The sequence below is a fragment of the Onychostoma macrolepis genome, chromosome 01 (genome assembly GCF_012432095.1).
Source record: "Onychostoma macrolepis isolate SWU-2019 chromosome 01, ASM1243209v1, whole genome shotgun sequence".
Classification (NCBI taxonomy): Eukaryota; Metazoa; Chordata; class Actinopteri; order Cypriniformes; family Cyprinidae; genus Onychostoma; species Onychostoma macrolepis.
Window position 1 is genome coordinate 1,543,988 of NC_081155.1, and position 72,089 is coordinate 1,616,076.

Here is a 72,089-nt window from a genome sequence, read left to right on the forward strand (position 1 = left end):
CTTGGTTTGCATTATTCTCGAAAACTTTCTAGTGAAGAGATACTGGTCATGAGAGAGCAACTTTCAGTCACCGCGGATACAGTCGTGAAAATATTCAGCAGACTTCTAGTCAACGGAGAGCTGTATTACTCACAGGAGTTCACAAGGGTAGTGAAAAGGAACAGCTTCACTGTGCTGTTGCTGAATGGACACATAATCACTGTATACTACTACATTGTAGTAGAGCAACATGGTGACAGAAAATGTTTTGCTTTTGGCAGAAAGTATGATAGATCGCATAATACACTGGTTAATGTTGAAAATGTAGTTGGTCTGAAAAGGGAATTGCGGGGCAGGAAACAGATATTTGATGTGACACTGTTCAAAAGAAAATGTATGCTAATTGATCTGCCACAATATGCAAGTCTCTACGCATGTATACCTCCAAGATCCAGTGTGGAGGATTGAAAATTAAAGGGCAAAGTACATTTTGAAAAATGTACATTGAATGAAAAAGTCTATGAATATGTTTATAATCTTTCTAATTTACAGTCAAGGGTGAATGTGGTCTCTGCAACTCTGTTCCAATAAAACTGTTGCTTGTGTAATGCAGATTTTTGTCTTCACTATTTTCTTTATTATATAGCTATACCATGCATATGCTATGGTTTATTTGGAAAGTATAAATGTAACTAATATATATATATATATATATATATATATATGTGTGTGTGTGTAACTAATATATATATATATATATATATATACACATATACAGTATATAGCACATGCATATATTACAGTATATTTAAGCATATATTGCAGTATATTAAAGCATATAAAGAAACTATTACATGTATAAAAATATAGTGCCTTTTTGGTTTTGATTGCAATATATTTGTATTATATGTATCAATATATATACATATATGGTCTATGCATATGTTGCAATATATTGGAAAATATAAATATTAAATCCCATATATGAGAATATATTGCCTAATATATTACATGATATTTTCCAATATATTGCAATATATGCTTGTTTCATAAGGGTATGCTGTAGTCTAAGATAAACGCTGGATGTAATCAAAATAGGGAGAATTAGACCATAACATTTTGATAATGGGTGGTGACTTTAATGATGCCCCAGATGACTTTTCAGATCGTTTCCCTCCACATACGTCAACCTCTTCAAAGTTTAAATTTACTACCTTTTTGTCTTCCCATTTGTCTATTGTGGTCTTTCAGTGGAGTTTTATCTTTGTTTCTGGGATATAATTGAAAACCCTTTATTTGAGATGTTTAAGGAATGTATTGAAACGAATGAACTATCAACTTCTATGAAACAAGGATTAATAACCCTACGACCTAAACCTGATAAAGATCACTTGATTTTACTGGCGTCCTATAACATTATTGAATGTAGATTATAAATTATTATCTCATATTTATGCAAATCGCTTAAAAAGGTCTAAATGAAATCATTAGTGAGTGTCAAATGGGATTTATGGCGGTCGACACATGAACTGGAACATTAGACTAATTTTGGATTTGTTAGATTATTCAAATCTGGTGGAGTCAGAGGCTTTAATGGTCTTTCTAGATTTCCACAAAGCATTTGATACAATCGAGCGTCAATTTATGTTCAGGGCTTTAAAGTTTTTTGGGGAGAGATTTCTCTCTATTATAGAAATGTTTCATAAAGGTATTAATAGCTCCATTAACTTATATCCAAATACTTCTAAAAGATTTCCTATTTGTAGAGGAGCGTCAAGGTTGTCCTGTATCCCTTTTTGTTTCTTATAGTTGTAGAGTTTCTTTCCATTAAAATCCTGAACTCTCCAACTGTTCAAGGAATAACCATCTTTAGTAGAGAAATTAGATTATCTCAGCTTGGATGATACTGTTCTTTTTGAGAGATAAAGACCAGTTGCCCGTAACTCTGCAGTTAGTGAATGAATTCTCTGGTGCTTCTGGATTAATGCTAAACGTTACGAAATGTGAAATAATGTGCCTTTATGATTCAAATGAAAACATTTTGTGCAATATCCCAATAAAAATAAGATCAAATATTTAGGAATAAGTATTACAAAGAATCTAACAGAGAGGCAAGAATTACATTTTTCCCTAAAATAAAAAGGCTCAAAGTATTATTAATAACTGGCTTCAAAGAGATTTGACTATTATTGGCAGAGTTCTGTTGACCAAAGTAGAAGGGTATCTAGATTTATTTATCCAGCATTATCTCTTTTGTTCAAGATTTTACTTGTAAAAAAATTAATGATTTGTTTACACAATTTGTTTGGAGGAATAAGCAATTCTTCAAGGGCCAAGAAATTGTCAGTCCTCTGTGGTGTGTGTCATGTGTTCCGCCTCTTGTGTCCTTATTTGGTCTTGTTCCTGTCCTTTTAAGTGTGATTATTAGTTAAGTCTTGTCCAGCTGTGTTTTAGTCATTATCAATAATTGTCATGTGTATTTAGTTCCTGCCTGTTCAGTTAGTTTTGGTCTGGTCTACTCGTTACTCCCCGGTGTTCCTGTCTGTGTTAACCTTGTCTTGCCCTGATGTCATCATTAAAGACTATTATTTTGAGGTTTATCCTCGTCTGCGTGTTCCTCGTTCCTCCCTGCTGTGTGCACCGTGACAGAAATGAAGCTGGATTTGAACTTTCGGATTTTTTTTTTTTTAATTTAAATTATACCTTTAAAGTAAAATGGCTTAGAAACTGCCTACTTAAATCAGAATCAATATAAGTTTTTATACCATACAGTATTTTTAAAAAGGTTGGAGGACTGTGTTTCTTGTTACTGTGTGATTACTCTGTTAATAAATGACCCGTGGCATTGTCCAATCTCCATCAACAAGCTCTTAAGGCTTTGAAGTTATGCTATGTTCATAACTTTTCCCCACATAAAGTAATCCTGTGGAATAATGCTTGTATTACAGTTAACCGGAAATCTCTTTATTTACAAAGCTGGATGGATAAAGATATTTATTATTTATCCGATATTTTAGATCAATCAGCTCATTTGCCAGAATGCTATCATTCAAAAAGGTTCTGGGGAGACTCATCCTTGTATGTCCAAGAGAAAACTGGTTATAGTTGTGATTATAATTCAAAAGATGTTTTATTTTATTTTGAATCAAAAAGTATATCTTTTAAGTTGTTATCCACTCAATGTCAGAATTGTTGTGTCTTACCTACATACATTGGAAACGTGCACTAAATTTTCATTATTAAAATTTTTAACATTTTATACATTTAGCCTACATTTAATCATTTAGTAGACACTTTTATCCAATAATGGTTTACAAATGAGTGCTGTGACAAGTCTGTAATTATAACTGATCATTAATTAATTATTAGTCTATATTTATGATTATTGCAAAGTCATCAAAACTGGCTCATGGCATCAAAACACCCCAAAACGTGCATGACATTCTTTGAAGTATACAGTATGCAGTCATACAAACTCATTAGTGAAATCTCCACCTGGTGGCGCAAATAATCAAATACATTGCTACTGAATTTGACAGTGATACTCTCCAGTGAGTTTATTTTCTACCTTTTTTATTTTTATTTTTTTTAGATATTTCAGTGTATTTGGAAATCACATCAAATATTAATTAGGGTAAGCAATTAAAAAGACGAACAATAGCTTATCTCTCGTTGTTATATGTGACCCTGGAGCACAAAAACAGTCATAAGCAGCACAGGTATATTTGTAGCAATAGCCAACAATACATTGTATGGGTCAAAATGATCAAAATCATTAGGATATTAAGTAAAGATCATGTTCCATGAAGATATTTTGTAAATTTCTTACTGTAAATATAGCAAAACTTAGTTTTTGATTAGTAATATGCATTGCTAAGAACTTCATTTCGACAAATTGAGATTCCAGATTTTCAAATAGTTGTATCTCAGCCAAATATTGTCCGATCCTAACAAACCATACATCATTGGAAAGCTCATTTATATATCAGCTTTCAGGTGATATATAAATCTCAATTTCGAAAAATTGACACTTAAGACTGGTTTTGTCGTCCAGGGTCACATATAGCCTAACATTGCATTGACTGAATATGTATCTTTTTGTATATATTGTTGATGAACTCAAAAGCCTGTTCTTATAAATGATATTATGCTACAGCCTATAGCAACACTAACATAACAACCCCAGCCTCTTCAGAAAAGGGGACCCGCTGTAGCAGTGCTTCTCAAACTTTTACACCAAGTACCACCTCAGAACATATTCGGCTCTCCAAGTACCACCATAATGACCAACATTAAAATACAGTAGCGTAGGCCTAATTATTCAGCTACAGCTCTGCACAGATCAAAAACCAGGCTGTTTTATTCCTAATCAGAATATGTATTATTGTCGGCCACTTTAAACATTGTAAGAACAGTTTGAACATTAACACTGCACTGTGCTTACATACAGGTAAATAAAACAACTTAAATGATTAAATTAAAATGCACTGTACATAAAAGTTAAATAAAAACTGTACTGTACTTAAATGTAAAGTAAAAAATGTACAGTACTTGATCAAAAGTTTTTTTTTTCTCATTAAAGTAACAATGGACCACAAACCGAGCGTTTGTTTTAATGGGGAAACGTTTGTTTTAACGCGGATGTAATCAGTCTTAGTCGTTTTGTTAATAAAGGTTTAGCGAGTTTTAACGAACCAAAAACTTTTTTCAGTAAGAGTAAAATCCATAGGTCTTTCATTTATTTGTGTTGCACCTCGGGTAGCCTACAGACCATGTCTTATTCGTTTTGTTAATAATATTTGGGTTAAAAGATGGGGGAAGATGTAAAGATCAAACATTAACGATAATAAGAGCTACACATGCTGAACGTCATCGACATCTTTTCTTGTTAAATGTGCGAGTGTGTATTTGGAGCCATAACACTGCTGTTAATTCATATCTGAACAGGTTATTTTCTTTTCAAAAGTTATGTTAAAATAAAATATTAATCTCTCACACAAAAATATTTAATTTTATTTTAAATGACAAAATAATTTCAATTAAGATATACATCATTAAATTCAGAAAGTCTGTCTGTGCTTCATGGGTTAATTTCTAAGCACAGCCCTGTTCCCATTAAACTCACATCAGGTTTTATTACAAAATCTAGGAAAATGTTTTAAGAATAATTGTAAAATATATATATTTTTTGAAGGTACAAAGTTAATCACAAAAAAGCAGAAGACTAAAATCAAGCAACAAGTCATTCAAGTCGATCAGTTATATATTCATAATGAAGTGTTATTAAAGCGCATATCAACATCTAGACTAGACCACCTTCAGCTAAATAACACATTCAAAAATCAGATAAAACAATAAAACATGTAATTCATGGGGATGAACACAGAAACTAGACTCATTATGAAGTCTGTTGTTAAATGGATGTCATATATAGTCTCTTATCTATAGTCTCGTATCTATAGTCTCGTATCTATAGTCTCTTATCTATAGTCTCTTATCTATAGTCTCTTATCTATAGTCTCTTATCTGTAGTCTCTTAAGGCTGGAATACGCATGATTTTCCTCAGATCTACAGTCTGGAGAAGATGATGCTATAGTTACCAAAGATCAGAGTCAGTCTGCAGATCTGAGTCAGAATCCATAGAAAATCCATGAATTTAAATTAAAGTGACAGCCATCAGTTGATATGTAAAGTCTGTTTATGAAGTATTTACTAGACGTTGAACGTGGAAGAGTTTAACCCTTTAACGTGCATTGTAACCGCACAGTTGACCTTTTTTTTGCGATCAAATTACTGTAATTAAAACTGGCCAAACCCCATTTTTGGCTGTTTGTCCTTGTACCCCTCATTGAATAGAGTGTGTAATTATATCCTCTGGGTGGCAATGCAGCAAAAATATATTGTTGCCGAAAAGCTGCGTCAAAACCAGGAATGTATCGAGTGACGCCTCTCTTCAAACACTAGCTGCAAGAGACGTTAAAAGTTGAGATAAAAAATGTTTCAATCGGATTTTATGTTCTAGACCTCTGAACGGTATATTTTGTTAAATGGCAGAAATGTGGTGATAAAATGTGTCTCTGTTTTTACCTTAAAAAAAGTGGCCAGTCGGTAAAATGAGCTGAACGCTTGCTATCTCAGCAACTCGGTATAACACTGCACAAGATCACAGATGAAGTTATTCCTTTCAACAAAAACCAATGCTTTGTTACATATCACACCATATCATGTTAATAATTTGTTCTATTATATTTCTGTTATATAGACTAATATATATATATATATATATATATATATATATAAAATCATGGGTAAATCATGGGTATTGTTAACATATTTTACTGTCTGTAATGTTTTTATACACAAAAACCTTAAACTTCAGTCACACAAATGAAAAATTTCATTAATGCATCATACTGTACTTGTTCAGGCCGAGAATTACCCTAAATGGGCAAAATGGACCGGCTGGTCGACTTCTGTATCTGCTTAGTGAATAGGTCATCTGAAAGAAAAGCAAAATGAAAAGTTGCTCAGTGTGGTGTCAGGAGCACAATTTTAATAAATAATTGTTTTCAAATGTATTTGTTAGTGTGACTAAAGGGTTAAAGAGAGCACACTGAGCTTAATTGGAGCAGCAACAATTTCTAATAAGTTTCATGTAATATTTATGGAGTTAGAAATGTTACGGTAGATATGATAAACGATAGGCTTAAGATGCAAACAGTAAATAGTCAAACGTGTGGTGGTACATAATGGTGATGACAGTATTGGAGGGAATGGAAGCAGTGGGGATTTCTTTAAGACTGCAAGGGAAGCTCGGCTTCCCCTATAATGTCAAAAAATTAACGGTCAAATATGTACTATTGTGTTAACATTTTATTGACTAAAAGTTTTGCGACTATACAAAGTTGATACGAAGCTGAAGCTATTGGAGCTCAGTCCCATCGCGGCTTTGCACTTGGTTCTTATCAATCATTGTATATTTTTTTTATTCATTTATAATGTTATGTTTTAATATACATGCTGCTAACTCAGAAATTTCAAGATATGCGAGCAAAAAATGCTCCTGACACTTAGGCAATACGACACGAGCAAGAGTGCTGTTTTTGTTTCGTTTGTGTTCGAATCCAAATCCGCGTTGATTTGGGAGAATCACTGATTCACTGAGCCTTTCATTAAATCGGTCATTTGATTCGCTCCTGAAGGATTCAGCCGTTTTGAAATAATTGTTTGAATGACTCAGTGATTCAGTCATGAACTTCTGCCACCTGCTGGCCGTTTTTAAGTTTCCCATCTAAAAATAGGCATATTACATTATTTTCCAACATTTTTATATATTCAGAATTTAGTATTTAAAACATTAATTTCATAACATTATTCATGCAATTATAAATACAGTCTAAATGAATAAATGCCACATCTAAATGTCACTTCATGCAGCTTCTGTGCAGTGCTGAGATGAGTTTTGTTTAGATCATTTCATGGATAACAATAGCCAGTCATTCATTCACATTAATTAAGTATTCAGAGAATAATATTGTCCTTTTTCACTTACATCTATTTATTTATTAAATTTTGATTCATTTTGTAGAATTGAATTATAAATTAAGCTGGTATCGTAAGACATTTTTATGGTATCGTGACAACCCTATTTCACCACATTCCTTGTTTCAGTTTAACCTAATTCCCACATTTCCTCCGTCGAGTTTAATATCTTTTTTTTTTAGATTGTTTGTTCATTCATTCATACAGTAGGCTAGTGTCACTGGAAAAGACGCCTAGTTGGTACGACAGGGTCACAGAGCATTTTCTTGAAAAGGAACGTAGGGCAGAATTTACGTATAAATAAATGGACAATTTTTATGATGTAGGCCGAAAATGAGCTTCCCCTCTTTGAAAGACCAGCAGCCGCCACTGAATGGAAGTCATAAAGTGGTGATTATAATGCATACAGCTCATTATGGACAAGTACTAACACAGATTATAATGGGATGATAATAGAAGACATGCTCGATTGGGGAGGATTAGTGTGTATCAATGATGGAATTCATACAAGAGTTGATTTGTCACAGGGAAAATACTCACGGTTAGAGACACTAGTCTCTGAAAGTTTAGCTGGAAAGTGTGATTGGAAAGTAATAAATCAAAGTATAGTTAGTAGTGATCATTTTCCTATCAGTAGTACAACTGGGTAAGATTTGCACAAACTGTGGTGGAAAGAATGCCAAGCTGGAACTTTAAATCAGACAACTGGGAACAATTTTAGGAGTTATGTCATAACAGAATGTCTGAATTTAATAATTCTGTGGAAGATGTAGAAGTTTTCAATTATAAATGATGTGAAGTTCTCCAGAGTACTGCTGAAGAAGTAATAGGAAAGAAGAAGGCTGGTAATAGCAGGAAAGCTGTTCCATGGTGGAATGAGGAGTGTAGTGAGGCAATACGTAAAATAAATAAATCACTTAAGAGAGTAAGAAGATCATTAATGATTTTATTAATTATAAAAGAGCACAGGCCATAGTGAGGAGAGTAATTCGGACGTCTAAGAGAAACTATTTAGACTAGTTATATCAGGGAGTGGAAAAGCGAAGGCGCTAGCAGAAACATTTGCTAAAGTGCATATAAATCAAATTTTTTAGAAGAAATGAGGAGGTATAGGGAACAGATCATGAGTAAGAACCTGTTCTCCTCATACCAAAGTGGTTTCCGGAAAGGGCGAAACACAATAGACTCTGTGATCTGCTTGGAAGCTGAAATAAGAAAGGCACAAGTTAACAAGGAAGCGTTAGTAGTCCTATTCTGTTCAATCTAATGATTAATGATATATTTACACAGATAGACATGGGTATAGGAAGGTCCTTGCATGTGGGCATGTGGAGAAGTGTATGCAGACTGCTGTTAAAATAGTAGAGAATTGGGCTAAGGAGTGGGGTTTCCGCTTCTCTGTCTCAAAAACTCAGCTCATATGTTTTACAAAAAGGAAAGCCAATCCAAGTATGAATATTAAAATGTATGGATAAGAATTGGAGCAGGTGTCAGTTATTAGATTTCTGGGAATGTGGATGGATATTAACCTGAATTTTAGAATACATGCACAAATTGACATTAAAGTGTCAATGAGTAAAACAGAAGTAAAAGGGTTAATTGCAAAAGAAATAAGAAAGAAATGGCAGAAGGAGTGGGATAGTGGAATAAAAGGTAGACACTTATATCACATTCAAGTGAAGGTAGGCCAAGAAAGAAGAAAGTTTGTCAATAGAAAAGATGACGTTTTAATGTCAAGAATGTGTATTGGACACTGTTTGTTGAATCAATGTCTGTCAGTCAGTCATATTTATTTATAAAGCACATTTAAAAACAACAGCTGTTGGCCAAAGTGCTGTACAAAATTAAAACATATACCAAAATACAAGAGTAAACAAAACACAGCAACAGATAATACACTACAGTTACAGCACTGTGCTCACTTGAGACCATATGCAACAGTAAATAAGTACGTTTTAAGAAGAGACTTAAAATCAGCGTATGTTGGAGCAGATCTTATATAAAATGGCAAATTGTTCCAAAGCTGTGGGGCAGCCACTGAAAAGGCACGGTCACCTTTCAATTTCAGGCGTGTCCTTGGAACAATCAACTGAAGACTACTGGTTGATCGAAGTTCCCTGAAAGCATTACAGTGAAACAGGAGATCGGAGATATATGAGAGAGCCAGTCCATGCAAACCCTTATAAACAAACAGCAATGTTTTAAAATGGATACGATATTTAACTGGGGGCCAGTGAAGAGAGATCAGCACTGGTGAAATATGTTCCCTCTTTCTTGTTCCAGTTAACAGTCTAGCGGCAGCATTTTGAACAAGTTGAAGACGTGACCGTTGGGACTGTGAAACGCCCAAGTACAATCCATTACAATAATCTAATCTGGATGAGATAAAAGCATGTATTACAGACTCCATGCCTCTTAATGTTAAGAATGACTTCATCTTTGCGATATTCTTTAGCTGATAAAAACAACTTCTAAGCACAGCATTGATCTGTTTATCAAAAGTCAAAGCAGAGTCAAACGTATCGCCTAAATTTCTGACATGTGAATGAAGATTACCAGATAGAGGCCCCATTATACTGGCCACAACCTCTGTAGAAGCAGGGGAGCCAAAGAGTAGGACCGCAGTCTTAGACTCATTTAACTGGAGGAAGTTGGCAGACATCCACTGTTTAACATCTCTCAGACAATCAAATAAACACTGTAGAGTGGAGACATCCTTTGGGTGCAAGGGAACATAACACTGAGTATCATCTGCGTAACAATGTTATGAGACATTGTGCTTCTAAATATAGCATACAAAGGGAGCATGTACAGAGAAAATAGAACAGGACCCAAAATTGAGCCCTGTGGAACCCCATACAAAACCGGTGCACAAAATGAAGAATATCTGCCAGTCTCTACCAAGAAGGTTCGATCCTTTAAATAGGATACAAACCAACTTAAAACACAACCTTGAATCCCGATTTGCTGTAAGCGATTTAAAAGAATGCCATGATCGAGAGTGTCGAATGCTGCGCTAAGATCCAGCAAAATTAAAACCGCACAATTGCCAGAATCGACGATCAACAACAAGTCATTTAAAACTTTTAGCAATGCAGATTCTGTACTGTGTTGAGGTCTAAAACCAGACTGATATTTATCAAAATTACCATTTTCCTGTAGGAAAGAGGAAAGCTGATTAAACACAACCTTCTCCAAAACTTTTGATAAAAACGGTAATTTAGAGATGGGACGGTAATTCTTAAAAACTGTTGGATCAAGATTTGTTTTTTTGAGTAGCGGCTGCACAATGGCATGCTTAAAATAAGATGGGACTTTTCCACTGATTAAACTGTTATTAATTATTGACAGTAAACTAGGACTAATAGCGGCAAGTGTCTCTAATAAGAGACAAGGAGGGACGACATCCAAAGAAAAAAAGGTGGGCTTCATTTTATGAATAATTTGCACCCTGTAACTATGAGACACTGAAGTAAATTCAGATAAATATGTAGAAATTGATGTGGACTGAGGAAGGTCCAGAGAGGAGGGAACAATACATGATCTTATATCATCGATCTTTTCAGTAAAAAACTTAAGAAAGTTTTCACAGGCCATAGGAGATGGATCTGGATATAAATTAGACATCGGATTTAACACACTATTAATGGTATTAAATAATATTTTTGGACTATGAGCATTTTTAGCAATGAGATCAGAAAAATAATTTGCCTTTGCAATCTTAACAGTTTTTTGATAGTGAATCATACACTCTTTGACACAATCATATGATATTTGTAATTTATCCCTCTTCCACTTCCTTTCCGCTTTTCTCCATTTCTGTCTAATCGCCCTAGTTTCATCATTAAACCAGGGATGAACACGACTTTTAGTTTTTTCAATTTAAAAGGGCAACAACATCAAGTATATTTGAACATAGTCCATTAAACTTATTAACCAGCTCGTCAGGATTACCTCCAAGACAGTTAGACACTAATTCATAAGTTACAGGGGAAGTAATATAAGCATCTAAAATATTTTTAGATGTGGATGAGTTAAAAAAGCAGGTACACCGGTATGCCGAGGCACGGTATAGTACAGGACTAGGGACAGCTGTGTTAAATGTAATAGACTTATGATCAGATAGAAAGAATTCTTTAATACCTACATCACTAACTAAAAGGCCATAAGATAAAATTAAATTGGTTATGAGTAGGACCAACAACAGATTGTATGAGATTGAAGGTGTCAATAATTTGTAGAAACTCTTTAACCATAGGCTTCGAGGGACAGCAAACATGTATGTTAAAATCGCCCAATATCAAGAGCCTATCTGCATTGGGCACCACAGAGGATAAGAAATCTGAGAACTCACTTATAAAGTCCTTATTGTACTTGGGGGGTCTATAAACATAATAGTGGATTACAGCCGTCCATCTTAAATAACTGAACTTCAAAGCTAGAAAACGATTCTGAGGGGAGTAGACGGCATTTTAAATTATTTCTAAAGATAGTAGCTAAGCCCCCACCACGACCGACTGACCTTGTCGTGTTAAAAAAGTTATAATCTTTGGGACAAACTTCAGAGAGTGGACCAAGTTCACCAGCCTTTAGCCACGTCTCAGTCATAAACAGGAAGTCCAACTCATTAGATACAATTTGTTCATTAATTGCAAATGTCTTGTTTGAAATTGATCTTACGTTTGGCAGCGCCATCCTCACTTCAGTGGAGACCATTTCCTGATGAGTGGATTGATATGTTGTAGAATTATGTTGTTGATGCTCCAACGACGGGGAATAATCCAATGAACGAAGGTTGCGGGGATTTACTCCTCGTCTACAGACCCGTAGTCTTAGAGAAGTACTCCTTGACAAGAGCACCGATCCTAGTTGCTCCGGATAAACAGACACAGCACCGCGCTTAAGGGACGACGAATACGAGATCCAGCCATGGTCACAGCTAGAAACCAGACTCCAAGAGTCCGTATGACTCAGGCCTCCAAGCGACGACGCGCAGTCTGTATAGAATGGGGAAGCATGAAAATAGAAATTAGATAGATGTGGTCATGCTGAATCAATAGAACATGTACTTATAGAGTATGATGTGTATGAAAGAGCAAGATCTCAACTTATTCAAGCGTTAGGATCTTTGGGTAAATAATCTGTCACCTCAGGTTCTGTTAGGAAATGGCCCAACACAATCAAGAACATTTCATGAATTAATTATTTTCTTAAAAGAAACAAAACTGACCAATAGAATGTAAGATACTGGTGTATTACATTAAAGGTTTTATTTAATTAATTTATTTTTTTTCTCTTCATTGTCTCCTCCCCCATTGTCATTTGTGGTCTTGGTTCCCAACTTCCCAATCATTATGCGCTCCACACTCCTATCCAGTAGGTGGCGGTAACGCACCATTCAATTTGGTCTGCCAACCGCCATTAACACCAGAAGAAGAAGAAGAAAAAGAAAGTTTTCAGACAGCTTTCAAAATGGCCGCCAGACAGTGTGAACACATGGAGACTCAGATCTCAATCTGAAATTACAGGAGGTATATAGTAACATACACATCAATTGGTTAAGGCATGAAGTATGATAATACATTATTTTGTCTTTTTATAATCTGAGCTCTAATATGGAAGTGTTCAGTGGTCCTACTGAGTCAGTACAGAGCTGCAGTGTCTCTTCTGACCCAGGTTTATCTCCTCCAGAGATCTTTTGTAGTCACTAGCAGTGTGAATGACCTGAGACTTGGGTAAAGTTGGTTTTATATTCGCACATTCACAACATTCACACATTTCCGCGTTCAATAACTTTCTAATTATATGTGCAATAAAGTAATTTTTTTGCAAATTCTAATCAGCGACATCATTGTTAACGTACTACATTTTTTCACAATCGATCAAAATGGGCAAGTATTGTTTTAATGTCATATTTACTTGTGAACGTCCGCTGAATGTCCATGTAGTGTGATTAACAAAGTAATTGAATGCAGAAGTCTGAATGTGCGAATATAAAACCAACTTTACCCAAGTGTTTTTCTGTATTTGTGTATGTTTGTGCTTGTTTTGCAGTGCAGTTTTGTTGAGAAATGTATTTGACATTATATTGGAGTTATAAAAGTCTTAAAGGTGCGCTAAGTGGAAACAAACTGAAACAAACACGCTCGTACTGATGGAGGAATCTGAGAGCCGGCGAGGGTGTGCTGTCATCAGTAAGTGAAAGCCATGTGTGTTACTATGGTAACTCAGGAGAATGTGTTTGGTAGCAGTGTGTGTTTTAACGCTTGGATGCTTTGGCTCTGTTTCACGTGGAAGACGACGTTGCTCTGATATTTACGCGGGTCCTACCTCTTGCCTGATCGTAACCCTTCTTTTTAATGTTTTGTTCTTCTGATATTTTCCTCTTTTATCTGCCATCTCTCTATCTATAGTCGATCTGCTAATATCCGTCCTGTGCTCTCACTGAGCGCTCTCTTCTCTCTATCATCACTAGACACGCCCCTTACTGCTGATTGGCTGCAAGTGTGTTTTGGGACCCGACGCTGTGGTCAAAAGTGTTTTTCAAATATTGTTTAATGCATCTTTAAGTGAGATTAAACCATGTATTTTTGTGGCACTGTTGATGTGATGATGTTTTTCACCATAAAGAGGTAAAATACTAGGAAAAGAGAAGTTCAAAGGTCACTCTGATCTCCCAAAGACTGAAGCTGAGATTCTTGAAAAGGTGGACCCCGTCCCGGCAGCTTCAGGTGCACTCTTGTTTTTTGTCACGGTCAGTTCTTGATTCAGCAGTTTATTTATTGTTCTGCTTGTTTTTACCTGTTTAGATGTGCTTGTTTACCTGACTATGTCTTTTCATTCACTCAATGCAGAGTTTACAAAGACGACGATCATGATCTGCCTGAATTTCCTTCCTATTTTCAAGTGGCCAAGTATTCAGTTTTTGAGAGGGTGAGTGAGTTCATGCATCAGTCACATTAACATTATTAGTGGACATCGAGGGGAAATAAAATAAACAGTGAAACATGTATGGAGACCCCTTTAACACTTGTTGAGCTGATTCTAGTAGCGTCCAGCACTGTTTTCAAGTGTTTTTGTGTTTCAGGTCAAACCCAAGACTCTGTGTGTTCTGGAGCTGCAGAGAGCCAAAGGCCGAGCAGGCCACAGTATCGTGTGTTGTGTTCAGTCTTGCGTGAAGCTGAGGTTTGATCATCCTGAATGTTATCATCTCTGCAATCATAGATGATGACGGAGCTGCTGGATTTGTCTTGTGGTGACGGTGATGGACTCTCTCTCTCTCGCTGTAGACCGCAGTGGACAAGCATTTGTTCTGCATCACGTCTGAAGACGCTTGACAGAACCTGTGAAACGTTTGCCTCAGAATATGATCACACATCAATTCTGGTTTAAACACATTTATAGACATTATTTTGAGAAAATAGTTTGGTTATCAGAAGTGGGCATTGCCATTCATAACTTTAGTATAACACAGATGGCTCAGTTGGATAAATTTATTAGAATATGTTTATGATTAATCAGATTTATATCAGATAAGATTGTTTTTGTTTTCTAAAGTCTTTGACTCTACTAAAGCATAAAAATACCATAATATGTTTGCAGATATTTCAGAAACATGCTAAGTTATACTTGTTTATCTGAAAAACACTGCTATAGTCAGCTATTCTCCTTTGATAATGTGTGTTCCGGCCCGGATTGTCTGTGTTTGTTCTGGTTTGTGAAACCCGCCCACTGCTAGTTTACCCAACTGTATTTCAGCACCGCGGGGTGCCAGTTGGTGGAAAACACAGCGTATTTCATGTCATTCATCGTCATGTGTGCTCGTTCCTGTTGGTGTCGTTAATCTGGTAACCTGCGTGTGCCTCGAGTCTGAGGAGGAGGGCCGGGTGTAAATTGTGGTTGGTTTAATTTTGGTAGATCCTCACATTATTGAAAATGATTTTTAAAAAGGTCAGTTTAAATTATTTATTCTCAGATTTCTCTCAGGGAAGCCCTTGACCAACCACAAGATCCCAAACACCCCATGAAAAATAAAATATTGTGTTTGAATATGATTTAATGCACTCAAACAGAAATACTGAACTACTCATTCAGGTTCAAACATAGATGAATGTATTATTTTATATCCATACCAAAATCCATTACATTGATAAACTCTTGAGAATAGTTTTTTCTCTCAGTATGAGACTGTAAGGACCCTCCTACTTTAGCACATTGTGATTGGCGGTTAAGACTTTTAATTTAAACTAATTTTATAGATATGTATTGTGGATTACACTCTTAAATAGTTATGCCAAGTGTTGTTCACATTGTTTTCGGTGAACGTGCTGAGATTTAAATGCGGTTCAGTGAGGATGATTTCTCAAGCTCAGCTTCATTTATTTTCCATTATATAATTTAAAATAATTAATTATAATATATTCACATGGTTAAGACGACATGTACAGTGAGTTAGTGTGTTTTCTAAACAGGCACTTAATGGAGAGCACATTAAAGGTCCTGCAGAGCGATATTCCCAGATCCGTTAAGAAAGAGAGTTGCGACACGCTTTGATCTCGCCGCCGCGCGGTCACGTGCTTCATGGAGCTCTCAATACAGGTGCTGGTCATATAATTAGAATATCATCAAAAAGTTGATTCATTTCACTAATTCCATTCAAAAAGTGAAACTTGTATATTATATTCATTCATTACACATATATTTCAAATGTTTATTTCTTTTAATTTTGATGATTAGAGCTTACAGCTCATGAAAGTCAAAAATCGGTATCTCAAAATATTAGAATATTTACATTTGAGTTTGAATAAATGACCATCCCTACAGTATAAATTCTGGGTATCTCTTGTTCTTTGAAACCACAATAATGGGGAAGACTGCTGACTTGGCAATGATCCAGAAGACGAACATTGACGCCCTCCACAAAGAGGGTAAGTCACAGAAGGTCATTACTGAAAGGTGTGGCTGTTTACAGAGTGCTGTATCAAAGCATATTAAATGCAAAGTTGACTGGAAGGAAGAATTTGGGTAGGAAAAGGTGCACAAGCAACAGGGATGACCACAAGCTTGAGAATACAGTCAAGCAAAGCCGATTCAAACACTTGGGAGAGCTTCTCAAGGAGAGAACTGAAGCTGGAGTCAGTGCATCAAGAGTCACCACGCTCAGACGTCTTCAGGAAAAGGGCTACCAAGCCACTTCTGAACCAGAGACAACGTCAGAAGCATCTTAACTGGGCTGTGGAGAAAAAGAACTGGACTGTTGCTCAGTGGTCCAAAGTCCTCTTTTCAGATGAAAGTAAATTCTACATTTCATTTGGAAATCAAGGTCCCAGAGTCTGGAGGAAGAGTGAAGAGGCACAGAATCCATGTTGCTTGAAGTCCAGTGTGAAGTTTCCACAGTCAGTGATGATTTGGGCTGCCATGTCATCTGCTGGTGTTGGTCCACTGTGTTTTCTGAAGTCCACAGTCAACGCAGCCATCTACCAGGAGATTTTAGAGCACTTCATGCTTCCTTCTGTTGACAAGCTTTATGGAGATGCTGATTTCATTTTCCAGCAGGACTTGGCACCTGCCCACACTGCCAAAGGTACCAAAAGCTGGTTCAATGACCATAGTGTTACTGTGCTTGATTGGCCAGCAAACTCGCCTGACCTGAACCCCATAGAGAAGAGAATCTATGGGGTATTGTGAAGAGGAAGATGAGAGACACCAGACCCAACAATGCAGAAGAGCTGAAGGCCACTATCAGAGCAACCTGGGCTCTCATAACACCTGAGCAGTGCCACAGACTGATCGACTCCATGCCACGCCGCATTGCTGCAGTAATTCAGGCAAAAGGAGCCCCAACTAAGTATTGAGTGCTGTACATGCTCATACTTTTCATTTTCATACTTTTCAGTTGGCCAAGATTTCTAAAAATCCTTTCTTTGTATTGGTCTTAAGTAATATTCTAATATTTTGAGATACAGATTTTTGACTTTCATGAGCTGTAAGCTCTAATCATCAAAATTAAAAGAAATAAACATTTGAAATATATCAGTCTGTGTGTAATGAATGAATATAATATACAAGTTTCACTTTTTGAATGGAATTAGTGAAATAAATCAACTTTTTGATGATATTCTAATTATATGACCAGCACCTGTAGTTCCAAACAACTCCGCGCTGTCAATAGGTTTGAATGGGATTAATCGGGTCAGACAACAACAGCGGGTATACTTGCAGCATTTTCCAGCAAATATTAACACAAAACGTGCATTGATTAATTTGTTTAATACACTGATGTATACATTTTGTCTGTGGAATTTAATGGAAATAATATTAATGAGTTTTTCTTGTTTAACTTTGGAATAAAAACATAGTACAATGCAACACACAGGATAAGGCAGTTACATTTCTTTGTATGCAAAGTATAAATAGTGTAAACTGCTTAATAAAGATTGGAGACTTGAGGCATGACTTTGTGTGTTTTTGTGTTACACTTATTCCTGTGGATCTGCAGACCAATGATGAAATAAATTATGCTTATTTAAAGAGTATAAGAAATCTAATTAGTATGTAAAATGTGTTATTGTATTAATATATATTTCTTCATCTATGGTCGTAATTATTCACATTCTAATACAATATTATGTTAAAATATAAGATACAATATGCATACACAAGTGAACATCAATGAATGCTAGAAAAATGCTAGACTTGGTTTTAGCCATTTTCAAAAAACATCTAAAGACATCTTTTTCGCCACCATCTGACCAATTAATACACTTACCTATTCTATTCTATTTATTTATTTATATTTATTTTTTTTTAAATCATTGCTATGTGACCTGTGCTAGACTAACTGAGACTTGTCACAGCCCTTGTATTTTATTGCTCTTTCGTTGGTCTGTTTGCTTCTACATTGTCTACAAGTCTCTTTGGATAAAAGCGTCTGCTAAATGACTAAATGTAAATGAAAAAAATGTAAATTTAAGTTTTGCAAATACTTCAAAATAAAAAAGGCAACCAACTGTATTCATCAAAATATTTTATTATATAATATATCCGGGAAGAGAGCAAATTGTGTTCCTTCATAGAAACATCCTAAAGGGAGAGAAAGACTGCAGAAAACAAACAAGGAAAGGCAGATATGTTCACAATAGCCATTGCTTTCTTTCATTTATCTTAACAGTAGGAAATTCACAAACATCCTCAGATATGGATCCACATCCACAGTCAAATTATTATATAATCAGAGCTGGGTAGTAACTGATTACATGTAATCTGGATTACGTAATCAGATTTAAAAAAATAAGTACTTGATTTCTTTTCTCTGCTAAATACACCAAAAAATATATTTTGAAGAATGTGGGTAACCAAACACTTACTGGTCCCCAATTTCATAGTATTTTCTTCCAAATAAAATAATTTTAGTTAAATATTGGTACCTTTCATGCAGTTCCTGGAAAGTGATTAGGCAGAAATTGAGTGAAACTGATAAATAAAACAAGAGTAGCAATATACTATTCCTTTTTTTGTTATTATTATATTTATTTTAAAGGACAATGAAAATTAATAAATGAAAGAAATATTAATGAGAAAATCTTTACTGTTCAACAGCTGACAATTGAGGTAGGTATTGATGCCAGTACTCCTTTCTTTAGACTTCTCAGTCACCTAATAAAACAGAGATTAAAAAAGTTCTAAGACAATGCAAAATTAAATGTCATCCAAAAGTACATAAGCAATGATGGTACAATAAACAAATTGTAATGTTATAATCAAATATAATAAAACTTACCTTTATTCAAAATAGAGCTGCAACTCACAATTGCCCTATTTACCAGAACACAGTTTCAGGTGTACGCATGTCTTTATGCACAAAGTGAATTACGGTTTTTTTTTTTTTTTTTTTTTTTTTCTGGGAAATTAAATGAAAATATTTGTTATTAGAAACATGGAACAATAAACACGAGGAGTTGTGTTTTCGTTCATCACTATATTATAACAACTTATAAGTATGTCTTCTGTTCCAAGCATATGCACACAGGCAGTTATGATAACTAGTTTAGTTATTGTAGCTAGTATATCTATAAAAATATAATAAAAATATAATAGTCTCACTAGCTATTATCTAACAATAAACATTATTAAACCTGACGACATGAAAATACCACTATTAATTACTATTCAAGAATAGGTCAGCTAAGGCGTTAAAATATTTTAAAAAGCAGTTATTTCATCAACTTACGAGTGAAAAGGCTCCAAAGACACTGAAATGAATGGAGTTAATTCAACTTCCTTCATCGAGAGAAAGATTACAGAAAGACGTAAAACAACTAGCATCTGCTGTTAAGGTGTTTCTCACGTTATCTAACTGCAAATATAGCATATACTGCCTATTATCTAAAAATAAACATTAACTATAACGCGTTTCATAAAATACAACTACTGGTCAGATTTCCGAAAGGTGAACTAATGCGTTAAAATGGCAAAAAAATGCTGTAATTTCCTCAACTTTCCGGCGACTGTGCTTGAGAAGCACTGAAATGAATGGGCTTCAATGCTGAAACTATCGGTTGTTTGGAACTACTGGCTGATCCATGACACGCTGTACTTCCACATTCCTAAGTTCCTATGGAAGCCTATGGGAGTGTCGCAACTCTGTTTCTCAGCGGCTCTGGATATTCCCAAAACCACAGAAGCTCCGAGAGTCACACTTTTCCGTTACGACCGAGAAGACGCCGGAAGTTAAAAACCTTCATAAAGGATCATATTTGACGGTGAGTTCAGTGATCAGGCTTTATTTAATATCGTGTCATGTTGTTATATGATGTTCAGTGTATTTATAAGATCGTAACTCTGCTGTTGTTCACTGAAAAGAACACAAACTGACGCTCATGAAGCGGATCGCATCGAAAGTGAAGGAAATATAACGGAACCGCGTTAACCGCACAAATACCACAGAAAACATTAGATTTTACCATGCTATTGAGCTCTGTGTGTGCTTTTACCCGTGGATTTCATGAACTAATTATGTGTTACTATACTTGGTTAATTTTAATAAAAGTAGAGTCCTAATAATCTTTTATGAGGGGAAAACATCAATTAAAAGACTATAACAATAACATGTTTGCATAAGCGCGCAGAATTGATCTTTTCCCGATATTATATATCGTCCAGTTTGTCTTTAATGGAGTCAAAAATCACTTACACTCTTTCCAGTTCTGATACTGAATCATGAGATATGAATCTCTACATCAGAATCAGAATCAGCTTTATTCGCCAGGTGTGCGCAGACACACAAGGAAGTTGTGTTTTTTTAAGGAGCTCGTTACATACATACATGCATGCATACATACACTCAAAACAATATTTATGCCCAATTCTTAAGATTTATGTATTTCAATTGCATATAAAAGTTCCAACCATTTTGATTACATATTTTTAACTTAAACAAATTAATAAACTTTATGTGACGCAAATATGCCAACCTTATGTAAATTAAACAAGTAAGTAATAAGACTATAGTGACATAAATAGCCATTTTGTCACTTGAGGTGTTGTAGGGGGGTTTCTGACGCGTGAGATCCAAACAAGAAAAATCGTCCTCCAAATACTGCTTTACCAGATTTATTCATCACACAGCTCGTACAGGTCATTTCAACTCACAGCTCCTCTGCACAGTGCACATAAAACCCCATCCGATGCCTTTCCATATTTACCTCCAGACACAGTCAAAAAATGTTGTGCTTCCCTCTAATTACACACCTGACTTTCTTACTCTTTGCCTACCTATATACTCATTAAGGTCCACACTCCACCCAGTGGTCAAAAAACAGAATTACAACAGACATTATGGCTCTTACAAAGACTTATGTTATAGTACCAATAAATACAATTTGTTTTAAATGCATAAGAAACATGTATATGTATTATTAGGTAATAAACCCAATGTACTTAAAATGCATCACATTTACATAATTTGTATCAATAAACCCAATCACACTGTGCTACAACAAAATATAACTACAACACACACAAAAAAAGAACAGCAAGACCACCCTGTTACATTATATCAATTTATTAATGCTTCAAAGCATCTGGCTATATATGAGCGAGCAAGACATACTACAGTGTTCATACACTTGTGTGCTACAAGAAACAAAAAGTGACTTCATATTTATTTGCACATTAAGGTTAAACACTATTTTCAAACGTTTTTGCCACAATCAAGCATACAGCAGAAATAAATGCAAAAAAAAAAAAAAACACTTTAACAGAAAAATAACAATTTTAACAATTTTAAAAATAACAATTTTAATTTTTAACAGTGCAGAAATAAGACCAGTTTCCTCAAGAACTGTGCAAATTTGAGGTAGACAGATACATGAGGTAAATCAATGATAACAGCACTGCTTACATTGTACTAACATTTAAACAAAAATCTGTGACATGCAATTATTTAGAACAATAGGATAATGGTCAGAAAAAATGCCATAAGGCTCACCACCACACTTTCCATGCATATTCAATTACACGTTAAGAGTACGTGAGTACGAATGGAACATTCTACATCTACATTTTAAACTTTTAACACTTAAATGGACTCTACTACAAAAATTTTACGTCTCAAAAATTGCATCTCATCTCAATTGTCATTACTTAAAGAGTTCTTTGGTGACAGCTTGGTTGCATCCAGAATTTTCTTCAAACGTGTTCCGTTGCGTAGCTTCAGTTAAGCACATGAATCAGTCCAAAAAGCATCAAACACCCAAGAGTGACCCTGCAGAACTTCCACACCAACATCCGTAGGTGGGTCTCCAGGACCAACACCAGCACCCTCTGAACGAATGATGTACATGCCCACTGTTGTCCGTGCAACTCCAGACTCAGCCTCTGCTCTTTCACAGTCCTGAGGATAAACAGAGAGAATGAGTCGTGCTCCAATGCCAGTCACAGTGTCATATTCAGACATATTAAGGGCACATTGTTTACAAACTCTGACATTTTGGATTTGTAGACTCATTCAAATGTACACTGCCTGGTCAAAAAATAAAATAAAAAAGTCACCGTTCAGATTTAAATAAGCAAATACTGAAGAGTCTAGAATTGGATGATTATGGCAGTGATTGTTATGCTTCCGGCTTGTTGTATTTTGGCAATAATTCTTTTAACCCAAACTGATGCAGTGTGTAGCTTTTCATTTCTTAAACAACCATGTCGGAGGATGTACCAATGTACACATTCCAGCATGACAATAACAAAATTCATCAGGCTCAATTTGTGAAATAGTGGTTCAGTGAGTACAAGGAATCATTTTCATATATGAATTGATCAGCAGTCCTGAGCTTAACTCTACTGAACGTCTTGAGGATGTGCTGGAGTCCACTTTACAGAGCGGCTAGACTCTCCCATTGTCAATACAAGATCCAAAAACAAAAATGCAACTCTTGATGGAAATAAGTGTTGTGATGTTGCATAATGTTGTTTAAACAATGCCACAACAAAGCACAATGTTATGAAAGCTATAGGTGGTCCAATGAAATACTAGAGTGTGCAACTCCTTTTCGGACAGGCTATGTGAAGTCGACTCCAGCACATCCTAAAGACTAATAGGGATTAGGTCAGGACTCTGTGGTGGACGATCTTTCATAGTTTGAGCCTGATGAATCTTGACATTGTTATACTGGAATATAGACATGGGTACGACTTCTGACCTGGTTGTTTGAGAAATAAAATGCTACACACTGCATCATTTAGGGCTAAAAGAATTGTTGCCAAACACACAACATGCTAGAAACATATTAATCACGTCAAGTAATCAGTAAGTCAATCCTTAAGTATCAAGTATTTACTCATTTAAATCCAGACAGCGACCTTTTTTGGCCTGGCAGTATAAAATAAGAATTAAATGTATAGCCAGTTATTTTGAACTATACTACCTTAAAGAGAAGATAATTCTGATGGAACTGTACACAGCCAAGCTTAAAAACATGAGCACTCGTGTTGTTTCAGGACGGTCAAGTGGCTTGATATCTCTTGCACTGCATTAAAAAAAAAAAAAAAGCATTAAACATTGAGTACATTTTACAAGAAAACACCATTTTTTAAAAATGTATTAATCAATCTTTCTTTCTAATTATTTGTACTTAAACTTTACTCTGCATTGTCATAATTTGTAACAGCTGCAAAATGTGCTATTATTTCTCAAATTAACTGTAGAGAACAAGCTTAAGAAAATAGTTTTGAATTCAATGTACTTAAATCTTAAATCTTTAAGTTGACTGAACTTGTAAAACAGTTACCAATACTCATGTTTTCATACTAACTTCTAGTTACCTTTACTAAGAGATAGTGAGTTTTATCAAATGCGAAACTGTGATGCCAATAAGAAAATTAACATAACTATCAATGCAAATATATCCATAAGACATAATGTAAAAAGAGCAGGTTGACATACACTTACCACATATTCTTTAATGAGTGTCTCCATGTCTTCATTGAGGTAGATACTTGGGCTCCTCGGGATGTAATTGCAGTTGATTTTAGTCTTCAATCTCAAACATGCAGAACAAGAAGATCCCAAAAACACAACATTAGTCACTGATTTACTCAGACATAAAGCTAAAGCTGAGTTAAAAATATCGCTCAACTAATGCTGCAACTATACGGTAAACCCTGTCAAAAATCCTTTATATTTATTTCTTTTTCTAGTTAAGTGACAAGCTTAGCGTTTATACTCACTCAATGGCTTTTCTGTGACATTGTTTACAAGCTGCTTCTTTGACGTCTTTAAACTCTGAGCGATTACATGAGATGTGATTCTGTTTCTTTCAACACCTTCTGATGATTGTTCATGTTTATTTGCTGCGGTAACTAGAAGTAAAGAGGAAGAGATGATCGGTTCATGTGAGCTCTGCACTGCTGCTTGTACTGAGGCGCTAAAATGATCCTTCACGTTACATTTAACACCAAAACTGTATTTACTGTTTAACTTTAGTGATACAATTGACAGAATCTGAAATCTGACACTTTGTTTCATATCACAAGCAACAAAACTTACTGTGATGTATTGTGTTTCATTAAGTTTTGTTCAGGCATCGAGTGAAAAACAGCATCTATCGATGCAATGAGAAACGATTAAAATCAAATAATATACACTGAGTACAGATAAGATATATCTTACCTTGCAAATAGATTATGATCCAGGCTGCTCCAATGCAAAATGGTGCTTTTTTTAAAATTTGCACGTGCATTACCAAAGCCGCTTTAGACACGTCAGTGTGCAGTACTGCCACCTACTGACTGGAGGATGGTAAACGATTCCATTTATGTAAACCAATCTCATGCAATTTAACTAATTGGATCTGAATTGTTTCAGAGCCAGCTTTATTTAAACCCTATTCATAATTTTCAACTGATTAAATCTAATAGTTTTGACAGTTAACAGATTTACATTGATTCTAAGTAATCAGAGTACATACATAAAAACAAATGATGATTTAAATAAAATCAAATAGATGCAAATAATTAATAAAACATTGCGCCAAGAATCATTTTTTTGAGTGTAAGTTTGAAGTCACCGTTGTGGAGATAAACATTTGCTTTAGTTGTGCTTCTGACCCTTCACTCTTTAACAGTATTTTTTTTTCTCTTGCTGCTATAACTGTGCGTTTCTAAAGCATATTTGTTACAGCAAAACCTACAAGAAAAATTCTGATCAGATGAAGTGGTTTGTGTACTGATGACGATCTCTTGTGTACACTAACTCACTAGCCTCATCAGAAATGTCTGAACATGTTAAATTTATTAGTTTCATTTTGTTATAGTCTTGCAATTTTATTGCTTGAAATGTAGCCCTGCTTTGGTATTTTGAAGGTTTGTATGGTATTTTGAAGAAATGATTTAGATAAGAGCATGTAGAGTCACAGACATCAATAATCTGCATATGAACCTCAACAATGGTAACAATCTACAAAATATTCAGATCAGCTCTGATCATCACAAAACAAGCTTTTTGTTGATTGTCACCATTGTTGAGATTCATGTGCTGATTCTTGATGTTTCTGTGAATCAAAAAGCCTCCAATCAAGACACTTTCTATATAATGATTAAAAAAAAAGCTGAATCTCTGGCTGTCATAACATCACAAGACTGCTGTATTAAAAAAAAATAAAAATTACATATTCGGAGACACAGTACTCATGATGTGATCAGGCTATTATATGATGACTAACTCATCATCAATAAGTAACCAGGTTTAACTGATCAAATGTTTCTTTAGTAATTTTTGCTGTAACAAATGTGCTTTAGAAGAACAAAGTTACAGCAGCCAGAGAAAAGCTGATGTTATAAAGTGAAGAGTCAGAAGCCCAACTAAAGCAAACAATTATCTCCACAATGGTGACTTCAAACTTTTTTATTTTCAATAAAACATCAACATCTAAACCTCTGTTTATTCTCAATGAGAAGTTTTGTATGAAATAAAGTGAGACTGGTTTGTAATAAGTGAAGATGCTGAGATCTAGATCTGTTAGTGTTTCATGTTCTGTTGCTGCCAGTCATGTGACTTTAATTAATTAATTAATTAGTTAGTTAATTTTACAGTGAAGGTGTTTGATTTTAATAATTTAGGAAATGCCTGTAAATTAACAGTGTTGTCAGCCTGTTTAAATAAGGAGATTTTACTTTAATTTTATGTTTTTGTTTGGCACCCTGTGCTGCCAGTCATTTGACCATTTTATCATCTAACGGTTTTGTTATTTTATTAATTACAGAGTATTTTTGTAATTTTACATACATTTGTTTGTAATTTAAGAAAACAGAAAATGTACTGTATAAAAATACAATAGTTTTTCTGTATTAAAAACGTGAATTATTGTAATTTGTCATTAATGTCATAATCCTTAAAATAACAGCCAAGTAGTTAATTCAGAGATAATTTTACAGAGTTTTAACGGCAAATCAAAATAAAAGAAAACAACCTGAAAAAAATCTGTTATTTTCCATAAAATTAAGATTTTTTTTTTACAGTGTAGGCTATGATCAGCCTGCCGGTCTGTCGCTGGCCGCTTGGACGTTACTTTAACCTCTTAACTGTCACCGTCCACCCTGTGGGACGCCTACCTTTACTTCACTATTTTACAATTAAATCCTAATCTAATCATGACAAACTATATATCGTTGGAAAGGTCTAAGACTCCTAAATAGGTAATTTACCACTTTTTCTGTTAAAAAATTATGTAGGAAAAGTAATAGATTAATTTATGACCAGAGGTGTCAAATCCAGGGTCAGAAAGTAAAAGTCCTGCCATGTGTTTATTCCACCCATGAACTCAGCAGCTGATTTCACCAGAGGAGGAACCAACTCATTCCTTTCAAGTCACAAGCAAGTTTCGAGTCAAATCCCAAGACCTCAACGAGTTGAGGTAATTAAGAGATAATTGAGAGACTAATTAAATGTTGATTGTGCATTAGTGATGAACACCTGCTGTTATTGAGAATTACAGAGGATCAGATGTTGATGTTTTATTGGTTAAAATGATGCCACCATCATGGAGATCAGTGTTTGCTTTAGTTGGGCTCTTGACCCTTTTAGTAACTGAGAATGGATTGCTTTTAAGCAATTGCAATATTGCTTCACAACAAACATTTGCACATTGCTGAATTAAAAGCTTGAGGAAGCAGATGAGCTTACACTTTTGGCTTTTATGTCACTTGAATGAACATCATGAAGGTGTCTCTCTTTGGTTTATTTACTGACGTTCAGCTGTTACAGAACTGCAGGAATTTACTATTAAACAAATGCCATCGTAATATTAAATATTGGAAAAATTAAGAATTATATTGCTCAGGCTTTTAGACATGAACACTTATCATACGATCCTCAACAGTGGTGACAATAATTATTCATACTGTGGTGTTACCCAGCATGCATTGCAGCATGAAGCATTTTGTTGATTGTCACCATTGTTGAGATTCATACGCTGGTTCTTGATGTCTGTGTGTGTCTGAGTAGGACTGGAGTTTAAATATTTAAATGCATTAGATTTAAAATTCTTTCTCTATAACTGCTACAGCAGTAAATTCATTGCGTACTGTGGTTTCACAGAGTTGTTTATTCAAAAGCAGAACATAAATTAAAAAAATGAAAAATGTTGTATGTGTGTATATATATATATATATATACACACACAGTATATTGGATGCAAACAGGTAAGCACCTGATGATTACCTCATCATATGAAAACAACTAACAGTTGCTCACTGCACAGCACTGATCTCTCCGCTTTACAACAGCACATGCATTGCTACAGAGAGATCTAACACAGGAGTCAAGGGTCAAGAGCCCAACTAAAGCAAACACTGATCTACATGATGGTGGTATCATTTTAACCAATAAAACATCAACATCTGATCCTCTGTGATTCACAGTAACAGCAGGTGTTCATCACTAATGCACAATCATCATTTAATTAGTCTCTCAATTATCTCTTAATTACCTCAACTCATTGAGGTCTTGGGATTTGACTCGAAACTTGCTTGTGACTTGAAAGGAATGAGTTGGTTCCTCCTCTGGTGAAATCAGCTGCTGAGTTCATGGGTGGAATAAACACATGGCAGGACTTTTACTTTCTGACCCTGGATTTGACACCTCTGTTTATGACAAGAGTGCACCTGAAAAAAATCTACATCATGACATGAATTCTGACCTTTGTCACAGAAAGTCTTCTTAGTTGCCTTTTTCTCTATCACGAATTAGAAATCATAAGAAATTATTTATCAGTAGAAAACTTAAAATTTCGAAATTCATCCTTTGAAACCCATTTTAAAATCAGACATTGCATTACCATGTAAATGGTACATTAAAATCATGTTACAAAATATTTTCATTCATGAATTATAAAAAATTAAGTTTGGATAGTGCACTATAATGTCTCTGTTCAAAACTGTGGGTGACAGTTAAGGGGTTAAGAAAGAAACAACTTATTTTACGAACAAAAAAATGCTCCAAACGTTTTTCTAAATTAACTTAATAAAAAAACGAAACAAAATAATCACTTTGCCATTACATACAAAACTGCACTATTTTAATAGCCCTCCTGCCTAGGAGTTTCGGTAACATACAAACACATACATACTATACATACAAAGAAAAGAAAACAAATAAGTTCAGAAATTAAGTTATGTGTAATAAAATGTAATGACAGAAAAATATTGAACACATGGAAAAAAGGGAGGTGCAAAAAGACATAGAAAGCATAGAAAGAAAATAAAGCTGCTAGAACGGCCAGCCAATCACCTGACTTCAATCCAATAGAAAATAAGAACTAAAGGTCAGAGTTCATAGAAGAGACCCACAGATCCTTCAAGATCTGAAGACTAAATCACAGCTGAGCAATGCATGCGGCTAGTTTCTCCTGCAGGAGCGTCCTGAAGCTCTCGTTACATACAAAGCCTTTTGTACACAGTAAAATCCCCAGTGTTAAATCAACACTGCTCAGAGTGTATTTGGTCCCACTCCAAATAGTGTTAAAGTAACACAGAAGCAGAGTTAAAGCTAATGAGATAATTAAGTAATTAATTAAATGATGATTGAGCATTAGTGATGAACAGCTGTTGTTAACAAGCAGAGGATGATTAAACAACTCCACAAACAGCATCACCAGCTTCACTCATTAATAACCAGACTCACTTTATTTCTGTCAGACATCTACAGAAGATCTTATTGAGAATTAACTAAGGTTTAGATAATGTTTTATTGGTCAAAAAATGATGCCACCATCATGGAGGTTGGTGTTTGCTGTAGTTGGGCTCTTGACCCTTGTAGAACTTTTAAATAATTTTGCTTCTAATTAATTGCAATAGTGTTTCACTGCAAACACTTGAACATTGCTGAAACAGAAGCTTAATGTAGCAGATTACACTTTCTGCTTATCAAAGACATGACTAACCAACACAAAGTGGTTTCTCTTGCTTGCTCTTTGATTATTGACTTAAATTCATCAACTAAAAAGCAGCCAAGAAAATATGTAAGCTTATATATAAATAATATCATGTGTTGCTGGATATATAATTATCATATTTCTACAATAATTTTGAGCTCTGTATTAAACATATAGGACCGTAACATTTCAAAAAGTTGAGGAGTTTCAGGTCAAGCTTTTAGACATGAACACTTATCATATGATCCTCAACAGTGGTGACAATAAATATTTATACTGCAGTGCATGGTGGGAGTTTTTACTATGGTGTTACCCAGCATGCATTGCAGCTTGAAGAATTTTGTTGATTGTCACCATTGTTGAGATTCATATGCTGGTTCTTGATGTCTGTGTTTGTCTATACGATACAGTTGTTCAAAAAATAAATTTGTTCAAATTAAATTTAAGCGTTCACGATAACTGTTGGCTGCAATGTTTTCTCATACTGTAACATCAGCAAGTTAGTTGCAAAAATCCAAAGGAAAAAAAAAAGCGTAAAGTCTGGCCAGCTCACAATGATTGTCTCAACACACAGAAGCATCTACTATGTGCTCAGTGTAAAGCACTGATCTTTCTCCTTTACAACTACATATGCATTGTTGCAAAGAAAAAACTAGCACAGCAAGTCAAGTGGCAAGAGCCTAACCAAAGTAAACACTCATCTCCATGATGGTGGCATTGCTTTTGACCAATGAAGCATCAATGTTTAAACCTCTGATAATTTTCAATAAGAGCTTCTGTAGTCATCTGACAGAAATAAAGTCAATAATAAGTGGAGCTGGTGATGCTGTTTGTGGAGTTGTTTAATCCTCCTCTGCTGAGACCTTCAGAGATTTAATGTCTTTTATTTCAGTTGATTTTATCAAAGGCTGTGGCTGAAGTGAGTTGTAGTTCTTGTGTTTCTATTTTCTTTCAGTGATTCTGCTTGTTAACAGCAGGTGTTCATCACTAATGCTCAATCAGCACTTAATTAATCACATAATTATCTCATTAGCTTTAACTCTGCTTCAGTGTTACTTTAACACTATTTGGAGTGGGACCAAATACACTCTGAGCAGTGTTGATTTAACACTGGGGATTTTACTGTGTACCAAGTATTAAATACATTTCAGTAGTTCAGTACTTTATCCCTGTGTCAAGTCTATTTTATTACACAGAACTTCATTTCTGAACTTATTTGGTTTGTTTTCTTTGTATGTATGGATTATTTGGGTTGTTACCGACATCTGGTGAAAATCTCATGTCAACAGCAGCTTTAGAAATATATTTACTGAGAAAAATGGTGACGTGTTCAATACTTATTTCACCCGCTGTATATAGAGGCCAGAAAGAGACTATTAACTACTTCTCATCCTTTTATTTACACAAATGTCTCTTAAAAATGTCTACAAATTGATGAAACTGATCTGAGATCAGGTAAAGACGCTGGTTCAGTGTTTTGCTGCTGGAGGTGATTCACGGGTTCACAGAGATCGGCCCCCAGCGACCAACCACTTACATCTCGAAACATTTCTTCTTATTTTTTATTGAACTTTCAAAATTACAAAATTCAATAGCAAGTTCTTGACATATTTCTCATATTTACACATTTTGTAAGTACAAATGGAAACAATTTTAATAAAATAAAAAAGAATAAGATAATAATAAAACAGAATAACAATAAAATAAATAAAAGGCATCACAAGCATGTGTTGAATTCATTCAGCAGAGACACAGTTCTTCAGGCTTTACCATTTTTACAGACTTTATAGATTCTAAATAAGCTTTAAAGGCTGTTTTAAAACGAGCAAAATTGGGTTTTAAGTTACTCCATTTAGTTTGATGAATATGAAATTTTACTAATAACAAAGATAGATCAATAATAAATATTTTCCTTTTAGAAAAGTCATATTCATTTGAATGAAGTAAAACAAATGATAAATTTAAGACTAGGATGCAGTTCATTTTAATATTTAGAAATTGTGACATTTCAGACCAAAACAAAGATGAATAAGGACATTAAAAAATAAACTCTTTTTTTACAATGACAGAAAGAGCAGCTGTAATCTATATCCAGATGAAAACGCTCTGATGTTTCTTTAGCAGGATATATTCTGTGAGCAATTTTGAAGAACACTTCTCTGGTTTTATTTGTAACACAATAAGTCTTCAAAAATATGTCCGCTCAAATGAAGGAATCATATTAACACACATATAAACACATTTAGATGGAGGAGAAGAGATATTAACAAACTAAGATCTAATCACAGGTTACTGCAGTCATCATGAAGTAAATCAAATTGATCTAAAAATGAAACTTTACTTCTGTGTTACACCAAGAGTCATGATTTCTGAACAGAGACAGAACTTTTACAGAAATATAATTCATGACAATAGAATAATCTTTAACAGAAATGTGACATTTAAATTTAAGACAGAGTTCATTAAAACTCAAAAGCTGACCGTCAGAATTCAATAACTGACCAATTAATAATATATTAGATTCAAACCACTGTCTTAGAAACAGAGTGTTTTTCTGGTGAGTGATACACTTTCTTGAAATAATGAGGTTTGTTTTTCCAAACAAAATGAAATAATAACTTGTCAAACTCTTTAGTAAATGTCTTGGGATCAAATAGTGTTTGGGAGGAATATGCAGGTCTTGAGAAACCCTCAGATTAAGACAATAATACACGATCATAAACAGACAAATCTCTCTGTGATCAAGAATCAAACTTTCTTTTTGTCCCGTGGAGAATCAGATTAAAATCAAGAGAAGCACGGTAAGAGTTTTACTCCAAGATACATTACTAGCTCTTTAACTGGGACTCCATCAGTTTCTTTAAAGTAAAGTGGAAATATCTCACATTTGCTCAAATTAAGCTTGAGACCAGATTCCTCAGATAAATTATTTAAATTACTGATTGCTTTGCAGCATTTAAAAATAAAAGAGAGTTATGTCATCAGCCAGCTGACTAATATTTAATTCATTCCCAAAAATGTTGATACCTTGAAAAAAATTACATTGCGAGAAAAAAGAAAGAAAAAAGAAAAGGATAGATCAGGAAACCTTGTGTAAAACCCCCAGAAAGAAGAAATCTCCCAGAAGCCCCTGAATCATGCTAACAGAGCTGTCTGGGGTTATAATCACATTTCTAAACAAATCTTTACATTAACGATCGTATTTATTCCTTAATGGAATCATTTTTAGAAAACATAGATAATAACACCTTTGTTAACGATGAATTTGGTAACATTTGTGAGAAAAGAGCTTAGTATTACAGAAACTATTAACAATATTAAGAGACTCAAGGACAAGAAATCTCCTGGCAATGATAGTCTTACCAATGATTTTTTAAAAACTTTCAGAGATGTCCTTTCCTCTTTTATTTTAGTTATGTTTAATGAATCTATAAAGAACCTGCTTCTCTTGGACAGAGAAATAACTTTATTAAACACTGATGCCAAATAGTTTCTCTTATTTTGTCCAGCAGGTAACATTAGTGTTGGATTCTCAGTCTGGTTTCATGAAAGAGAGACATATATGTAATAATATTCGTATTATTCTTGATATTATTGATTATAGGCACCTTCTCAATGATGACAACCTAATACTATAGACCAATTTCCTTTTAGTAAACATTGTGACGTTTTTCTGTGGGCGGAGCTTCGGTGGTGGATCCCACTGACCGCTTCACTAACGCTAGCTATGAAGTCTGTTAGCTTGTTTTTTTAACAATAACTTGAGAAATTCCGATTTTACCTGCATACTGTCCGGGACTGCGTTATTTGAAAAGGTTAACTTTAACGGACGAAATTGGCCGACCTGTACTCACTTTAAGGATGGACGATCTGACAGGATTACCTCCGCTTGAGTGACTCACATCTAACGTGTAGTAAAGACAAACTCACCGTGTATCTATGAAGCAGGCAACTATTTTTACAGCTACATTATTATTCCAGCCACAATTAATCATAACAATGTATATACAATTACACATGATTAAGCATATAAATCGTCAGTTTGTTGTTTTACACACATGCACGCAGACATTATTTCATGCACGACATAGTACTGAGATCCATAAGAAGTTTTTAGACGTGCCCATAACAACAAAAGACAATACTTTATTGAACCTTTTCTGATAAGAAGTGTGCGCTGCAAACGTGAGCTTTTCTGATGATTGTTTCTGACCAGTCCGCTCTTTATCTCGTTTAACCACAGCTGTCATTGTTTATTTATTTGTTTTATTTATTATTTATTTATTTTGTCTGGCAGTGGCAGCAGCGTTCAAATTTAAATTTCAATATTTCTAAATTCTGACTTTATTCTTGCAATTCCGAGATTATATCTCACAAGTCTGATAAGAAAAATCAACTGGTCATTCTCTCTTTTGAGTTATATCCCACACATCTGGCTTTTTCCCCCTCAGAATGGACAAACTCGCTATTGTCGAGTTATAAAGTCCGAAATACGAAATATAAAGTTGAAAAAAAAAAAGTCTCAAAAAAGAATTGCGGGATAAAATAGGTAACGTGATGTAAATTGGTATAGGTTTAAATACTATTTCATGCTGTAAATGTAGGACAAATATAATATGTACCCTATGAACTGTATTGACCAATTGTTTAAATCAAATTTATGCTTTAAAAGTAGAGTAATCATAGCAGGTTTCATTCATTAGTCTGTCTGTTTAAACGTCTGCGTTTAGCTTCAAATGGCGTTTTTGACGACAGTATTCTATAAAAAATTATTTGCATTCCGATTGTGACATCCAAAGGCACAACAGTACATTTTATCTCTTATTCTGTGTGGATCTTTCCCGTTTCACTCCGCTTGTTACCGTGTGTTTCTGCCACCACAATGCGCACGCAGCTGCGAGTGACGTAACTGTGACGTCTACATGAAATTGGTCTATTGATTTAGAAACAGTTATGACGTAATGAAGCCTCCTTTACTGAAATCACGTGACTTATTTGTCAGTTTGATTCGCGCGCTCTGAACCACTGTTTCAAAACAAATGATTCACTAAAGATTCGAATCTTCACGAAGCAGTTCTGCGCCCATCACTATCCTGCGCATGCGCACTTTCACTCGGGGCTCCTCCGTCCTGTGTGTCAAACCGAAAGCTTTTGTGTGATTTACCACATTTATCAGAGGAAGATCAACAAACCCTTGATAATCCTATATCTTTGAAAACTCGATCTTTAAACGTTAAGCTTCAAAAGTTATCCGCCATTTTATGGAGTTGTGATGCATGTAGAAATGAACAAATTCATCTTCAGGATTATAATGATATCGAGCTCTATGCACAGCAAAAAATCCAGAGTGAAATGAGCTCTCCTGGGAGTACATGTGAGACCACACTCAAGAGTGTGAAAGTGTTAAAATAACAGTGTTAAATTAACACTGAAGCAGAGTTAAAGTTAATGAGATAATTAAGTGATTAATTAAGTGATGATTGACCATTATCGAAGACACCTGATGTTAACGAGCAGAATCACCAAAGGAGAAAATCGAAATTTTCATGTCACCATTATAGTGGTCAGCGTTTGCTTTAGTTGGGCTCTTGACCCTTACAGTTTCAAAGTTAGAATTTGTTTGGTTGTTGTAGCTGAGTTATATCAGACAGACAAGAAATGAAAAAAAAAAAACTGTTCATGTGATGTTGGTTATGTTATCACATAATCATTTAATCTGAATCACCAAACTCATTAAGAGCCTGAACCTAAAAAAGTCAGATTTACCTTGTTGATCTTAACAGCCCTGTGACTCTACAGTATCCAATTATTAAAAGGATTTCTTGAAAATTGTTCAGAAAAAAAAAAGTCATTCTTCTAGGCGCACACAGACATCAAGAATCAGCGTATGAACCTCAACAACGGTGACAAACAGCATAGTCAGAAAAACGGATCAACTCTAAACATTAGAAAACAAGCTACTAAAAGTCACATAAAAAACTAAAATAAAATAGTAAGAATAAAAGAAATTACTAAGACAATTCAGCTCATAATTCATTCATGCCGCAATGCATCATGGGAGCCATGGATGAATTTTGATTGGTGGCACCCAGAATGCACTGCAACATGCTTTTTTGATTGTCACCGTTGTTGAGATTCACAGGTTGATTCTTGACGTTTGTGTGTCTAAATAAAAGACTCTTTTCAAAGATTTTTGAACAAACACCTTTTTAAAAAATCCCTCTGATTGTATTGAACATGCTAGAAATCCTATGCTAATGAATCACAGGACTACTATAATCAACAATGTAAATCTAACTCAGAGATTTAGAAAAAATAATATACAATTTTTTTTTTTTTTCCTTTTTCTTGTTGCTTGTCTGTCTGTTGTAATCCAGTTACAACAACCAAATAAAATACAACATTAAAAAGATAAGGGTCAAGAGCCCAACTAAAGCAAACGCTGACCACTATAATGGTGACATAAAAATTTAGATTTTCTCCTTTGGTGATTCTGCTCGTTAACATCAGGTGTCTTCAATAATGGTCAATCATCACTACAATGAATCACTTAATTATCTCATTAACTTTAACTCTGCTTCAGTGTTAATTTAACACTGTTATTTTAACACTTTCACACTCTTGAGTGTGGTCTCACATGTACTCCCAGGAGAGTTAATTTCACTCTGGATTTTTTGCTGTGTGGATTCTGCTTTTAGTTGAGATTAATTTACGGATTCATTACAGTCTAAATTATACAAAGATGTAAACAGTTAAATATGAAATAGATCGCAGTCGTTATGTTTAGTGATATATTCTCTGATGGTGTTCGAGCCTCGAGTTTTTTCTCGGTTCTCGATAGTTGTTGAACTTATGCTTGAACACATCGATTTTGTGTTTTGAAATTCAAGAGTATTGTAAACTTTTACAGCCTCGTCGCCCACAAAGTGCAAGAAATGTGTGGCACACGGCACTTTTCTGACTTTTTATCTGTGGTTTTCCATCAGGAGCGGGTTTAATATCTGAATACACATCTTCCAGTCTGCTGTGAGATTCACTTGGAGGTGAAGGTTGATGGTGTGTTATTGTGTTATTGTGCAGTCTTGAGTAATTGTTTATTTTTATGTTCATTTATATTGATTTTTGTAAATTCAGGATAAATTTAAGGGTCATTCTACAGAAACGTCCACTTTTGGTACGGCAAGATGTTTTAAAATGTATTTCTTTTTTAACATTTAAACTTAGACCACATTATTAGATTACCTTTTGACTTCATGAATACATATAAATGACAGCTTATTTATTTATTTAGTGCAATAACTTACTTTTTTGTGCAATTATTTCAAGACCACATGCACAATTTTTTTGTCACTGGTGTTACCTTCTTTAGCAATATTAAACGTTTTTATGAAATATTATTTCTCGATTTTTTTATTTTTTTTTGAGCACATATAGTCAGAATTACAGAAAAATAATGACAATGCACGAAATAAGTAGATTGTGTTTTATTTAATGTGACAGAAAAAACAGTACAGTAACATACATTAGACCTGATACACTGATCTTCACTGGTGGTACTCATAAAGTAACACAATTTTCATGAAAAATGCATTTTATAAAAAGTCTGCTGCAAGATATCAAGCCACATGTTGTCAATCATGGTATACTCACTAAATTAAGTAGTTTAATCCATTTTTATTATTTTTACAATTCCCTGACAATAAATAGGTCACACCAGTGACATCAACTAAAGCTTCATATGAAATCATGAGATAAATGAGAATTTCTGATAACTGAAAAGAGACAGTTGACTAAACATGGGCCTTTCGTCACAGATCTTCAGGAAACAGGAAGAAGGAAGTCAGGTGATGTCATCAGTGTGATTTTATTACAAAATAAAGACTTTTGTTAAACAGTGACACAACTTCAGGGGACCACTGTTTTCATTATATATTTTATAATATTTATTCAGCATTTTTTTTTATGTCATTCACATCATATATTTGATAGTTATGAATACATTATTGTATGTTAAATGGTAGAAAAACCTGTTTTGACCTCAAAATAAAGCACTTTCCGCTGTACATGGCTGCGGGACGAGCAGTTTTGTGGTGTTTGGAATTCTTTATAATTAATTAAAACAAATATTGCCACATTGATGGCTCAAGAAGGTGTAATTATTCAAATAACACAGTGTTTCATTTTAAAATATAAAGAAATTGTAACCCTAAAGTGTTTTTCAAGTATAATATTTCTGTAAAGGCTAGGACAGAAAAATGGACATTTCCATAGAATTTTGTTGTTTTTGTCATTTTATTTCAGTTTTAAATTGGCTATAACTGGCTATAAGTTTTAGTTTTATATTTTAATTTACGTGAACATTTATTTCAAATAATGAAGGTGTTTTATTATTTTAGCTAATGATAATTACTGTGGTTTACACAAGGAATGCATCAAGCTCACTTCACTGTTGAGATAAATGTACTTCGCTGTCATCTATGGATCGGGCTACACAAAGATGTAAACATGTAAATATGAAATATATCTCTTCTGTAGGCCGCGGTGATCAGGTTTAGTGATAGTTTGATTCTGACATGGCTACAGTGAGCTGTGCTGGAAGAATGAGTGTGAATGCGCACGGGCTACGTTACAGGAAAAAACAGGGGAAACAAGTGAAAAATGTCAATTTAGGTTGAATTTGAGATTTTCACACAAATGAGTTCATTAAGCTCTAGTCTAGCGATCCCATGCTCCAAATATTAATTAAAGATCTAAAATGATCTTTATTGGTACGGTTTCTGAGGGATCTGCCAAATCTTTCCTTTGTTTTGTAAAGTTTGTCCGTGGAAAGCAAAGCACTTGCGTCTGATGTTTTGGTTTTGAAAGGAACATGCAGGAGTCAGAAAATAAAGTGCGGGACTTAATTGATGTTAAAAGAGTTATTAATCCTCTGGTGTTGTTCAGTCATTTTAGACCAAAAAAAAAAATAATGTTTGGAAATTAAAAAAAAAAATGCTACTGGTATGAAACTCTGTGACTTTTATGGCAGTCACTATGTGACTTACAGCATGGTATTACAGATTATTATTTTAATTTTTTTTGTCCACAAGGTGGAAGAAATCTGCCTCAATTCATTGGATTTTAAATACTTTTGCTCTATTTTTAACTGACCGCATTGGTGAGCGTGATTTCACCAAGTACAACATGTTCCTGGATCAACATCTTTGTTGATCCTGGAACGTCATTCCAATCAACCAATCAGAATTGAGGGATAACTTTTCAGGAAATGTAAGTTTTAGGCTTATGATCAGGGTTAGGTGCTTCGACACCCTTGTTAATCAGCTATCATTTCTCACTGATTTTAGGAATAAATTATGGGTAGGGTTAGGTTTAGGGGTAGAGATTGGGTTAAGTCTATATTTTTGGACAATAATGTCGATCCAGGATCAACAAAAGATGTTGATCCAGGAACATGTCTTACTTGGCAAAATCACGCACCATATATATATATATATATTGTAGTCCATAATTGAATATTAATATTATATATGTATATATTAATGAAATACACTCAAAATGCTAATATTTATAAATAAATGTATTTAAATATAAATAAAATATTAAAGAAAAAACATTTTTGAAATGAAGTACAGTGTAGGCCTGTTCATTTCACAAAAGAATCAAATGATTACACGTTCATGGCCTTTGGTCAGTTTTAACCGTGAACAACACAAGTGTGACTCCCAAATGAACAGCAGATCTAGCAGAAGGTTAAGAGCAATAATCGACGAGAAGGATCTTCCTGGCTCTGACCGACACATCTGAAGCACACACACAAAGACATCAGATGTGTAACATTATATTAGATCCGTGCAGTGCAGCAGATCTTAATATACAGGTCGTCTGCCGCATTAATGTTAATATAACAATGAAAGACAAGAGGAAATCACTCGCTGATCTTGACTGAACTGATGTATTTGTAATGAATACACTAAAGACTATACAGAGATTTTTACATCTGATTATTTGTTTTTATTACTTGAATGATTCTGTTTAGATGTGAAATGAAAAATGTAAAGCACTGTTAATTTAATTTGTTTCTTATATTTGTTCCAATATTTGCATGTTTGTTCTTATTTTTAATAACACAGATTAAATAACAAAAAATAGCTATATTGTCTATAGATTGGTGTGTGCTGAATGTTGTGTTACCAGAGATTTTAAGGTACAATTGTTTGGTGATTTTGTTTTTGAACCTTCAGAAAACTAGGCCTTTTTTCTCTAAATTGTCATTGCTGACTCTATCAACTTCAAACAGGTGTAGCTCAGTCGATTTTTGTACAAATCCAACAAATCATACGTCATTTTGAAGTTTTTGTAATGGAGAATGTGAAAATAACACAAACAATTTTAGAAAATTTGCTGATTGGGACTCATTTTGCCAGCACGAGTCACAAATGTATTTCTGCTATAAAACCCTATAAACCCTTATTAAAGTGTCTGGTTTGTGATATTTATATGATGAGGCCCAGATAACTTATAAACTTTTAGGAGGGAAAACATAAAATAAAGACTTGCAGTAATATGGTTGCATAAGTGTGCATTATTTAACTTTTTCAAATATTAAATATTGAAGCGGCTCTTGTCCAGTTTCTCTTTCGCTCTCTCCAGTTACACTGATGATCGTGATATGAATCACTGCCTGATTTGTGTTATTAATAGTTTGACTGATCTGGTTTGTTTGGTGAAACTCATTGTGGAGGAAGAGCAGCAGAAATATAATGTGCTGCATGTGTGAGATTTGAGGGGTTTTCAGAAGCGCTTCAACAATGAAACATCAGCTCTGAAAATGCTCCTCATCAGATGTCATGATCAGTTAGTTGATGTGTGTCAGTGACGTCACGTTACACACATCAAGCTCTGAACAGATGGATGCTTTTCTCCTGCTGCTGAAGTCAAATATGTTCAGTAAGACACAAGAGCATCAGTGAGCTCAGATACTGACGATGCTCATGAGGATCACTCTTCAGATCTTCTTCACTACAGTCAGTAAACCAGCACTTTATGATTCAGAAGAAAAGGATCCTGCTGCAGCTCCACATTCTCTTCAATCTCATCGTGTGTAGCGTTAAGATTTACTGCAATAATCATCACAATCTTATGTGTCATTTGTGCTCTTATGTCTCCATATGCAGGTGTGAAGTCAGTTTGTCATCATGGAGAACAGAGAGATCTTCATCTCCTGATCACAGCTGTGTGTCTCTGAAGAGTGACGCATCCATGGGTCGTCCTCTTAATTTCAGTAATGATCCAGTGACCTCTGACCCCAGGTGAGATATAATCCAGTGTTCAGGTCAATTCATGCTGCGCTGATAAACACTGACCAGCGTGAACAATCACCGGATCACAGTTCATCATTTCTCAGACGCTCCACGAGTCGACAAGTGCTGCTTCAACATGTTCAATCAGAGAAACACACACTGAGCAACAGCAGCAGATTCAGACACACACTGATCCACAAACCAGAACAAGAGTGTGTTTCCACTATTAGTGAACCACAGACTGTAGAGCTGTGTTCGGAGCATCGATACAATGATGTATCGTCACAGAGGTTTGATTCTGTCTCTGTATGGATATCATGACACGTGTGCAGCAGTGGACCGGCAGAAAATGAAAAGTTGCGATTTTACATTTTTAGTCCCCAGCTAGGTACCTAGTTATAATATAGCTGGGGACTACTTTCAGGCGCTGCGTAATATCACTGCGCCTGCTGCGGCCATGGTACGGCAGCAAAGTTCCTTGATTATTACGCCGGAATGAGAGTATAGTTCTTAATCATATCAGCCTAGAAAATCGCAACTTTTCATTTTCTGCCGGTCTTAGTACACGATATAACTACAGAAGAGTCAAGTTTTAAATAGGACAAATATCGAAACTCTTTGGTCATTTTTGAACGCGATGCTACTGGTCTAATCGGATTCAATGATCTATGCTAAGCTATGCTAAAAGTGCTATCGCCAGACCCAGAGATCGGCTGAATGGATTCAAAAACGGTAAAACTCAACTTATTAACTCTGGGGGAGTTGGAGAATGAGCCTATTTCCAAAAAAAGTGGAGTGTTCCTTTAACATATAATATATTTATTATACAATACATATTACTTCGCAGATAAACTGAAATTATACCGAAAATACAAGACATCTCTATCGATCTAGATTTTAATTTAAGCATCCTTTATTTTCAGATATGTGTAATCAGTTGTTCTTGTGATATTTCAGCAGAGCAGATGGAGAGCGAAGCATCTCTGGAGGAGCCTCTGTCTTCTGTCTGAACAACACGAGCGTTACAGCGTCTCTGAATAAACATGATCAACCAGTGAATGATGAACTACAGAGAGTCAAAGACCAGCTCAAAACCAGCATGAAGAACAAGTATGAGAGATTATTTGAGGGACTGAACCTCCAGGAGAATGAAAGCCTCCTGAACAGGATCTACACACAGCTCTACATCATAGAGGGAGAGAGTGAAGGAGTGAATGAAGAACATGAGGTTTTACAGATGGAGAAAACAGCCAGAACACAACACTCACAAGACACTCCAATCTACTGCAATGACATCTTTAAAGCCTCAGCTGAACCAGGATGTGAGGAGAAAGACCAGATCAAGACTGTTCTTACTAAAGGCATCGCTGGAATCGGAAAAACCGTCTCTGTGCAGAAGTTCATTCTGGACTGGGCCGAGGGAAAAGCCAATCAGGATGTAGATTTCATGTTTGTGCTTCCATTTCGAGAGCTGAACTTGATCCGAGATCATCAGTACAGTCTTCACAGACTTCTGCTGGACTTTCATCCTGAACTTCAAGATCTGGACTCAAAGATTTATGAGGAGTGTAAAGTTGTGTTCATCTTTGATGGTCTGGATGAAAGCAGAATCACGCTGATGTTTTCAGACGCTCAGAAAGTTTGTGATGTGACTGAGACTTCATCAGTGGGTGTGTTGATGTCAAAGCTCATGAAAGGAGAGCTGCTTCCTCTGCTCTCATCTGGATCACCTCCAGACCAGCAGCAGCCAATCAGATCCTCCAAATACATCAACCGTCTGACAGAAATTCAGGGATTCACTGAGCCTCAGAAGGAGGAATATTTCAGGAAGAGAATCAGTGACCAGCATCAAGCCAGCAGAATCATCTCACACATCAGAAGAGCAAGAAGCCTCCACATCATGTGCCACATCCCGTCTTCTGCTGGATCTCATCCACTGTGCTTCAGAAGCTCCTGGAAGAAGATCTGAGTGCAGAAATCCTCAAACTCTGACTGAAATGTACATCCACTTCCTGCTGATTCAGATCAACATGAGGAACCAGAAGTATGAAGAGAGAGATCCAGAGAAACTCCTGCAGTCCAACAGAGAAGTGATTGTGAAACTTGCTGAAGTGGCTTTCAAACAGCTGATGAAGGGCAATGTGATGTTCTATGAGGAGGACCTGATTGAGAGCGGCGTAGACGTCACTGACGCCTCAGTGTATTCTGGGATTTGCACTGAGATCTTTAAGCAGGAATCTGTGATTCATCAGAGGACAGTCTACAGCTTCATTCATCTGAGCGTTCAGGAGTTTCTCGCTGCTTTCTATCTGCTTTACTGCTATTTAACGAAGAACAATGAACCACTGCGTGATTTAAGAATTTACAAAGACCCTCTGTTTGGACAGTTTCCAGGTGCAATAACAAATAAACATGACTATAAATATAGATATGATAACCATGTGTCTGATACTTTGCATGATCTACTAACATCAGCAGTAGATATAGCCCTTGAGAGTGAGAATGGACGTCTGGATCTGTTCCTGCGGTTCCTGCTGGGCGTCTCACTGGAGTCCAATCAGAGACTCTTACAGGATCTACTGACACACACAGAGAACAGCTCAGAGACCATCAGCAGAACCACACTGTACATTAAACAGATGATCAAGGGTAGTCATCCTCTCTCAGCTGGTCAATCCATCAATCTGTTCCTCTGTCTGCTGGAAGTGAAAGATCAGACTCTGTCCAGAGAGATTCAGGAGTTTGTGAAATCAGACAAACACTCAGAGAAACTCTCTCCTGCTCACTGCTCTACAATCACCTACATGCTTCAGATGTCAGAGGAGCCGCTGGATGAGTTTGAGCTCAAGAAATACAACACATCAGATGAGGGCAGAAGAAGACTGATACCAGCTGTGATCAACTGCAGAAAAGCTCTGTGAGTGTTTAATCATTAACTAAACTATCATATTTAATAATGAATCTGACACCTTTATAATAAATGTTCCTGAATGAGAGATTTTCTCCTAAATAACAGGCCAGAATCTTAAAGGAGTCACGACAGGTGTTTTTAATACAGTAGATAGTGGAGTAAAATGTCTGTTATCACCGCGGTAAACACAACCCAGTCACACGAGAAACTCGTTCATTAAATCAGCAGCAGGTGGAGCAAAGGGACGGTCGACACCATTGATCAGTGAAGCTGCAATTCAGACATTTTCACTGTGAATGAAGATAAAATACTGACATACATTACTGGAAATATTAATAGCAATAATAATATATCATTATAACCTTTAATCTTCAGTAATTATTGATCATAAATGCTTATGTTCCAGCTGTTTGACTGCTGTTACAGTGAACTATTACAGTGAAGGCAGTGCTTGAAGTGTGTTTACTCTTTACTGTACAGCACTCGCCAGTATTTTACATTATTATACATTTAAAGAGGTCTGCATTATGCCATAAAATAAATAAAACAATAGAAAATGTGGATTACTGTGAATGGGAATATTATGAGTGATATAGGTCTAGTTTTTGAAATTAATATTTACTCTGTCAGCTTTGTGATCAAATTTATTTCAAAAATTAATTTGTACATGACAGGTACATAAATTATTCAGCACAACGTAACCTAAGTTTTGTCTTTTAATGAGATATGTGTCATATATCCATTTACATGTTAATCTTTTGAGGAAATGACTCAAACTCAGATGTGACACATTTCTGTGAAAGACTGCAGAGAACAAGCCCTGATTCACAACATTAGTCTCCAAACACAGAAATAAGCTGCAGTTTAGCTTTGCAGCGTCCAAAAGTGATGAATTATATTCACAATAAGCAGAATATGTGGAAGACTGAATCTATGCAGGACTAATAGTGACAGTTAAGATGTTAATAATATGATCAGGCTTTGATTCATAATTCAGAACAACTTTAGAAAGTCGTTGTTGCTACTAAAGTGAAACTTTAAGGTATTTTTTTTATTGATTTACAGGTGCATTTTTTACCTTCATAGAGGCAAAGATTTTCTATCCTTATTAATTGTATGTCATGTTTTATGCCATATTCTTAACATTCCATTAAGTGTATTATTCATATAATAAATAAAGCAATAAATGATGGCAAATGGAAGTGATAGGCTACTTGTAGATTTAAAAATAAAACCAGCAATAGGTGACAGCAAGTCACTGTCTTAATGAGCCAGGCGTCATTCATTCATTCATTCATTCATTCATTCATTCATTCAGTAACGAAGCTGCTGTAGTTATGAATGGGTTATTAATCACTAGCCATGTTTACATGTACACTTTTTTTGTCATTCCGATTAAAATCATTCCGATTAAAAGATTCGGTGGACTGTTCACATGAGACGTTATCTAATCCGATATGGTGTTTACATGTCCCGGCGCTTTAAATTCTGGGACACGCTAAGTAGCCTATGACAAAAAACACACAAACAAACAAACAATCACCGGAGGAAAAACACCCGTATTAGCGTTAATATTTTTAATAGCTGCTTGCACTTGTTAAACGGACTAATATGTTCATTTGAGCGCTGAGTCATGTGGCCAGAACACGATCACATTACGGCCGTCTTCTATCGTAACACACACAGAACCAAACTGATTTCTCATTTCTAATAATGTAGCAAATTAGCTTAAAAAGGGAATTATTTATAACTAATTATAACTGGTTATAATTAATAATAAATATTTAGATTAGATCTTAGAATTAACTGTAGCAGAATCGATATTACAATTATTTGATCTGTCCGTCCACCGAGCAGACAATATAATTATTTATCATTTCTAGGAAGATTATTTTCCTGGCCAAGGAACAATAGCCTTCCTACTTATACAGTGCTAGCAGTAGTTTAGCACGTAACAAGTAGCAACATTCAGTGACTTTGAATTGTGAGCGGAACACAGAGACAATCAATTGTGAATATAAGGGATTTAATAGATAAAACTATAACTAACATACAAACAAACTAAGCAAAACATATATATAGAATGAAGGAAAGTAAGGAAAAGAGAGAGAAGAGCAAAGAATGGCAGTATTTCACATCAATTAACCACAACCTAAAATGAGAATCATCAAAGACACAATTCACCTTAAAAGGGGTTCAAACTTAAACACGCATCTAATCAGTTGTAAATGGTTACTTGCATTGGTTTGTTGCTGAATAAGAGTCTTGATGCGGTAGATGAGGTTCTCGATGATTTCTTTCTGTGAGTTGAAGAAGTCCACGGCAAATCCACAAAGTTACTTGAACGTAAACACTGCCGGAAGGTTAAACTCAAGAGGAGAGTTTGGAGTGTGTTCGTCTCAAGAAGAAGCCTAAAATGGCCTAAATAGAGAAAATGTCTTTAGGTGTGTGTGTGACGTGTATTGGAAATTGTGGAGACAGACAACTGGTCTGGTCCCTGGCACGGGGGGTCACCCCCCCTTCTGTGGAATGTGTTTGAAGCTTGATAACGACACCTAGAGTCGATCTGTTTAGCATCCTTTTGATAGTGATAAAGACCATCTGCAATTTAGTACCCATATAAATGTAAACGCTGAGGCCAGGTCAGTAATTTATATGCAAATGTAAAAAGGCTAAAAGGGTTTTTTAAAACAAAGTGTAATCAGCCATCACTGATCCTAAACAGACGTTACAATAACTTGCACAGATATATATACCAGATAAAATAATAAACACAATATAGCTTGATCTCAGCCAGCTGATCAACACATATCATCATATCGCCCTAATTTATTAATGTTAAAGCATTAAAGGATCAAAGACTACGACCCTCTGTAATGCAGCTCTGAAATGAATTGTATTCTGATATTAAAAAGTTTTACTGTACTTAAATAGAACAAATACACAATTTCTTCAAAAGAGTTGCTGAACAATGAATCAAAGGAGCGTTGCTTTATGAACACGGAGAGTCTCACACATAACATTTCCAAACGCGTTTTCCTACAATATTCATGGTGTGAGCACTTATAAATTCAAGCAGATCAGAAATTATGAATCTGTAACAAATAAATACAAATGACAACAAAGGCAAATGTTGGTCAAGTTGGTTATTTTCATTGAGCTATACTTTCACTATCATCGTGTTGTTTAAGCTGAAAAGCAGAGAATGGCACTTCATTTCGGATGTTTTTCACTCCGGACATGAGAGCAGATAGTTCATAACACAGCGTTCTCCATTCTAATGTGTTTTTAACTGTATCTTTGAAATATTAACTTCTATCCACTATTACCCAGTCTCTGCTGTAGTGTGGTGTCCCCAAATCACATAAAGTACTGCGTCACCGACATCACGTTCACATTCTGACGACCCGACCTCTTGACGTGCTGAGACGCAAAGTAATCGGTGTAACACGTTTACATGGCAGGATTTTAATTTTGTTTGGTTTATAGAAAGGTTTATCCCACCCCTCTCAAACCGATTACAATTTCATTCGGTTTGGACATTTTTATTCTGATTGAGGTGTTTATATGGAGCATTTTCATTCGGTTTGGACTTTTAAACCGATTACAATACTCCATGTAAACGCACCTAGACTCTCCGAATCATTCAAAGACGCAGATTCATTCACTAATGAAACACTGTGCTTGTCCTCCTAATTTAAAAAATAAATTTGATTGTTTATTGGTGGGAGGGCGGGGGGGGGGTCCATGGAAATAGCTAATTTCTTGCACATCTCATAAACCTTCCATTGCAATTTCCAAAACGTAATTTTAGAGCTAATAACAGAAGCTTGAGCCATGCAGACTAACACAGTTATTAATGCAGTCTAACGCACTTATTAGAGAGAGAGCCTTTAATCAGTCCGTGCCCAGGGCACCGCTGCATCATAATCCGTCCCTGACAGTCAGTTGTGTTTTCAGAGCAGGACAAAACATCTGATATGTGGAAATAGATCTGTTCATTAGTGTGAATGCAGTCTATTAAACAGTGTCTAATCAAATGCTGAGGAAAAAGAAAAACCCATAACTATGATTATCTGTAAACTTTGCATACTTAAACAAAAAGCATTTTCAGTATCTGGGAGTGCTTTATCACTTGTAATTGTCTTTTCCCCCCTTTATTACTTTATATTTTCTTGTATGTTTTGAAGCTTTACTTTTAATTTCTTAACAATAATTAATTAATTATATATTAATTAATTAACAATTATTTAAAAAAAATGGCCTGTTTATATAATTTAATAAAATGCACTAAATAAATTTTATATAATCGTGATGCATCGTGATATCGAATTGAATTGAATCGTTGACATGATAATCATAATCGAATTGAATCGTGAAACCAGTGCCGATTCACATCCCTGACACACATACAATGGAGGAAATGAAAAAAAAAAGGTTTAATTGTAAAGGAAACCCTTTGAACTACAAAATATGAATGTAATTCATTATAAATAACATTATATATGTTTCAAATATTACAATGAACACTAAAAAGGCTAAATAAATAATAAATAATTTTGATCAAAATAAATAAATAAATTCTGTTATTCAGGATCTATTTGGTCCTGCTCTCTGCAACTTACTTTGTTTGATGGCTAAATGTACCAGAAAAAATAATCTTTCCAATAACAGCTTCTAAACAGGAGTTATTGCATTATAAATGAAGCGAGTAAAATGGTCCTTTTTTGCATCTACAAGTGTCATTTTGAGTTTCCTTTGCAAAAACAGGCTTTATAAAACACATTACACCCAGAAACCTATTTTACTATGTGCTATAAGCACTTTTCTTGATTATTGATTGAATTATGTTTCATTTTTATGTTTTTCTAGGTAGTAATAGACAAAGTGGCATAAACGAAGTGGACCAAATTTCACATTTTGTGTTTTCTACAATCAGTTTTATTCTTTCAGGAGACACAAGACTGTATAAATTATAAAATATATCTGGTCTATTACAATCTAAAATAGAATCCACATCCTCCAGCTTTATATCATTCCATTCATGTGCATTCTGTATTGGACTACTGTTCAGAGCATCAGCTCATCTTCACCTGAGCCCTGCATCACCTGCTGCCTCCTAGAGACAAGAAAACAGCTCCTCCGTGCTGCTACAGCTGCCTGTTACTGCTCTCTGATCTTCAGAACGTCAAACAAACAATAACTGTTCATCCACACAGCACTGTAATAATCCATGTACAGTGAGGAAAATAAGTATTTGAACACCCTGCTATTTTGCAAGTTCTCCCACTTAGAAATCATGGAGAAATCATTTTTTTTATCTAAAAAATAAAAAATCCAGAAATCACAATGTATGATTTTTTAACTATTTATTTGTATGATACAGCTGCAAATAAGTATTTGAACACCTTTCTATCCGCTAGAATTCTGACCCTCAAAGACCTGTTAGTCTGCCTTTAAAATGTCCACCTCCACTCCATTTATTATCCTAAATTAGATGCACCTGTTTGAGGTCGTTAGCTGCATAAAGACACCTGTCCACCCCATACAATCAGTAAGAATCCAACTACTAACATGGCTAAGACCAAAGAGCTGTCCAAAGACACTAAAGACAAAATTGTACACCTCCACAAGGCTGGAAAGGGCTACGGGAAATTGCCAAGCAGCTTGGTGAAAAAGGTCCACTGTTGGAGCAATCATTAGAAAATGGAAGAAGCTAAACATGACTGTCAATCTCCTCGGACTGGGGCTCCATGCAAGATCTCACCTCGTGGGGTCTCAATGATCCTAAGAAAGGTGAGAAATCAGCCCAGAACTACACGGGAGGAGCTGGTCAATGACCTGAAAAGAGCTGGGACCACCGCTTCCAAGGTTACTGTTGGTAATACACTAAGACGTCATGGTTTGAAATCATGCATGGCACGGAAGGTTCCCCTGCTTAAACCAGCACATGTCCAGGCCCGACTTAAGTTTGCCAATGACCATTTGGATGATCCAGAGGAGTCATGGGAGAAAGTCATGTGGTCAGATGAGACCAAAATAGAACTTTTGGTCATAATTCCACTAAACGTGTTTGGAGGAAGAATAATGATGAGTACCATCCCAAGAACACCATCCCTACTGTGAAGCATGGGGTGGTAGCATCATGCTTTGGGGTGTTTTTCTGCACATGGGACAGGGCGACTGCACTGTATTAAGGAGAGGATGACCGGGGCCATGTATTGCGAGATTTTGGGGAACAACCTCCTTCCCTCAGTTAGAGCATTGAAGATGGGTCGAGGCTGGGTCTTCCAACATCACAATGACCCGAAGCACACAGCCAGGATAACCAAGGAGTGGCTCTGTAAGAAGCATATCAAGGTTCTGGCGTGGCCTAGCCAGTCTCAGACCTAAACCCAATAGAGAATCTTTGGAGGAAAGCACTCCGTGTTTCTCAGCGACAGGCCAGAAACCTGACTGATCTAGTGAAGATCTGTGTGGAGGAGTGGGCCAAAATCCCTCCTGCAGTGTGTGCAAACCTGGTGAAAACTACAGGAAACGTTTGACCTCTGTAATTGCAAACAAAGGCTACTGTACCAAATATTAACATTGATTTTCTCAGGTGTTCAAATACTTATTTGCAGCTGTATCATACAAATAAATAGTTAAAAAATCATACATTGTGATTTCTGGATTTTTTTTTTTAGATTATGTCTCTCACAGTGGACATGCACCTACGATGACAATTTCAGACCCCTCCATGATTTCTAAGTGGGAGAACCTGCAAAATAGCAGGGTGTTCAAATACTTATTTTCCTCACTGTATATTTACTGTATATTCACCGAAATGCATCCTGTACTGTACTGCTGTACTATCAATAAACACTTCATCAGATTGTTAGCTGTGCTTTCACGTTTCAAAGTCAAGATTCTATCAAAACGGGAGAAAAGTGCTCATAAACCTTCACCAGACGCGCGTCCTCTCCTCTCCACGGCGCCGCTGATCGTTCTTCATTATCTATAACTTTTCTTTTCATAACCAAAGACCGCATTTATCCGTGATGCCGATGCATCAGCCTTTCAGCGTGTTATTCTCTCCTTCAAAACATATCCCAGGCACAACACAGCTTCAGCGCTGTCCTGGAACCTCTCTCTACCCATCTGCTCACGCTCTGCTGACCCAGAGCTGTCAAATATCACACCCCTGAATGGGCGCTGGGCTGGACACAATCTGACCTACTGCAGCTCACTGAGCAGCACAGAGTTATAAAACATGAGAGAAGATGACTGGAGCTCTTATGTTTTGGAGAGCGCTTGTTTGGCAAAAAGTGTGTTTTTTGCTCTGTTACAAACAATGATTTCTCAACGATGCAAGCAGAAATTTGCTTAAATTTCCATACCATATATGGGCTGATACCATATAAGGAAGGCTTTGAAAATGAAGCATAAACATTTTTAATGTGAATTCTTAAATGTTATTTAATCTGTGTGTCTGTAGATGATCTGTTTGTGTTAATTCTTAAAATGTATTTAATCTCTTCCAGATTTTCTGGCTGTGATCTCTCAGATCAGCATTGTGAAATTGTGTCTTCAGCTCTTCAATCCTCAAACTGTGTCCTGAGAGAGCTGGATCTGAGTAACAATCACCTGCAGGACTCTGGTGTAAAGTTTATTTCTGATGGACTGAAGAATACAAACTGTCAGCTGCAGATACTGAGGTATTAACAACATATAATAATTTACAGTCAGCTGGTCATAATGTTGATGTGTGTTTGTAGATGATCTGACTGTGTGTGTATGTAGATGATCTGTGTGTGTCTGTAGATCAGGGTTCCTCAAATCTTTCCCTGGAGGGCCAATCTGCTGCAGAGTTTAGCTCCAAACCTGATCAAACTCACCTACCTGTGATTTTCTAATGATCTTGAAGACTCTGATTAGCATGCTCAGGTGTGTTTGATTAGAGCTAAACTCTGCAGGAGTGAGCCAGATTTGAGGATGCCTGATGTAGATAATCTGACTGTTGATGTGTGTGTTCTTCTCTCTTCCAGTCTTGCTGTCTGTAATCTCAATGATCAGTGTTGTGAGAGTTTGTCTTCAGCTCTTCAGTCCTCAAACTGTGTCCTGAGAGAGCTGGATCTGAGTAACAATGACCTGCAGGACTCTGGTGTAAAAATTATTTCTGATGGACTGAAGAGTACAAACTGTCAGCTGCAGATACTGAGGTATTAACAACATATAATCATTTACAGTCAGCTGGTCACAATGTTGATGTGTGTCTGTAGATGATCTGTCTGTGTGTGTCTGTAGGTTGTCTGGCTGTATGGTGTCAGAGGAAGGCTGTGCTTATTTGTCTTCAGCTCTGAGTTCAAACCCCTCACACCTGAGAGAGCTGGATCTGAGCTACAATCACCCAGGAGATTCAGAAGTCCAGCTGCTCAAACACAAACTGAAGGATCCAAGCTATAAACTGCAGATACTCAAGTATGTCAAACACTAATACTGACATACTGCACGTGTGTGTGTGTGTGTGTGTGTGTGTGTGTGTGTGTGTGTGTGTGTGTGTGAATGATGCAGATCTACATTAATGTGTATTTGTGTGTTTATAGTGTGGATCATGGAGGAGAGATCATGATGACAGCAGGACTGCGAAAGTGTAGGAATATAAACGCGCACACACACTCTCTCACAGAAACACACACACGCGCACACACATCTGGTTTGCTATCCTTGTGGGGACTCTCCATAGGTGTAATGCTTCTTCTACTGTACAGACCGTATATTCTATTGCCCTACACCTAAACCTACTCCTTACAGGAAACTACAGGCATTTTTAGATTTTCAAAAAACTTAATTCTGTGTGATTTATTAGCTTGTTTACCCGTGGAGACCTCAATTTAGGTCCCCACCGTGACACGAGTCCCCATGAGTCTGTGTGTATTCAGGTTTAAGTCCCCACCTGAATAGAAAAACAGGTACACACTCTCACAGACACGCATGCACACACACACACACACACACACACACACACACAGACACAGATGGTTGTTTGACTGTATCACTGAGCTCATCTCATAGACTTTCATTGTTTTTCTATCAGGTTAATAAAGTCTTTAATGTCTTTTTTAACGAGTTAGCAGTGTCGGTGAGCACCAGGGGACTCCTTTACTCTCAAAGATGATTTAAGAAGCAAATCACTACATAATGTAAACAGAACAGTAATATGTGGATTTAGCTTTAGAGTCACATGAAAATATCTTTCTTTTAATAAATAGGGATTTATATTTATTTAATTTTGTTTTGGACTTAGACATCATGCATTGATGGTAATGATGTGTCTTGACACATGATTATTAATTCAGATCCATTTGAAAAAATTATTTTCATTTTAAAGCTGTCCACACTAGAGTTTACAAGTGTTTTCCAAAAGCTTCTCATATCCACACTGAAACATCAGAAACACTAAATTCATCTTAGTGTCCGGACATTTTATCCTACCCATCAGATCTTTTTTCTTATACTAATTAAGGTATTTAACACTTTTTATGGCTTTAAATGTCATCGTTATTTAAAAGAACATTGTGTAGACATTAATAAATCTGTGAAATGAAGAGTGAACAAAGTAACATATCTTTAGCAGCAGTGTGAAAGTGAACAGCACAGAACAGGCCTGTGTTTAATGTGTAATCTACATTAGCTCTATTGTTTATAACAGTTTTGTTCAATAAAACCATATGATTTCTTGCTTTTGATACTTTATTTAAACTAATTACTATTGCATTATTGCTATTATATAGGTATTTTAAGTAATTTTAAAGGCTATTGTTCTCTTGCATCTATTTTTATTACCACACATAAATATATATATATAGTGACGGGAGGAGCCAACGACAGACACAGTGGGTGTGGCGTCAGGCCTCGGAGAGGCTTTTATTAAACAAAAACAATAAAATAAAGTGTCCAAAGGGAATAAAGTGTCCAAAACAAACAGGGGGTCTGGTGTCCTCGTCGTGCTGCGGGGATTGTGAAGGAGGGCAGTGTTCTGGAAGGGAGGGTCCAGGTAAGGGGCGGAGTCCGGCGGCCGCACGCGCTCCCACTCGGGTCCGGGGCGCGAGGGGCGGCGGCTTCCTCATAGCGCCGGCTCTTACTCTTGGTCCACGGCATTCAGCGGGACTTGTTCGGCCCGGCATCTTGGCCCTATGGCTGTAACACGGGTGCGGTCTCGTCCGGACCGCGGGTCCGGCAGCTCACGTCTCTGGCTACACGGAAGTCCCTCCACGCTCCCTTTATGGACCCACGAGGACACTAGCGTGCATGCACGGGGGTAGAGACAGGTCTTTCGAGGAGAGGCGCGCTCGGCATTTAAACAGTGGCGGTGATGAGGCTCCGTTCAGTTCAGGTGTGCCTCATCACACGCCGCCAGCCCTCGCTGTTTCCACGCCCCTCCTCTCTCGCACACCCACTCCCGTCGGGAGCCTGGTGAAGGGTGGCGAACAAGGGACGGGGTGGTGATGACAATAAGGGGGGAGGCAACCCACTCATCACTATATAATATAATATATTATATTATATAATTCTAGGGCCCTATAAAATCCGTTTTATTTCCAAATTCTTTTTTTTTTGTGCCATTTTCATTTTTCTATATCCTGTTTTAATGATTAAATCAAATTTTATTAAATCAAAAGCCTGTCTAATTAATTGAGTTTTATAGTTTTATCTTTACCAAATTCAGTTTTCCGTTATTTTCTGGGTTCCATTCAATTTTAAATTATATATAAATTATGAATAATGAAAATGAAGTATTTTTAGTTTACCCTGAACAAACGTTATCCTCAAACTTAAACCTGAACTTGACCAAACAATAATCAATCAGTAATCTTTATTTAAAATATGTTTCAAGTTTTCAACATATTCTGTCTTCAGTTAACTTTTTGTTTAACTGTGTAGCATTAAATAATTTCAGATGTTTGCTAAAATAGTTGGATGTGGTTCAGTCCTGTCTAGAAAATGTTCCAGCAGGCGTCACTGATGTATTTTAATGTGTAAGAAATGAAGATATTTCTGTTCAGTCCTGAAGCGGTGTGTGACTCCTGTCAGCTTTAACAACAATCACCATCAGTCTAAAGCAGGAGTATTCAATTACACTACAACTGAAATACATATTAACACAAATTAACTAGGGCTGTCGCGGTTAAGGAATTTCCCTTGCGGTAATTTTGAGTGGCTCAATAGCGCGGTATTACCGCATATATATAATCTGTGTGTGCATGTGTTACGATGTAAGGAGGTCATATTCAGGAACCAACCAAACCGAAATTAAATTCGCGTTGAAACAGGAAGTGAAGTAAACAGAAGAGAATGACAAAATAACGGTCCACATAACAAAACATAAACCTGACAATAAGATCATTAGTATATTGTTAGCCTATATACATACAGTTAGTTCTGATCCTTGACTCTGACTGACAAATATGAGATGGGTATAAACGGAGGTTGGAGCCAGTCGCATGTGGGTGGGACTTAAGCTGTCAAGGGGGTTGTAGTATCGGTTCATGCTCCTGGTGGCGGTAGTGGGCAATTTTTTTGCGTTCTGTCAAAAACTCGAAGAAGACGACTTTCAGCGGTGGCACAGTAGATGAGTGGAAGAGGCAAGCGTGATGTACAATTTTTGTTTGTTTTGTTTTGTAAAAAATATTACAAGCTGTGAAAAGTGCATTTTCTTGGTGGCTTTTGTACAAAGTTTTCTTGGTACCACACACAGCTTACAATCTGTAATGTGCCTGACAATATCTTTTTTTTTTCTACAAACAACTAATTTGCTCTCCAGGTTATGGATACCGAAGACCATAAGCAGGTAATGTAATTGCATTGCATTGTAATTTTGTAACACTTTCTATGAATATTCATGAGAACAGTTTTAATGTATTATATTTACTTAGTTGTTATAGCTTTTAAGAGTATGATGATTTATAACACACAGTGAACACGTTGCATCCACTTAAGTTACAATGGATTATATTTCTCATAGTTATAATGTATTATAAGTCTCATATCTTGCCACTTTTCTTATGCCCACTTTACTTAAAGCCATCAGTGAGTATACAATGAGTATAGTAATAATAATAGTAATATTTTTTTTCTCTCAAACAGCCATAAGATCAGATATCAGATCAGATTGCTTTGAACTATGTTTATTTTAATATCAGTTTGATTATTTTGATGGTACCCTTTAGACAGCTGTTATTAAGTAACTGTGCAACTACGTCAACTAGCAGTCATTGGAGTATTAGTAGTATGTCTGCTAAATATATGCTAACCCTTTATTTTGATGGTTCCCCAACAGACAAACTGAGATTAATTTTTTTTTAACTTAATTTATTACAAATAAAGGTAATACATTAAGCTGAAAAAAAAAACTTATTTTTTACGTGTTACCAATTGAAGTATTTTTTGTTGTTGTTGTTGATCCAACTGTTCACTTTTTACAGTGTAATTTTCTAAAGAATAAGGTACATTTTCAAAAGTATTAGAACACATCTCCTAACCTCCTAATCCACAATGTAATAGAATTAAAACATAGTTTAAATAACATTTTATTTTTATTTAATACTAATAATAAACAATAATGAGTTTTGTGTAAATGAATGGTGAATTTTGTCTAGTGGTTTTTAAAAGGAATACTTCATTTAAAAATAGTAATAAAGTCTAATTTACTTGGGCTAATGTCGGCCCTTAAAATTTCTGGACACCTTGCATAGCATAGACCTAAAGAGCTGAGAAATTATTCTTGAAATGTTTGTACATGTTCAACAAGAGAATAAAGTCATGCATATTGGATGGCACGGGGAGAATGTTTTAAATTTGGGATAACCCTAGTGCTCATTGTGCTTCTTGTGTACCCACCAGGTTATGTTAGGAAGGCCAAGCGAGGCGAGCTCCGTGGAATTTACTCGGAAGAAATGCGGAAGGAATTTCGCAGTGTCCACTGCATGCAAGTCTATTGTGCTGAATGAATGATTGTACATAATTTGATTCATCAGAAATAAAATTTACCATTTACCCACCCTGAGATTTCGAATAAATACACTGATTTGTGTAACATGTTCTGAAGAACATTAGTCTGTCATTTGCTGTAATTTGATTTAAAAAAATATGCAGTGCAGGCAAATGGTAACATTTTCTTTACAGTACTCAACATTTTCTTTATGTATCACACATTTATCTCCTAAGTGCAATTGCATCTCACTTTAATGTTCCTTGGTAGGCTACTGTAGAAGAATTGTAGAAGTAAAATGTAATATCCAGAAATATGCTTAATTTGCTACAGTTAAAGGATTTAAAATGACACCATCACTAAGCATGGCAAAAGGTGTAAAGACATGATTTCAATGTTGACAGTAAATGGTATTGGATACACACAATAATGACAAAACTTAAGAATTTCAGTTTAAACTACTATGAAAATGCGTTAAATCCAGCCTACTTGCGGCATAAGCTCCTCCCACTTGCTGGTCTCCGGGCTGCAGCGATAACTACATGGTCTGTTTAGGCTTGTTAAGTGCAAATTTACTGAGCCTCTGTGCAAATCAGCATGGTACACATTGTTATCATTACTAATATTCAGTACACATGCACGAAGTGTAAAACAAGAAGGGTGTAACCTTACGAAAAAGAAAACACTGAAATATCGCGGTTGCTGTGGTTGTTGCATTCCTTTGTGGTTATGCTCATCAATAGCACGGTATTTCGATATTGCGGTTATCGCGACAGCCCTAAATATAACACAAATATAGACGTCCAGTCTCTATATTTCCTTTCCAGTGGAGGTCCTCAAAATGTGTGTGTGTTCAGAGTTCAGTGGAGTGTGTGTATGAGCACAAATACACTGTATATACAGTCTGTCTGTACAACTGATGAACTTTACACTTACTGAACTGAACTGAATCAACACTGAACTGACTCGAGCTCTAGAATCACACTATTGGCTTGTTAGAGCTGGTTTACAGCACAATCTCAATCTGTTACTGCTTTGAAACAATCTGTACTGTAGAAAGCGTTATAGAAATAAAGCTGACTTGACTTGTATTCATGATAAACCCACAACCGCTGCTTTACACAACACTAGTCTGCACTGTTTTAGGCCTGACAGGGTTTTTCACAGAGTTTTGTTTGGGCTCCAGAAGTCTAGGACCAGCACTGCTAGTGAGATCTGAATCACTAGTCGCTCTTCAACAGCTTTCACTATATTAGTGAACACATTTGAGAAGAGTGAGGACAGTCTGGACTTTAGCTTTAAACACACACAGACATCTTCACTGTTGTGTTGTTCTTGATGTTTCTCTCTTCTTGTGTTCAGATGCCTGTGATCTCACACTGGATCCAAACACAGCACACACTCGACTCATTCTGTCTGATGAGAACAAGAAGATCACACGAGTGAAAGATCATCAGCTGTATCCTGATCATCCAGAGAGATTTGATGAGCATGAGCAGGTTCTGTGTGTTGAGAGTCTGACTGGACGCTGTTACTGGGAGACTGAATGGAGCGGAGATTATGCTGATATATCAGTGTCATATAAAGGAATCAACAGGAAAGGAGGGAGAGAAGACTGTGAGTTTGGATTCAATGACAAATCCTGGAGTCTGATCTACTCTGATAACAGATTCACTGTCTGGCACAATAATAACAGAACTGATATACCTGCTGACCGTTCATCCTCTAATAGAGCAGGAGTGTATGTGATGAATATGCGTGTATGTAATAGAGTAGGAGTGTATGTGGACGTGTCGACCGGCTCTCTGTCCTTCTACAGCGTCTCTGACACACACACACTAACACGCTTACACACACTCAACACCACATTCACTGAACCCCTCTGTGCTGGATTCAGGGTTGGTTATTCTGGTTCTTCGGTGTCTCTGTGTGATATTAAACTATAGAGAGACTCTCTGTAAATCTTTCTGATGTTCACATGCACACAAACTCATCAAATCTCACATCATTACATTTGTATTCATTCATAATTAAATAGTTTTTCATTATTAATCTAGAAGTTATAAATCTAGATCAGACACATATTGCTCTGAATCTTGAACAGATGAATAAGTTTGCTTTAATATTTCTATTGTAAACTGATTATCAAATGTAATAAAAGTGTATTAGTGACTGATTTAATGATGAAGTGGTTTTTGAATCTGATGTGAACTGATGACAGTATGAATAATGATGAATGTGATTGAGATCAGCAGAATGAAACTCAGAATGAATCCGTCTCCTGATCGTCTGCTTTATTTTTCTGTCTGCGCTGATTTAATCATATTCATTACTTACTACAAAACAGAAGTCAGAAGAACACAGACTGCAGGAAAGCAGGTTGATGAATGATGGTTTGCATCAGTCACTGTGTAACGGTGGCAGGCCTCCAAATTATTATTTTGAGTTGGTTAAACTTAAATACGTTTAAATTTTCTTTTTCGGGCAAAATAAAGTCAAAATATTTATATGTTTTAGTTTTTAGTTCTGTAGGAAACTTTTATTCCTCTTGTCGAAGCAGAGACCAGGAGACGTTGGGATATCTTTCATACAGAAGTTACTCTGAGAACTCGCTGTGCGTCGCTGTAGTCATCCAAGTCTAACTAAAAGCAGTGATACATTGTAGTGTATATACATTTAGGGGGCAGTGCTTAGGAATGGAAACAAAGCACCGGGTGATGACCTTAAACAAAGCATGCAAATGAAGTATTCAGGTATAGCATCCTTCCCCATTTAACCACTCCTAATCTAATCAGCTTAACTGCCCAAAGATTGGGGCAGGGGCATCAAGAGCAATTACAAACAAAAGGCAAGAGTCTCCGTCGTCTGGCTCATTTCACTTACAATAAGAGAACAGGAACTGACAACCTCTTGCTACAAACTTTGTATATCACAGTCGTTCATCTGATGTCACCATCTTCACCATAAATGCTAAATACAATGTATATAACTTCTTCAGTTTGTATATTATTACATTGGAATCTAAATTAAACATTTAAATAAATTTGTAATCCCACAGTTCCCAGATAGACTCTGGATTGAGCACAAACAAAGCCCCCGATACACAACGTGCCAGTCACACAACAGCACAAACAAAACTTGGGTTTAAATAACACACTGAATATAAATGGGGAGTCTCTTCAGATCTTCCAACAACTCAGTGAAAGAGAATGTTTGTAAGTCATGAGCACTTGCCCTCCGCAGCATGAAGTGATGTTGGGGGTTACACAGCTTCTTACATTCATCCTCCACAATATCCCAAACACTGGATTTTCACACTGGAAAGTCCTGCATTAACTCTCTGTGTCGAGATATAAGGTTGCCAGGTCTGCCAAAATTTCTTTTGGCCAAGTTTTCTACAATGCCAGCAACATCTGATTGGCAAATGATGTGTTTGTCCTTGCTTTCGTAATTGATGATGACCTAAAAACACCAATAAACACAGATCATAGGTGAAAATGTCTTTGCAAAAACGTAAAACACTAGCCTGATAAAGCTGTGCTTTGTAGTACCCTCTGCAGAAAACTAATGTTAATGAGTCTCCTAACTGACTACGGTCTCAGCAGGTAGCTTGTCCCTTCCTGGATCCCCTCCCCTCCCCTTTTTTATGGTCCTTGGAGGTTTAGAGGGTGTATCTCTGTCTCTTTTATCTGTCAAGCTCGAACTGGCACCCTTTTGAGAGGTCAGTGTCTGCTTTCTTTTCCAGTCCTTGAACATTGCCATGTCATGCTGTAATCTTGAAATAAAGTTGCAGCATTTCCGACAGACTCGAAATGAACGAAGCGCTGTGTTTAACAGAACTAATCCTAACTTTGACAGTTGGCTGCAAATATTTTCTTGTTTGTCTGTACTGTCAAATATTACTTTAGATGCAGTAATTGTACCATGGATGCGTAGATTTACTTCACATAATCTGCAAAAGTTGTTCACAGCCATCTTCACTCCGGTATTTCGCTCGATGGTTTTGTTTTCGCCGCATACCTGTGTTTACAGCAGAAGTTCGAGGCGGCTGAGCCGGCGCATAACATACGTCATAACCAAACGTTATGTGATTGGCTTAAGGGTACACCAATGATTTTAAACTTCAGACAAGCGCCCGCCCACGAGAAAGTAAACGCTTGTCAATTATGCCCATCCAGACTCTGGCCGTTTCTCAAACGGAAGGCTGCATCCTACAAAGGCTGCATATCTTGGCTGCCACGTCATCAAACGTCGCTGAAGGCCATCTCAATCGGAAGGATCCTTGGAAGACAGCCTTCGTTTCGCGTCCTTCTTTCAGCCGAATTTGAAGGATGCATGGGATGTATCCTCCGTGACCTTCAATCACCCACAATCCTTTGCACCCATTCCATTTCATGAAAATAAACTGACGAAAAACGAGTCATTACTGAGCTTGTCTGAATTTATTATGAAATCTAAGACAAAAATAATGTTTTCGGACATGAAAGGATAGATGTTATCTTTTGTTTTGGTTTAAATTACTTACTAAACTGCCAATAATTTATGCCACAGGGAGATTATAGATGGCGGTTTTTCATTGTATTGCATTAATAGAAAGATTTGTAATACAAAGGTTTTTTCCAAAACAAAGTTTTATTAATGTTTTTGTGCAGTGACGGCGAGTGCGGGAACATATGTGATGTAGCCACGCGCACTTACTAGAGCGTCTCATTCTAGCGTTTATATGCCGATGAGGACTCTAGCCTACAAGACTCTGAAGGACTGAACTAGGAAGGCCTCGGTAGGATCCAGCCTTCCGTTTGAGAAGCACCCTCTGTCTACGAAGCAAAGCGAAGTAGCAGAGTTTGGTATTACCAGGCTAACAAAATAGAGCTTGCTTTGCTCAAGTCAAAGAATGTTATTTAGCAAAGTACAACAAAATTACAATATTTAATTTCCCAGCATTTAAACAATTTGAGGAAAAAGAGGAAGGAAAAAAAATAAAACTCAGAATTGATAAGAGTCTCAGTCCATACTAGTTCACACACACAAAACAATAACCCCGCATTAAGCCCGCTGGATGAGTGCATGGTCCGTGTACGTTTTGATAGTTTGTTTTTCAATTTGAAATTAAATAAGCAGAAACAAGAAAACGGTCGTTTTTTCATTTGTTCAATAAAACGAAAAAATAAGATTTTGGCTTGATTTTCGTTTTTTTTGGTTCACGTGTAGAAAATGGATAAACGACTTCAAAATTCGTTTTCCGCTTGTGGGCGGTCATGACACGCCCCTTTCCGCTGATTGGCCAACCAAATCTGAGCCCGTGACGTCATCCTCAGTTCGTTCAGCAAAATAATAGTCCTCTGCTGCGACTGGTGGCGCAAGATGGCGACCTGAACGGTTGTGTTGATTTCAGCTCTGGGGCGTTTTGAGGAGTTCGCATCATCTGGTCAAACTAACCTCTAATATTAAGGTAGGGAGTGTGAACTCCCTCTAAAGAACGAATGAGCTAGTGTTTACGTTTAATAGACTGATTTATTCGGATAAACTAGACTGTACAGACCAATGCACGTGCGAAACTTGCAAAATGCCAAAGAATAAAGACAGAAGAAAGTTACTCTCTTCGCTTTTTGATACGGCTTTGCTGAGACTGTTGCTACTGCGTGTTTTGAGCTTGAGCTCCGTCGAGTTAACGTCTATTTTCTATCTTAAGATCAGTTTTATACACTATCATTTTCGTGTCTATAACGTGTGATTATATCCCCTATAGCATTGTACAACAAAAGCAATCAGAGCGCCTTGTTATCACTAGTTTTATTTTGATTTCCCGAGTCTGCTATTAGCTTATAGCCAGTTAGCATCGCCAGCGTGGTTGCTGCTAATCTCGCTTACGTTGCTAATACTACACACATTACCATTGTTTCACTGTTACTTGCTTAAATGGCGGAATTGTGTCTACCTCTGAGTGCAGGTGAGGACACGTTCGAGCTACATTCGGTGCAGCTGGAGTTGGAGGCCGTGGAGAAGCAGATCCGCGACCTGGTGGAGAAGCAGGCCCAGCTGAAAGAGCGGAGAGCAGCGCTGGAAACATCCCGGGCTGACGCTCACAAGTCCGGGGTAAGTATACAGTGCGCTGCTAACACTCCGACCACCTCTACTCCATGTGTTTCTCTGCACAGGCCCTGTGCACCCAGGACGCGATCTTCCCAGGTGTCCTTCACTCCGGCGCCGGGACACCACGGACCCTGGGTGCACCAGCAGCGGAAGACGCGAGCCAGGCCCCAGGTGATGACCTCTCCCCCTCCGCCGCCTCCGGTCTTCGAGATCTCCACCCGGAACCGCTTCGCTCCCCTCCGTGAGATGGAACGCGACGCTGTGATCGTCGGAGACTCCATCGTCCGGCACGTCCATGCTACGTTAGCTGAAGGTAAAGTGCACACTCACTGTTTCCCCAGTGCTCGTGTTCTCGATGTTTCTGCGCAGATACCCGTGATCCTGAAGGGCGACGAGAGCATCGGCGCTGTCGTGCTGCATGCGGGGGTTAACGACACCAAGCTGCGGCAGACGGAGACACTGAAGAGGGACTTCAGGAGCCTGATCGCCCGCGACGACGATCATCGTGTCAGGACCGCTTCCCACGTATCGACGAGGACACGAAAGGTTCAGTAGACTTTTGCTTTAAGCGAATGGTTATTGTCATGGTGCAAAGAACAGAAACTGCTCTTTGTTAATAATTGGAATCTTTTCTGGGGCGTTCTAGGCTTTTCCGTGCTGATGGCCTGCACCCCAGCAGAGTCGGAGCCGAACTCCTGTCGGACAACATCTCCAGGACGCTACGCTCCATCTGACTAGTAAGCCAATTCTCAAATAACTGCTATAATGGCTTTTGCTCTACCCTCCTAAATGACAGAAGTACTTGCGTTGTCCAATCTATACAGACTGTATCTGTTCCCGAATAGTGAGGTCAACATATAAATTTAATGTAGGATCTAGAAAAATCTGATCGTGATTAAACCTGAAAATGCAAAATAAATGAACAAAAACAATTTCTTAAGCTTGGGCTCCTAAACATTAGATCACTCACACCCAAAGCAGTTATTGTAAATGAAATGATCACAGATAATAGTTTTAATGTACTTTGTTTGACTGAAACCTGGCTTAAACCAAATGAATATTTTGGTCTAAATGAGTCTACTCCACCAAGCTACTGTTATAAACATGAACCCCGTCAGACTGGTCGTGGCGGTGGTGTCACGACAATATATAGTGATATTCTCAATGTTACTCAGAAAACAGGATAAGCATTCACATAATAATCTTGTACTGCATTTATATCTAATTAAATGTACATTATAATTCCTTAGATTGGGTTGAACAAATAATTTTTGCTTGAATAGAACAGCAGCTACGCTAATTACGTCTCTATCTGTTTCTCTGATTCTGCCACGGGATTAACATCCTGTGGTAACTAGGAATTACTGAAGCATCAGTCTGGATCCAACCCTTAAAAAGATCCGGGATGACCAAACACCTGAGAAGAGATGATGGCAACACCTCAGAGGACCACGGAGGATGCCAACCTTCAGACAACATACACAATTACCAAGTTAAGTCTGTCATAACTTAAATATATTGGGTTTCTTCTTCACATATGTATGTGTATATATGTGTGCATGTGTGCATATGTGTATGCATGCATGTGTATATGTTTATATATATATATATATATATATATATATATATATATATATATATATATATATATATATATATATATATATATGTGTATGTGTATAGTAGAAACTTAATTTCCTGTAAAGCTGCTTTGCAACGATTGTATCGTAAAAGCGCTATACAAATAAACTTGAATTGAATTGATACGTCATCTGGAGACCATGATTCGTCGACAAATACTCCAACAGGTAGTCCTCTTTCAAAAACTTTAGTCACCAAAAAAGTTTTGAATGCCGACATACTTCGTGCTGTCAATGCCCTCACTGATCGCTTCACATCTATTGAACAACAAATTGCCCAGAACTCGGTTGCTATAGTTAACCTTTCGAAGATGGTTGACTTTGTTGGCGAGGAGCTGAAATCGCTGTCTACAAGGATCAAGACAAACAACAACAAGGTATCGCAAATTGAGCAGGTGATCCGGGTGGTTCGAGACAAATGTGATCAAGCCGAGATCTACAGTAGAAAATGGAATTTGAGGCTCATCAACCTTAAAGAAACAGACGGAGAAAATATCAGAAACCGAGTGCTTGAGATCCTCAAAATTATAACTCCGGACGAGGCAGATGACATCCGTTTTTATGTCGACACTATTCACAGAGTTGGACGTCTCGGAACAGTGAATTTCATTGTTTCAGGGTTCTTTATATAATTGTAACCCTCTTCGTTGGTGTGCTCCCCCAAATGTCTCTGCGTTGTGTTGAGGTGAGGGGTGAAGGAGGAGGACACCAAAATCGTTGAGTCAAAAAGAGCAGCTTTCTTTTATTAGGCTCCTTTCTCCACACAGTCACTCTCACAGCAGAACAGAATGGAAATAGTTCATTTCAAATAACCTCAAAGTTACAATACATAACCAATTATAACAGGAAATAAGTAAGCTCATCGTTCACAAACTCCCTAAAACACAGGAAAGATAGACTACAGCATATGACAGACAAAGATAAACGCTGGATGTAATCAAAATAGGGAGAATTAGACCATAAAATACACAAATAGACCTTAAACATAATATAATATACATGAAAATATGCTCAGCCACATGGAACATAGGAAACGTGCAATAATATCAGAAATATAAAACAATCTATCAAAAATAATGTTTGATACACATTAGCCAACCTCTCATCAACAATATAGTTCTTCTAATAACATGGATGGCTAATATAATTGGATAAATTTAATGGATATAGTGGAGCAACATGATAACCCTCCTTACCTTTCACAAAGGAAATAGAGCTGTGGGTGAACAGGAGGGCTCACTCCCCTAATGAGAAACAACACACAGCTCCCCCCAAAGGACGGGAGAACACATTACATCTTCCCTTCATAATATTGTTCTGACATCCAAATAAGATCTTCTTATGTCTGATTTTGTTTTTAGTTGTTTAAAGATTGTCTTAACGTTAGGGGTTTACGAGACAGCACTAAAAGAAAATCCATGTTTATTTTTTGTTAGACGTACTAATGCAAATATAATTTTTTTACAAGAGACTCGTTCGTGTGAAACTGATGTTAAATGGTGGCGTTCTCAGTGGGGAGATCAAATCTTTTGTTGTCATGCTTCTCATCATTCGGCAGGTGTCGCTATTCTTTTAAATGAGTTTAAAGGTGACGTTCTAGAATCGGTTCGTTCAACAGAAGGGAGATGGTTACTTACAGTATAGTTGTCAAGTTTGATAACTCCATTTTTATTTTAGGTAATGTTTATGGATGTAATTATTCTGTCCAAGCCAAGAATATGTCCACGAAGGTCACCCATTCTATATCAGTGTTAATGAAGAAATATCAAGGTGCTCTTTTGATAATGGGTGGTGACTTTAATGATGCCCCAGATGACTTTTCAGATCGTTTCCCTCCACATACGTCAACCTCTTCAAAGTTTAAATTTACTACCTTTTTGTCTTCCCATTTGTCTATTGTGGATATTTGGAGATTCTTAAATTTTAATGAAAAATGTTACTCTTGGAGTAATTCCTCTAGATCCCTACAATCAAGGATTGACCTATGGTTGGTCAGCCCTGATTGTGTCCAATATGTAACAGAAGTTGTATATTCTTATGCACCCCTTTCAGATCAGAAAATGGTTGTTTTGGCAATTTCTGGTTGTACAATTAAAAATAATAGTTTAAGAGGATATTGGAAGTTAAATAATAATCTACTTATTAATGAGAGTTTTGTAAATCAGGTTCGAGAAATAGCACAACACACTTTTAGAAATAAGCACATGACATATATTAATAAATGGGAGTTATTCAAGTTAGACAGTCAGCTTTAGTAAACAAGCAAAAAATAATAGTTTGAATAAGGCACAGGCACTTATGACAGAATTAGACATTTATTTGAGAAAAGATAACCTTACAGAAGATGAAAATGTTAAACTGGAGACTATTAAAACTCAAATTGATCAAATATATATTGATACAGCAAAAGGTGCATTTATTCGTTCAAGAGCTAAGTGGTTAGAGAAAGGAGAAAACTAAACTATAAAAGACATATGATCTCCTCTCTTAAAACTGATGATGTAATTACTTCAAATCCAGAATTAATTTCAAATGATGTAGAATCCTTCTGTTCTCAGTTATATAAATCTGTATTTCAAATAGATAGATGTTCTAATCTTTTTGAGTCAGTTGAGCTATCTGTCTCACCTTTCAACTCAACTTAGAGACCTTTGTGATGAAGAACTAAGGAGATATGAGATGGTCACAGCTCTCCGTTCAATGAAAAAACACAAGTCGCCAGGTACAGATGGTCTTTCAGTGGAGTTTTATCTTTGTTTCTGGGATATAACTGAAAATCCTTTATTTGAGATGTATAAGGAATGTATTGAAACAAATGAACTATCAACTTCTATGAAACAAGGATTAATAACCCTATGACCTAAACCTGATAAAGATCATTTGATTTTACTGGCGTCCTATAACATTATTGAATGTAGATTATAAATTATTATCTCATATTTATGCAAATCGTTTAAAAAAAGGTCTAAATGAAATCATTAGTGAGTGTCAAACGGGATTTATGGCCGGTCGACACATGAACTGGAACATTAGACTAATTGTGGATTTGTCAGATTATTCAGATCTGGTGGAGTCAGAGCTTTAATGGTCTTTCTAGATTTCCACAAAGCATTTGATACAATCAAGCGTCAATTTATGTTCAGGGCTTTAAAGTTTTTTTGGTTTTGGGGAGAGATTTCTCTCTATTATAGAAATGTTTAATAAAAGGTATTACAGTTTTTCTCGATTGCTAACACACAATTCATGAAACAATTCACCATTTTCTCACAACTATAGACACAATCTCAAAACTACACACCAACTTGTGCAAACTTCAAACTTCCAGGTCAAAATCAAATAGTTTAGTCAAAAACGTGTTCTCTTTTGTCAAACTCAAACTTTGGCCTCAGATGATACACAAACCTGTCAAATCCTCAGACTACGTTCCTGTCTAGAGAACACTAGTGAGATCAATTCAAAACACTGTTACAAAAACATCATTTTGGGAAACAGGAATCCTTTTGCTAGTCAATGTCTGTTACAGTATACGGCATAAATAAAGGGGTGCAGATACAGTAAAATTCAAAAATAAACTTTAAGAAAAGTTTACTTTCATTACACTTCTGTAAAGAGATCTTCTAGTAGATGAAAAGCACTAGAAGAGAAAAGTTCGAAGACCAAACAACTGAATATACAGTAAACAAACACTGGAATATAATGTCATTTACTGTAAATAAATAAATTAATTAATTAATTCAGCATCCTCAGCCAATTACAGTATTGGTAGTATCCTTATTTGTTATAGCAGTTTCTTAGTCTTCTGAAAAAAGACTTCTCTGCCTCCCCTAGACAGACAACTCTCAGTTCTGCAAAAATAGAGTAGATGTAAGGACTACTTGGCTACAAATCAATTCAACAGTAATGAGTTTGAGGGTGTACAACATGTGCTACAATATGTACTGTAAATAGAATAATGAAAGTTCTCTCATCTGAAGTACTGCTGCTATGTACTGTAATTATATTGTATGTGTCAGTAGTATTGAGACCTTGTAGATGAGCTTGTAGGCCAACTACCCTCATGGTCAGTGCATGCAGAAGAACATGGTCAACTATAGTGCTTTGTATTTCATCAGGAACAAATGACCTTTGACCTCATCCCCTTCATTTTTCTTTTCTCCTCCTTTTCCTCTTTGTCTCCCACTACCATGATTCATTTTCCAAAACACATAATCACCTGTGCTCTTGTTCATATCACCATGAGATTCTGACCTGTGTGTCGTCAGTTTTGCTACTGAATGTTCACACATGGATAAATGTGCGCTGTTTGAGTTTATTTTTTGATGCTTGAGTTAATTATATTGTGTGTTTGTGTTTTCTAAATGAGAACATGGTTAAACCTGTGCAAAATGCTGCCGTTTTTGTGTAGAGTTTTGCAGAAAACATTGAGCAAATTGGAACGTGTGTGCAAACAGGTGAAATGTGTTAAAGGTTTTGAGAAACATGTCTTTGTTTTGAGAACTATATGAATGGTTTGGAAAATTGGGCCAAATGAATCAGTTATAGTGTGTTAGCAATCGAGAAAAACTGTAATAGCTCCATTAACTTATATCCAAATACTTCTAAAAGATTTCCTATTTGTAGAGGAGCGCGTCAAGGTTGTCCTGTATCCCCTTTTTTGTTTCTTATAGTTGTAGAGTTTCTTTCCATTAAAATCCTGAACTCTCCAACTGTTCAAGGAATAACCATCTTTAGTAGAGAAATTATATTCTCTCAGCTTGCGGATGATACTGTTCTTTTTTTGAGAGATAAAGACCAGTTGCCCGTAACTCTGCAGTTAGTGAATGAATTCTCTGGTGCTTCTGGATTAATGCTAAACGTTACGAAATGTGAAATAATGTGCCTTTATGATTCAAATGAAAACATTTTGTGCAATATCCCAATAAAAAATAAGATCAAATATTTAGGAATAAGTATTACAAAGAATCTAACAGAGAGGCAAGAATTACATTTTTCCCCTAAAATAAAAAAGGCTCAAAGTATTATTAATAACTGGCTTCAAAGAGATTTGACTATTATTGGCAGAGTTCTGTTGACCAAAGTAGAAGGAGTATCTAGATTTATTTATCCAGCATTATCTCTTTTTGTTCAAGATTTTATTTGTAAAAAAAATGAATGATTTGTTTACACAATTTGTTTGGAGGAATAAGCAATTCTTCAAGGGCCAAGAAATTGTCAGTCCTCTGTGGTGTGTGTCATGTGTTCCCGCCTCTTGTGTCCTTATTTGGTCTTGTTCCTGTCCTTTTTAAGTGTGATTATTAGTTAAGTCTTGTCCAGCTGTGTTTTAGTCATTATCAATAATTGTCATGTGTATTTAGTTCCTGCCTGTTCAGTTAGTTTTGGTCTGGTCTACTCGTTACTCCCCGGTGTTCCTGTCTGTGTTAACCTTGTCTTGCCCTGATGTCATCATTAAAGACTATTATTTTGAGGTTTATCCTCGTCTGCGTGTTCCTCGTTCCTCTCTGCTGTGTGCACCGTGACAGAAATGAAGCTGGATTTGAACTTTTGTTCCCTTTCGAGGGAACTTCGAACTGCGTCCTCTAGGGGTCGCTATGGGGAACGCCGTCAGCGTGACCCGTGTCTGAAGCATATATACAAAACACCACATGTTGGCCGGCGACAGCCTATGGCGTCACTACCGGCACGACCACAGTATAAAGGCGCCGGAAAATACGTCATTCTCTTCTTCGTCTTCAGTGACTGTTTTGTTTGAGCGTGTATTCTACAGGTAAGAAACGATTTTCTACTATGGCGAGCACTAGCAAGGCGTTTAAGAGATGTGTGCATCCGTGTCCTCGTTATTTGACACCTGATGACACACACGATCTTTGCGTCTTTTGTTTGGGCGAGGAGCACGCACGCGATGTCATCGAGGGGGCAGTCTGCGTGCACTGTGAGCTTTTTTCTATGAGAAAGCTCCGCTCTCGTCTGTCTCTCTTTTCGAGGAAGGAGGGACAGCCGTCTGCTTCCCGCGGCTCAAGACCCACTGCTGCTGAGGCACGGAGGAGGATGGGCTCGTGGGGCTCGCAGGCGGAGCTGGCTCGTGAGTTAGAGAGGGGGCTTTCCTTCTCGTGCTCGTTGGCCGCGAACGAGAGTGAGTCGCTGGATGATGATGATGCAATCTCTCTGACATCATCTGATCCAGCGGCTAGTGCTCTGCTGGGTTATGCCCAGGAAGAGCAGGAGATGTCTGAGGGCGAAGAAGTTGAGACTGAGCCCTCTCAATCCTCCTGCCCTGCGTATGACGAACTGTTGGAGGTTATGGAACGCGCCATGGCGAGGCTTGACTTGCCGTGGAAGCGGGCCAAGATGGTGGCGCCGCGGGGTCGTCTCGATGAGCGTTATCTTTCTGGCCATAGCCCCCCAGCTCGAGTGAGCCTTCCATTTCTTCCTGATCTCCATGCGGAGGTTGAGAGGGAATGGAAAAAGCCGTTTTCCTCTCGCATTCATAGGTTTCAGCATACCAGTTATGCTAACATTGAGGGGATGTGTGAAAACGGCTATGAGGGGATGCCCCCTGTGGAAGAGACGCTGGCCAGCTATCTCTCTGTGGGCGAGACATCCTCTCTCAAGGCTCCCTCCTTGCCATCTAAGCCCCTTCAGGAAACATCTCGCTTAAATGGCAGGGCATACGCAGCAGCAGGTCAGGCTGTCGCGTCGTTGCACACGATGGCGGTGCTTCAGGCTTACCAGGCTGATCTGCTGAAGGACCTGGATAAGGGTCAGGGCTTGTCACCTGATGAAGTAGCTGAGCTGCGCCGCACCACGGATTTGGCTCTCCGTGCCACTAAGCAGGCCGCCACTGCTATGGGCAGGTCTATGGCGGTCATGGTGGTAACGGAGACATCTGTGGGTGAATCTGGCAGATGTTGGGAAGAAAGAGAAGGGCTTTCTTCTCGATGCTCCAGTCGCGCCTTCTGAGCTTTTCGGTACCTCCGTCGAGGCGGTGGTCGAGAAGTTTAGGGAGGCGAGGCGCTCAGCAGCCTTCAAAACCTTCATTCCAAGAAGGTCCAGGTCTGAGCCCGAACAACGCGGGGTCCTGGCCCATCTCCATCTGGGGATCAGAGATGGGCACAGAAGGCTAGTGTCGCGACTCGTGCCCCTCCCGCCTGCGGGTAGGGCTAGAGGAGGCACGGGTCAAGAGAGGTAGGCAAGACCTGAGGGAGGTGATCCAGGCAGGCGTTCTCAACGCCTCGTCCGGACCAGAGTAAAAATTGAAACATCTACTCCCTTTCCTCGGGGCCTGTCATCTGCCCTTATCTTCCCTCTCTAATTCCCCTGCAACCACCGTTTTTATTCCACCTGACCGAGGTTGGGTGGGGACCAAGATAGAAACCTGCGCTTTAAAATCATTGCAGTCTCTATGCTGGACTTATGATGTTTTGGTGAAGTTCTATGTTTCATAGAAACTACCTTACTGATGGTCCGGACCCGACTCTTCGGATTTCGCCTCCGGGACTGATCCTCATGCGCAGGAACCATGGATGGGTGAGTACGATCCACTTCTACTGTTTACTGGTATTCATGTGTTCCACACTGGCAACACTGCAGTTCCAGGACCTGCGGGTCTTTTTACTTCAGTTTCTTTGGTTTGAGAAGGTGCATGGATATCTGAGGATATCTATGTACTAGCTTAGGGACTGCTCCCCTTCTGAGGGTTTTTAAGTAGCAATCTCCCTGAGCCCTTGCCT

At 36.8% G+C, this 72,089-nt stretch overlaps 2 protein-coding genes across 3 annotated transcripts; both read left to right on the plus strand.

Annotated features, from left to right (window-relative positions):
- The first annotated feature begins 20,234 nt into the window (after nucleotides 1-20,234).
- On the plus strand, nucleotides 20,235-42,717 carry LOC131536249 (NACHT, LRR and PYD domains-containing protein 3-like). The gene is made up of 4 exons (XM_058769060.1): nucleotides 20,235-20,283; nucleotides 40,623-40,757; nucleotides 41,706-42,452; nucleotides 42,696-42,717. Exons 2-4 carry the CDS (start codon nucleotides 40,708-40,710, stop codon nucleotides 42,715-42,717), a joined length of 819 nt encoding a protein of 272 aa, XP_058625043.1. The 5' UTR covers nucleotides 20,235-20,283; nucleotides 40,623-40,707.
- Nucleotides 42,536-58,708, plus strand: LOC131538819 (NACHT, LRR and PYD domains-containing protein 14-like). Of its 2 annotated transcripts, XM_058772971.1 has the most exons (6): nucleotides 42,536-43,665; nucleotides 51,183-51,356; nucleotides 51,687-51,860; nucleotides 51,946-52,119; nucleotides 52,245-52,291; nucleotides 57,992-58,708. In XM_058772971.1, the coding sequence occupies exons 1-6, from the start codon at nucleotides 42,746-42,748 to the stop codon at nucleotides 58,573-58,575; spliced, it is 2,073 nt and encodes a 690-aa protein (XP_058628954.1). In that variant the 5' UTR covers nucleotides 42,536-42,745; the 3' UTR covers nucleotides 58,576-58,708. The 2 variants fall into 2 exon arrangements, with proteins under 2 accessions (XP_058628954.1, XP_058628948.1); XM_058772965.1 differs by lacking the exon at nucleotides 51,687-51,860 and having other exon boundaries at nucleotides 42,708-43,665.
- Nucleotides 58,709-72,089: the final 13,381 nt, after the last annotated feature.

Coding starts and splice junctions, on each gene's coding strand:
- LOC131536249 (XM_058769060.1), top strand. CDS start 40,708: ATGGGTCGTCCTCTTAATTTCAGTAATGATCCAGTGACCTCTGACCCC. Junction 40,758..41,705: donor CCAGTGACCTCTGACCCCAG/GTGAGATATAAT, acceptor GTGATATTTCAG/CAGAGCAGATGGAGAGCGAA. Junction 42,453..42,695: donor AAGCTCATGAAAGGAGAGCT/GCTTCCTCTGCT, acceptor ACTGTGCTTCAG/AAGCTCCTGGAAGAAGATCT.
- LOC131538819 (XM_058772971.1), top strand. CDS start 42,746: ATGTACATCCACTTCCTGCTGATTCAGATCAACATGAGGAACCAGAAG. Junction 52,120..52,244: donor TATAAACTGCAGATACTCAA/GTATGTCAAACA, acceptor GTGTGTTTATAG/TGTGGATCATGGAGGAGAGA. Junction 52,292..57,991: donor GACAGCAGGACTGCGAAAGT/GTAGGAATATAA, acceptor TCTTGTGTTCAG/ATGCCTGTGATCTCACACTG.